Source organism: Acanthopagrus latus, unplaced genomic scaffold, assembly GCF_904848185.1.
Source record: "Acanthopagrus latus isolate v.2019 unplaced genomic scaffold, fAcaLat1.1, whole genome shotgun sequence".
Taxonomy (NCBI): domain Eukaryota; kingdom Metazoa; phylum Chordata; class Actinopteri; order Spariformes; family Sparidae; genus Acanthopagrus; species Acanthopagrus latus.
Window position 1 is genome coordinate 66,874 of NW_023504086.1, and position 71,783 is coordinate 138,656.

The window sequence follows — 71,783 nt, forward strand, 5'->3', positions numbered from 1 at the left end:
ACCAAGGTGCAGAGCCCTCTGGTCACCCAGGCCGGAGCTGTCCATGGGACAGCACCCCCCGCGGCCAGACCAGAGACAACTCCCAGTCTGGCAGGCCCCCATGAGGAAACACTGGAGATTAAAAACTGACAGACTAAAACAGTCGAATAAAGCAAAAAGCACAGAGAGTAAAAACATGAAGGACGAAAACATGCTCTGAGTAGCACGGCATAAAAGGGATTAAAAAGAATTTAAATTTCAATTAAAAGCCTGGTTAAAAAGGTGGGTCTTGAGCCTCTTTTTAAAAACCTCTACAGTCTCTGCGACCCTGAGGCTCTCTGGCAGGCTGTTCCACAGTCGGGGCCCATAACAACTGAAAGCCGCCTCCCCGTGCTTTTTTGAACTGACCTGTGGTGGTTAAAGGGCCGGTGCCGGAGGACCTCAGGGTCCGCGGGGGCTGATAGACTAAAAGCAGGTCAGATAAATAAGAAGGCCCGAGACCGTTAAGACATTTAAAAACTAGTAAAAGAACCTTAAAATCAATCCTGAAACGCACGGGGAGCCAATGAAGTGACTTTAAAACCGGTGTAATGTGCTCCCGCCCTCTGGTCCTCGTCAGCACTCGTGCAGCTGAGTTTTGTAATGATTGTAAGTTCGAAATGCTCTTTTTGGGAAGGCCAGAGAGCAGAGCATTACAATAGTCTAAACAGCAAGAGATAAAAGCATGCATCAGCACCTCTGTGAACACCAGTTCAGTACTATGGAACAAGAATATTTTCAGAATCAGAAAGAATTATTTCAAACTGAATATTCACAAGCCATTGAATTCTGTACGCAGTACTGCACGAGTTTGAAAAGGGGTTGGAATAGGCAAAGCTTACGTGTTTCCAGACCCCAACAACACAAATGCATACACAAAAGAGACACCCTTAACGTGATTTTCGTCCCTCATCGTTTAAACTAAAATCTCTCAGGAAAGGGTTTTTAAATCTACAGGGACCTAAGAAGTAATCTGTACTCATGTGATGCATTCTGCTGGCCATTCATTTGAGGTCTGAATATTAATTTACTCTCCAATTAAGCCTTGCTTTGTAATCTTGTCCAGGCATAAACAAATATTTTTAGAAATGTAGTTTGTAAAACTACTGTTAATAAAAAGTAGCTTTAGCAACTACTCATACTCATTTAACTCAGCATTAAATACATCAACATATGGCGTATATGAAACAAAATGTAATGCCAGCAGAAATATGACTCAACTCCAGTTTTATTTTTTAAAGAACAAAAGCTGACATGTTTGGTCAATACCACAGGAACTTGAGAGACATTAACACTCAGGCACGAACACATGAACACACAGGTCGTGTCTGAAGAGGGACTTTTTTTCCCAAGTTTTACCAGTTGTTTCTGGCCTGCTGAGGCTCGACCTTCCCCTGCAGGCTCGTCTTTTCCAGAATTGTTCTCAACACAAGATCACATTAACACGGATGCAAAGATTTACAAACAGTGACATCAGGACTGACAAATGGGTGCATCATTATTTATCGTTTATTATGTATTATTGCCGTACTTACATCCAGCCACGGCGGAATGTTTCCCCCCTGTGAAGAGGTGGCCGTTCTCTGCCCAGAGTTTGATGAAGTGTTCAGCTTACTTCTTCAAACTTAAATGTAAAAGACATTTTGTGTTATGTCAGACAAAATGGTTATAATATAGCAAAAGAGGATCATCCTAAATGTCGTTCTTTATTCAATTGAAATGTTTTACTGGACTTTACAGTTTTACAGAAATAAAGCAGGGATCACAGCCTGATCTGAACGTGTTCATCTGGTCCATTTATGTACAGGAAGTAAAAATAGTCTGTAATACACCAAGAGTGAACAAATAGCCAACGTCAAGCTCAAACATTGCACTGTTGTAATGGATGGAGAGGAAAGACATGTGACTCTTTTCCTTGCAACCAGGACTATTTTACCAGATCAAGAGGTGTTGCTTGGCTGTGGAGTCAACAAAACATCCCTTGGTGGAGAGGGAAGAGGGCTCTCATAGCCGTGAGTGTGTGTGAGTGTGTGTGAGTGTGTGTGTGTGTGTGTGTGTGTGTGTGTGTGTGTGTGTGTGTGTGAGAGACAGAGAGAGAGAAGCCGCTGCCTCATCAGAACTCCACCACACACATATGAGATGAGATGTGACAGTGGAGCGACTTGAACCTTAGTGAGTTATAAATCCACACGCCACACACTACAGGATTTAAAGTCGCAAATATTGAACATGTTCATTATTTACGATCTCTCCCTCCGACGCCTTCCGAGCGGATCTGACCAGGCAAAATCACTCTTAACACACCCCGCACCACAGGACAATCAGACACGATGTCCTTTGCAATCATCAGATGATCAGGCCTTTGCTGGCTTTGATCATAAGGGGGAAATTGGGACAAAAATCGGCCCGATCATCCTGTAGTGTGTACCCGCCTTGAGGACACAAAAAATCTGATTTTTAACTTTTTGGACGCAAAACTAAATTTTCTCTCCAGCACATATGTTGCCCGAGTCCACATTCCCAAAAACACGTGTGCCAAAGGGGTCCAAGTTGTCACAAAAACCATCAGAAGGGTTCCATGCAAGGCTGTGCAGTGTAAGGCCGCAAAAAAAATCAGATGTTTAACTTTTTGGATGCAAAACTAAATTCTCTCTCCAGCACATTTGTTGACCAAGTTCTTGTGCCTATAAACACACGTGTCAGAGGAGTCCTAGTGGCCAGAAAACCCACAAAAACCATCAGAAAGGGTCCTAGCTAACTAGCTAGCATCATTGGCTTGGTTGTTGTTTGGTTGCCAACTGACAAATGCTGCTAGATAGCTAATCAACTGCCAACTGCTCTATGAGCCTCAGCTCCCCACAAGGAACCAGGTGGGAAAATAGCACTGACCTGATAGCAAGAAAGGACAAGAAGCTTACTTGCTTATCAGTTACAAGCTAAGAAACTGCCTTTTTTATGTGTGTGTTTTTGCTAGCTACCTAGCTAGCATCATTGGCTTGGTTGTTGTTTGGTTGCCATAGCAACATGGCCACTGAAACTACAGCAGCAGCAGTAAGGTACACATTACTCCTCCAGTTTTTTGAGTACCCTTAAGATATAAAATCAGAAAATGGTAGAATAAAGTTCAAACATAGAATTCAAAGATAATATCCAGAGACTTTATATACTGACCACTTTAATAAAACTGATGTTACTACCAATCTGCTGTTTTACACTGAGCATATCACTGCATGGCATACAGCCACATCAAAGCACTACAGCTTCTACGTCAAGAGAGGAATGTGCAAGGGGAGACAAATTCAGATCTTTGAGGATGAAGATAAGTGCTAAGAGAGAAAGATATTGACCATCAACTTCTACCAAAATGGTACAGTCATGGTGCAAGGCAATGAAGATGCCCTTGGTTCGTTTGTGCAGAGCTTTCATACTCTGAAGAAGATAGCAGCATCTAAAAAGGATACAGGAAGCACTCTGAGCTCTGCCACCACCATACGCACTACATCAGCAGACAGCCAGGTCCAGAGCAGTACTCAAAGCTTCCCCATACCTGAGCCAAACAAGCAGCATCCAGAGCAGCACACCATCAGCCTCCTGAGAGACAGACTGGCTCTGCTAGAGGTGGAGCTGACCGAGCTGAGAGAACAGCTACTCCCCACCAGCACCACAACACACCCTGACCTCCAGGAACAACTCAACCAAAATAAGCACCAGATGGACACTACTACACAAGAACTCAGGGAACAGATCTCCAACCTGCAGAAGGATAAACAGGCCCTCAACACAGAGCTGAGAGAAACAAAAGACATCGTGAGAAGAGAAATAGCGCAGATGAGAGACGACATGACGAGGGAATTATCAGCCGTCAGGTGGAACTACAACTACAGCACAGAACACAGACTGTAGAAATGCCCCCCAGCCTTCCAACTACTGAGCCCCCACCACTCAGTGAAGACGCAATAGAGGAAAGACCCCCAGCCCCCTGCCCCCCTCCCCATCTGGCACCTCACAACGCCAGACCAGCACCCTGAAAAAAGACACAGAGGTTGCTATTCTTATTGACTCAAACGGCAAAGTCATCCAAGAACAAAAGCTCTTCCCCAATATGAAAGTATCAAAGGTCTGGTGCCCCACAGCTGAGGCTGCACTCCAAATCCTTTCCCACCATGAATTTGACACACCAGGCCATATTCTGATCCACACTGGCACCAACAACCTGCATGAGGAGCAGGAAAAGGTTGGTAGTCTGGTCACCAATGTAGCAGAGGAAGCAGCGTCATCATTTCCAAACTCCCACATCACCATCTCTACCCTGCTACCCCGCAGAGACTTTCACCCCAGGACCATCCACAGGGTGAGCAGAGACATCACCAGAGGCTGTGCCTCGCTCCCTAATGTGCAAGTTGCACATCATCCAGCCATAACTCCTGAACACCTGCTTGACCACTACCATTTAAACAAGCAGGCAGTGGGCATATTTACCAAATCACTGAAGGATGTGGCACTGGGCCGTCAAAGCCTCCATCTCACACCAACCAGAGGAGTAGCCAGAACCTCAGTACCAACAGGACCCCATCTGGAGCCAAAGACCTCCCAGACATCCACCCAGACCCGGCTCACGCCACAGACCCCCACCTCCACCACTATACCATCACTTCCAGCAGCAAAGGCAGACAGGCCCTGACTCAGCAGACAGAGTCACACCAAGCTCCACGCAGCTATGCAGAGGCGCTCCAAAGACGAGTGGACCGAGAAGGGACGAACGGGATTAAACAACTCCTTCAGTATATCTGCACAAAACTGAACTAGTGTTCACACACACACACACACACACACAACCTCTGAAAAGGTAAAGAATGCCTATTGATATTTTATATCTTTGAAAATATACTTTTAACTAGATATTGTTCAGTCATGTTGCATTTATACAATTCAGTGTTTGACTCTCTTGACAGTCCAGTTGTTTTCAACTGTTTTCAACTATTTGCTTTTCTTCCGGTCACCTGTCTTATACAATGAAATCCCTTTCAATATGCATGTGGAATATACAGGGCCTAAAATCGTCAACCTTCAGGTTGAAGAGTTTGTATGGATTCAGATCAGTCTCATAAATAATAAATGCACAGCGAAAGACTCACCAGTGTGTTTTGTGATTTATATATAAATGACTCTCTACACACAAATATATTTCAATGCACACACAAAAAGTTTTCAATATATGTAAATGTAAAAAAGTTTCACTTATATTTTTCTGATCCTGATCATGATTAATATAAATGTAACATAAATCCACATATATGTATTTAAATTTTATATTTACATGTTGTTACATTCATATACAATCCGCTGCACTTGCATTTAAAAATCGTTTTTCATTCGTAAACGTGTCTGTATTTGTGTGTCAAGTTGTCTACATTTGTGTCTCAGCCAATGCACGAATGCATTTTTTTCAGATGGAACTGTCCGCAGCCAATGAGCTGTCGTTCTCATTTTCAGCCAATCACATTAGCTTAGCCACGGTTACGCCCATCACATTTTGCGGAGGGGTCAGAGGTCAGCTTCAAGATGGCGTCAGGAGGCAATTCTGTGGAATAAAGTGTGAGTAAAACATAACTAATTTAGCTTCTAACCTCCTTGTCATAAGCAACCAATGAATTGGTTTGCTAAGTTATAACATGAGCTGAGTTACTTCGAGAATGATTTGAAACCTTAGTCGGTTTAATTGTGTTTTAAGCTTGTAACTCCATAAGCTAGCGTTAGCCAGCTTTGCTCATGTGTAAAGTTTCCGCATGCTAACTAGGTGTTTCTGCTTCTATGATGTATGAACTATAACGTTACCATTAGTGAAAGTAAAGTGTCTGTGTGACAGGGTCTTACGCCTCGAGCCGAGGTAGCAGCACGGGCTTTGGTTCAGCTATTAGCGAGGGAACTGTCCGCGCCTTCAAGCGCATCCCAAGTTAGGGTAGCGACAGGACAGGGAGCCAAGTCAGCGGACCAGTCAGGGCTGGAGACAGCACCCAACCTGTCCCCAATAATGATGGTAGGCTGAGGCAGGCCATGAGAAGGTCATGGGTTTTATTAACTATCCCTATATTTCACATTACAATATCAAAACAGTGGTTTAAGGCCTGTTTATATGTAAACATCATTATTTGATGTTATGGTTGACGACATTTTTCCATAGTCTGCGTTTCTCTGTGTCCTGTTATGCTGCCATACAAACGATAACATTACCGAACAGCATGAATGTATTTTATACTCCTATTTAGTTATTAATAACTACAGTCTTTGAAAACGAGTTAAATATAAAACCTTCAACTAAAGCCATTTTCCTACATTTCCATTATTTATCAATATTGCTCTAGAATAAATAGACCATCTCTGGTTTTCCTCACACATTTTTTTGTAATTCCCACATCAGGCAATTCCCAAGTATGTTTGGAGATCAGCTGAGAGGTAAAAGGCGGTTCTTAGCCCTGCCACCTATTATTGTCAAAAGGACTGATTTCCATATCTGTGTCCTTTCAGTTCCCGCCTGAGGGCCCAGGGGAGCTGGAACTTGCTTATGCTGGCCTTGGGAAAAGGATTATTAGTACACACAGTGAGGTAATCATACATATATGTATATGAATATGTATTAAACAATTTTGTACAATGTTCAATGACTGATGTTAATAACCTGCTGAATAGTTAATCATATCTCACTTTGATTTAAAGATTGTGGCTCTCCTTGAGGAGGAGTTTCCAAAACCAAAATTATTAAAAGAAGGATGGATGTTCTTCAAATCTACAGGTGGCATTTTTCTCAACCAAAAATATAGCTATAATTTTTTTTCACATTCAGAGCCCCAGAGATGTGTTATGTGACATCCTGCTTTGAAATACCATTCATATTACACAAAGTGGTAGAGGACAGTACTAAAGTTGCCTGATATTAATGCATGTATATTTTTACAATGTTTTGAAGGACCCTTGTGTTGTTCCTCTTTACATCTTAAACATAGGTGGGAGCAGACGTTGCAAGCTGTCCATAATCCCTACTGACAACGAGGGGTACTCCACAAGGCTCCTCAAATCAGTGTCCAACAACGGCAAAGACATAGTGTTTGTTGTTCCACTACAGGAGCAACTTTCCACCGAAGCGCTTCCTTTTGATTCGCCAGAGTTCGCAAAGATGCCACAGTCATGCTGCATTTCATGTGGCAGTGAAATGCCTTTGCAGAGGTTGCCGCTGCATGTAGAGGGATGCAATGGCAAAGTGACTGTAAGTTTTCTATAATTTCACAAATAAATATGTAACATTTCATCTTGTGCCAATGACTGTTTCAAAGTCTATAGCACTAGGTCTTTTTTTCTTTTAAGGAGAGTGAACCTGTGACGCCTCTTGTAGAAGATTGCCAAGTTATTACGCAGCCTTTTCCACCATGACAGGGATGGGGGAATCCTCAGAGGTAATGGATGTTGTCCTCCAGTGTAACTTTGCTATTGAGAAATAAAGTCTTATTCTTTTTGTCCCTGGGAAGCAAGGTAGAAGACAGTTGTAATATTTTTTTAAAGTCAGAATTATATTTCCTGTGTCCAGGAGATGTGACATGTCTGAGAGAGGTTCATTAACCACAATACATTTCTCCTAAAAATTAAAGTATTTATTTTTTTAAATTTTCTTTTAGGTTTGCCCAGTCTGTCTCGTATCATACCCAGTTGGTATCCTCCCATCTCACACAAGCACATGTGGTGACAGGTAAGAGGTTTTGACTAATTCAGGTTTACTTAATTCAAGTCCATGTTCTGAGTCAAGTGAAGAACATGTAAAGACTGTCACGCATAATTAGAGTATGATTATGTGTTGTGAATGCTCTTGTTCCTGTTTTGTGCTCAAAGTGCTGTATTGTGACAGCTATAGTAGTTGCATCAGAGTGTGACTGCAACATCATCTATTTGCAGTAGAAATCATAACAGAGCTACTACTTCTTAGGGTTCTGATTTGATGACTATGTAAGATGGAGCCTATATGCATGAAGAAATATGTGAAAAATAATAACCACTATTGATCTGTCTCCTTTTGCCATTCTGTTTTTTTGTCTGACCTAAGAATGGGCAGTGCTCTCTGCAGTGGAACAGCTATGGAAAAAGAATTACCAGGACCTTCTGTCCCACGATTACCACCATCTTTTTCATCAGGTTATTGATTCAGAACAATTACTGTTGTGGTGTAATTGGAAAAAAGAACATTTTTTAGCTGTAAATTATTTAGTAAATACTCACAAAGTTACAACAACAAACATCCCCAAAATAAATTTTGCTACAAGATGTTTGATCCAGTCATTTAAAAAGGAACATTGATTTCAATTACCTACCCTTAATTTATTGCTTTAAAATGCAAGGCTTTCAAAATGTCACTGTCGAGACAACTAATTCAGACTCTGGAGTGACAGATGCTATGTTGCTGTGATCTTATAATATTTCGAATTACTTGTAGTAATGGCGCTGGTAAAATATATCTATTTTTTACTTTCTAAATTATTTTTATTATTTTCTCCCCCCGTTTTCAGCGCCCCCCTGTGGATGACGGCGCCCCTAGCATTTGCCTATACTGCCTAGCCAATGCACAACTGTAGAATTAGCTGAAGAACTCTGTCCAAAGGAGAAAAAATACATTTTACCATGGCTAATTCAAATTGCAACATGTCTCTCCAGTGAGACAACATGTGTTCTGCCGCTCGTGGACACCAGTGTACTCGGTCATGTACGGTTTGAAACATTGCTTTTGGTAATTTTGGAAGGTGTGGCAAGCTTTCAATCAGTGTGTTAATATGAGAGAGCACCTGTTGGTATTTGTTTGGAAAATGTTTTGAGAAGGAGATCAGAGGCATGACTACCTCGGCTTTTGGAAATCTTTCTTTGGCCACTATAAAAATTGCCTCCAGTTCCCGTTTTACCTGCTCTCCATCCCTGGCATTTTTGTCATTGATTCCAAATGAAAGAGTGACTTTGAGGACATGATCCGTTTGCTTTGTGTTCTCCAAAATGTGCAGGGCATGGCACAATCGTGCTCCCGGGTAAGAGTCGACCTGTACTCTGCTGTCATTGCACTTTGGTAGCCGTGAAGTATTTGAGTCACCAAGTATCAGGATTGGCCTCTGGATGCTTAGCTTTTAAATGTGTCATTGTAATGCTGGTGCCTTGTAAACAGGGCTTTGTCCTCTGCCACTTGATCCAGTTTTTCCTTCAGCTTTACTTCAGCTCTCATCGCAGCATCCATATTAAAATCAACCAGTTCTTTCTTGACCCAGTTTACTGCCATGGTCCATGGCTCCTGCCAGTTTGTGCTGTCAGTAGTGAAGTGGAAATCTAGTGGAAATCTTCCTCTCCATTCTGGAGACTCCACTGAGAGAGCATGGTTTCACTTTCATGCATTTGGATGGCGCCATGAGTCAAAACAAGAGGACTTGTGTCATCCAGGAGTTTCAGAGCACTGCAGCAGACAGTCCTGCTATCATGCTTCTGTCACTCAAAGCAGGAGGGTGGGGCTTAACTTGACAGCCACCTCACATGTTTTCCTCATGGACCTGCATGGAATCCTGCTACTGAGGAGCAGTTTATTAACCGCTGCTGGCTTTCGGGACAGACGAGGAAAGCCGTCGTGACCAAGTTCATTGTGAAAGACTCAGTAGAGAAAAAGATGGTGGAGATCCATTGCCATGCAATTCCAAACGAGTGCTTTGGCAGTATGTACAGTGTTACCTCATGCCAATAAAGCCAGTTGAATTGAGAGAGAGACTGAGAGACTGGCTGACTCTGTTTCCAGCACTAAGACTGTATCTGACTGTCCATCCACACTTGACACCCAGCAGAGGCTGGATAGTACAAACACTCCCACTGGCCCAGTTGAGTTTTTGATTTTGTTTACATTACATTTTTTTGTTTTTTTGCTTTTTTTAAAATGCCACTTTTCAAGTTGTCTATTTTCCTTTGTACTAATTAAAAGTTAAGTTACATGCTATGAGGAAGTGTATGCCATATGATTGATCTTAATCTGTGAGAAGTTGAGATAATGGCAAACATGGTGTTTTACAGGAGGGCTAATGTTACGTTAGCTCTGTAAGGGAGCGGATGCTCTGTAACTTTGCAAGGGTACATCGCAGAGGGTTACGGCCTTTGACATGATTCTGGTGTCAGAGTGTCAGAGCCAAAAGTTGTTATGCCAGAAAGTGTTCAGGAGCATTTTTCTTGCCATTTGGAGTCAATTTGGGTTAATCTTTTAAATTTATATCTGTTGAAAGTGAAATTGTTGGGTCCGAAATCACATAGTGGAGGATGGACCTTACGTAACCTTATGTAACCTTACATAACCTCCGTATGGTGTGCCTTTTTCCTGCGAGGTCAGGGAGCAGAATTACAGCCAATCAAATTTGTGCAAAATGTGTGCATTTCTCTCGCCCCCTTTTAAAGTGTCAATAATGAGCTTAATCTAAATTACAGACAAATCTTTCCAATTTCTTCACACTGGTATTTATTTTATCTTATCAGGATTTATATGCCACATATGCGTTTCTATATCAGCACACAGTGTACCAGAGCATGTGAGCGCAGCTGAGCGGCGAGAATTTCTGCTCCCTGCTTTCGTGGGTGTTCGCTGCTTCGCTCCATCGCTCAAAGTTATACCAGACAGCTCCGCTCAAACAGCGCTCTCCGCTCACCTAAAATTTCATTCAGCTCCGGTGAAATCGCTCCACGCTCGCTCAAATTTAAAAGAGGGAGCAATTCCTGACGTTTTTCACTGAATTACGGCTGGGACACACTGCCCGATGTGGCCTAAACTAACATGCAGCGGCTCTGTTGCTGGAGAGAGCCTGTCGATTGAAACCCTTTTCAGTTTGTAAAGAACAGTAGATTGTTTTGGGGTGCTGTGTTCTGTCTGTTTGAGCCAGTGGATGGCCTTGTACTGCCATCTAGTGGCCAGTCTTGGAACTGGAGCGAAAAGGAACCATCGCTCTGGCCTTTGGATTAAAACCCGCTCTGCGCTCCGACTATATTTCACACGCTCCACTCACATGCCCTGCAGTGTACAGTCACAAACTTTTACATCAGTCTGCATTGTTTTGTGGTGAAGTGTCTGCTTCAGATGCTTAAAAACGTGCATGGTTTGAAATAAAACAAATCTACCTACATTTTTTAAATTTGATTGTTTGCAAAAGTTAAAATGGTAAGACGGTAAGACATGTTTTTGTTATGGAGAGGCTGGCTCTGATGATTTATTCATTTTTTTATGCGTTGGGGTTGTGCATTGATATGTCAAAAGTGCATGTTCTTTCTGTGCGTCAAAAGTTCCATCTGCGAGTTGCCCCCGATAAATAAAATACCTGATCAGTACATGCTGCCCCGAAACACATTGTACTTATCAAGTAAGGAGCTTGTTGTATATAAAATGGTTCTAACTGGAACCACAAACCACCAGGAAACACAGGTTGCAGTCAGTTCGTCTTGTTTATTTCCCAGAATTATGTGAATGTTGGCATTATAGTTCTTCCTGGTCGATTGCCATGGTTCTCAACAAAAGAGAACAAATTACAGTATTTGCCCAAACAAATTAGACATCCAGCTCCAAATAATGTTAAATACTTGTAAATTAGGATATAATTTATATTTCAAATAAAGAACTTCATAATCCAAATGAAGCAGATAATGTGCTACTTACAGTGAGGGATTTCAAATACACATGGTAAACTCAGGTGAGCACCAGCACACACTCAGCCTGGTAAAAGTTTGGAGACAAAGAGGAGGGAGGCCTCATCCAGCCCTCTATTTATAAAGTGGGAGGAACAGTGGGAGGTGCTTGAACCACTATTGCTGGTCTCCTTGTCACGGACAACTAATATGAAGGGGGAGCAAATCTACAGTTTCTAACAGAGCTGTTCATACCTTTGGTGGTGACGTACATCAAGGACTTCTGTGAGAAGCTGTTGTTTACTGCACATGATCAGGGTGGCAACATATATGTATATCATTTTGATGACTTTGTTTATGATTTCAGTGCAGTGTTTGGTTTTGAGCACAGGTAAATTTGTTTTGAGGCGAAAGTTTCATTATGTACGAGGAGTCAGAGGTTTTCTAAATAGTGCTTGAAGCTGAGGTTTTGTGTTGAATGTTTTCAGAAGATGGAGCACGGTTTCAGAAATTGTGTTTTAGAGTTTGAGAAAAACTGTAATAGCCGTCACTGGCAGTGCTCTTATTTTGAAAAGATGTAAACCGTGTCCTTCCAGTTCAAAGGACGGACCAGTCCAATCAGCGACGATTCCTGTCACCCAAGGGTACCTACCTCTTCCTGTTTGGTTAATGTCGTTGTGGGTCCGGGTATCTTTTGGTCTTTCAAATTTCCTTTCAGAAACGGGTGTTTAAAAACAAAAAACTAGTGGTTATTTGATTTTCGTTTTAAGATCCAAAAAGTAAAATTGAAATACACATACAACAAGGTTTTTCTTTTTCATGGTCAAAAGGTGATGAGTGAAAATTGGAAAATGATTCGATTTTCATTTTCTATTTCATATAACAAAAAATAAAATCACTAGAAAACAGAACGGGAAAAGGCCTGTTTTTTTTCATATTCTGAGACCGGATGTTGTCATTTACAGGACGGTGCTGTGTAGAACAAACAGGCTATGGCGGGGTAATCTACCGTGACACATGGACATGGAACTGCGGTCAAGCCTGCCATCAGGCTCCGTGGTCAAATCAGCCGCACTTAAATTTCGACCAAAAGATACATTGACCGCTGTGTTTTCTGATTTGCATGTGTGTGTTTTTGATTTGCACTTGTGTTCTGATTTGTGTTTTCTGATTTGTGTTTGTGTTTTCTAATTTGCACTTATGTTTTCTCATTTGTGTTTTCTGATTCGCGTTTTCTGATTTGCATGTGTTTTTTTGGATTTGCGTTTTCTGATTTGTGTTTTTTGATTTGTGTTTTCTGATTTGTGTTTTCTGATTTGTGTTTTCTGATTAGTGTTTTTTGATTTGTGTTTTCTGATTTGTGTTTTCTGATTAGTGTTTTCTGATTAGTGTTTTCTGATTTGCGTTTGTGTTTTCTGATTTGCCGCTGTGTTTTGCACTTCAGGTCCACCGTACAAACCAGTTACAGAACAACACTGAGGATGGTTCTATAGTTTGGTCCATTAGCTTTGACACAGATTTTTGTCCTCGTGGCTGCATAAGCTTTTGTCCTGATTTCCTTTCAGGGGACGCTGACCTGACCCCTCCAGATTCCACCTCCCTAATAGACCCTCCACAGCCATCACAGACAGAAGCCATTCAACCATCACCTGTGAGCTCATAGTTCATAGATTACACTGATCACGTCAACATTTAGGTTTTATACTAATACACTGATCTCTTCCAAGGGTCATTTGTCAGCTCCCGCTGGGAAAAAAGTCCAGTGTGACGGAGGCAGCAGTGGCTGCCACCCCAAGTGAGGTAATACATGCAGCGTAATGGAGAAACAGCCTTACAGTCAGAGCACTTGCCGGTCACTAAATGAAGCTCTTGTCTTTGTTATTCAACCAGGTAGGCAGACATCAGGTGGCTGAAAGAGGATGCTGAAAGAGGGCAGTACAAGTACAGGAAAAGGAAAGTCCTCAAAAGTTACCCAATGTGGTTTCACCCACCTGAATTTCCTGGAGTGGTGGTGGGAGGAGGAGTGCCCTCAGCAGACTCTTTTTTTTAACAGCCGCATGTTTTTTGGAGACCAGTTGGTGTGTGGGGTTACAGCCTTCGCTGTCCCAGGTCTGAGTGCCCAGCGCGAGCCAAGAAGGACACTTTTCTGTACCGCTGTGGCTCCTCAGAAACTGTCAGGCAGATTTGCCACATGTCCAGCTGGTACTCAATGCTGACTGAGGTCCTGGCCTGTAATGCTTGCAGGAAAGCTGTACAGGAGTCAAAAGAACATGCCACTGGCCGCTTCCTGGCGTAGGATGCAGGCATTTTAAACCAGCTCAGTCCAGCTCACAGAGCCGCGTTCCCTGCTGTTTTAACGCCGTGGTGAGTCTCTCAGTTATTTACTGTAAATTGGATTCTACAAGATTGTATTAGAACGTGTCATTCTTAATGATTGTGCTGTAATTTCAGACATGGCGTGGACAAGCAAGTGGTCCCCCTGATGAGGGATCGAGTACCTGCACAGGAAAGACCTCAAGACAGAGCCTCGGCACATTGGTCACGCGCTACCAACCGAGCTAAGCGGCGCCCCAAGAAGGTAATTTTGATGCAGTCTTATGAACAGGAACATCTTTAATTGAAAATATAGTCATTGAGTCAATTTAAATTAAGTATCGATTATGTTTTAGTGATCATGTAGTTTGAATGCGGAGCAGAAAGAAAATCCTATGAAATTATGGCCAAGCATAACGCTGAGGTGAGATGTCTTTTAGCTCTCTTCTTCAGCTGACACCTTGAAAAGTGTAAGAAAATGAAGCCATAGATCTCCCGTCACTCTTCATGTCTCAAAAGATAAACAGTCCCGGAATAACACAGAAGATATGTGCTAAGATTACTGAGAATTTATCACTATCGTCCATGTTAAGGCACACGTACAAACATCAGACATGAATTCAAAACAAATGAAAGACAATTACAGCGTGCACCTCTTTGATCACATGTAGAATAACCTCATTCTGGAGCAGTAAGTTTTTCCTCTGCAGCAGTGTTGGTCTGACTCATACTGCTACTGTCCCATGACATCACTGCATGGCATCATAACACGTCCCTTTATGCCCTTAACTAAACTCTGGTCCTGTGAGCACTAAATTGCTTAGTCCAAAATGATATTCAGGTGGACGTGTTTCTATACATGTCACCCTGTTAACCCTTTTTTATTACATTTGTAATCAGGTTGTATCGGCTCGATGAACACAAATAATTATCACTTTATGACAAGAGCATACACAATAAACATCTCAGTGAAGTTACTTACAGTTTTTACACGTACACATGCGTTATACTGCTGTTAATTTAAGAGTCTCTCTGTTTTCTGTTCATCATCAGATTTGCAAGAAACTTTCTGGAGATGGAAAAGGCACTGCAGAATGGTGCACCAACGTGGCCAATCAACTTGGTCAGATCCTCGTGGCTGTAATCAAAAGTGAGGAGTCTCTGGACAAAATGCGGCCAATGGCTGAAGGCCTCATGGAGGTACAGAAGAGCTGGTGAGGCACCTCCTGAACTGATGTACGTGGACCGCGGCTGCTGTGGCGTTCATGGTGTGTCACACCTGGAGCAGCTGTTCAGTGAGTGGGCCGACAGTGACATGATGGTGCGGCTTGACATCTTCCACTGGATTTACAGATTTGATGCAGCAGTCAGAGCAGATCACCACCCCAAGTACGCTCTCTTCAAGTCTAATATTGGGTTCGTTGCCCTTTAAGGCAGGAACTCACCGGCCCAACCGTTTGACGTCTGAGGCGTTTGGAGAGACTCGGACGAGGTCGGGAACATTTCTGTTCGGTGTGAATCTGAGGAGGTTGGCTGTCGGCCGTCTAAGCCATTGGATTCTCTGATTGGCGGTGTGCTAGTGAATCAGCACGGTGTGTGAGGGGGCGGAATACTGTACCGCATTGGTTTTCTATGCACTCTGTTCCATCATTTCTTGTTTTCATGTTTTGGAGTAGTGGCATGAGACTAGCTGTTAGTATGTCCGTTCAGGATGAATTCATCTGTGTTTGTTTGGTAATGCCTCGTTGCATGTTTAGTATGCAGCTGTTTTTGTCTGAAATAGTTATGTCCAGTCCAGCATCTTTAACACTAGAGCCATCCGCTTATCTCTCAATCGCAGAATATGGAGGTGGGAAATTTTCCCGCCTCCACATTCTGCGATGGGGCGCCGTCCTGAAGTTAACCATCAATTTTGGGGCACTTCCTGTTGGTCTATATCCACCAAATTGGACTCTCTATATTTAGAAATACACAAAAGACTCCCCTTGCATGGCTGTTTATTCATTAAACTACCTGAGGTGGGATGCCTCAGGGGAAGGAGGTAGGGTTAGGGAAAGGGAAGGGAAGGGGTATAAATGTGTGGCACTTTAACGAAACAAGTGATGTGCATGATGGGTGCAGTTCTTGGGTGATGGGGAGGATGACGGTGAGGGATCAGGTTAAATAACAACGTAAAAACCTCAAGTTTCATCTATATGACTGCACTAACATACATAAATTTTGCTTCCACTTGGCAAGCTACAAATGGAAACTCTGAAGTTTGCCTTAAGAGTTGGCTCGAAAAGGAAGCCAACGCTGACAAATTACCATTCTGGCTGTCATGTCCAAGTGTCAACAGTAAGTGAAACTGTTAAGTGCTTTTAAAACTGCTAAATGTTGGACTCTCGCAGTCTTTCTCTTTACTTTGTTTCTCCACAGTCCACCTCAAAGCACCTACTTTACACAGTTTTCAGAATAACTGCTTGAAGTCAAAGCCCACTGACGGTTTTGTCAACCTGAAAGGTACTGCTTGCCTTTAGCGTACTCCACCTTAGCGCATCCCAAAGCCCAAACATTCACCTCCACCTCTATGTGGCCTAAAGGGTGTGGGGATTATTTTTCTTAGGGAAGGGGATGTTTAAAGCCAGCGGGCCCACCTGGTGCCCGCAGCATGTGGCACACTAAGTTTGGACAGGTGACGAAACTGTAGACAGTGTTCTTGTTCCGTCATCATTTTCTAGACAAGAAAAGTGAGAAAGGAAAGGAAAGGAAAAGGGGGGTATAGGGGTCCCCATATTTTTTTGAGCTGAAACTTGGTCTACCCCCACATTTCCAGGTCCCCTGAGTCCACTGGTAGCAATGGATCATGAATCCGAGCAAGTAAAAGTTTCATGAAATTTGGTGAAAGTGTTAGAGTGAAAATTCACCTTGCAGAAAGTTTTTAGGAGCACATTTCAGGTCATTTAGGTCTATAGATACCTATAAAAAGTTGAAAAGTTTCCAACTTTTTGCTGAAATTTAACCAAGTGTCAGAGTGAAACTCCTACTTCCAGAAAGTGTTTAGGAGCACATTTCAGGGTTAGGGGTTAGGTAAGGTTTAAAAAATGATGAACCCCAGTAGCTGGGGGCATCATGCAGTGGATCTGGTTCCTATTGATTTTGTATTTATTCATCTGCCTTTTTTTTTTTTAATTATAAACCCCAAATGAAACAATAAAAAATCCCTATAAAATGAAACTTAGGTGTATAAAAAATAGAAGAAGGTAAATAAAGTATTGTTGAATTTTTAAAGGAACATTTTTGTTGAAAAATTGTTGAAGACCTCCTAAAAGTGGAAGAACAGGGGGTTTATGAAGCCGAAGTGCTTCAGGGCTGCGGTCATCTGAGCCCTCTGGAGATTCCAGAGATGCTTCGCCATCATCTCCAGGATTTCCGCCTTCTCCAGTTTAGAGTGTCTGTAGCTATCTTTTTTTTGAATGCATCCAGGATGAGAGTTTTCAACTTGCCCAAGCTCTCGTTCATTCTGGCTCTTCTCCTCTTTTCCTTAATTGGCTTGGATAAGTTTCTGTCTGTGAGTTTGTGTGATATTTTCTACGACTCGACATTTTTTTATGGACTCTTTTGTCTGGCCTCGGTGATACTAGGGACTTGGACACTCCCTGGTATCACAGAGGCACGCAAGCCTCTACGACACGTCAAGGCAGAGTCCATGTGCAGGGATCTAACTAACAATATTTAACGCTAACTAATTAAAAAATAACAAAATGTACTGAATGAAATATAAGTAACTGTGACTAATTTTTAAAAAAAACTTAAACTATGTATAACTATGTACAAAAACAACAAAGGATGCCACTGTCTGTAAAATGAAAAACAAAAACCAGGATGTCACCTGGGACTCAAGCTGCCTGGAAAAAAACTACTTGTGGTCTTCTGTGTTTCTAACTTTGCTCATGATGTGTTTCATTACATTCTATCATCTTTATCATCATCATCATCTGCTGCTGCTGGGGGTTGGGGTTTGGGTAGGGGTAGCATCGTGGCACCTTAAGGAAGCATTTGTTGAGCGACACATTGTGCATGATTCTGTCAGGCTTAGTTTCGTTGCTCATCCTCGACTCGCACGTGAGTTAGACTCTTTTGTCTGTGTTTCAAGACGGTCCGGGTGTGTTGCCGACATCGCCCCAGACCCCTGGAGCCTTTTACTTGGGCCTGGCAATGTGACACGGTTGGGGCGCACTGAGGACATTCAGCCACCATATAGACACGGTTTGATTATTCAAAAGACCATTCAAAGATCATAAAAGACTGCAAGTATAATTGATAAAGTGTTTTTACTGTACCAATGTGATTAGACAACAATTTGTTTAAAGTATTTTTGTAATATACCAGTGTTACTATCTGAGATGTTTATTTTATTTTATCATCTTTGTATTATTTAATTTCTCCTTTTTGTCCTTTGACTTATAATAGTTTGTTTGAAATGTTGTGTATGTCACCTGTGTCTCAGTGGAGTCTGGAATATTCGACGTACACTTCTGTGAGTTTAACTGTGCACACGTGTTTTGAGTAACATGTCAGTGAATGTATCTTTCAAAAATGGTCAGAAACATCTCAAAAGTCACAATAAGATGAAAGACATAAGTCAACCTCTGAACATCAAACATTTGAAAGTGAAGGCTTTTAGGCTTTAACAGGCGTCTGGGCACCTTGAGGATGATATGAGTACTTAATTATTACAAAAATGTGATTCAAAATTATGACAGTAAAAGAGTACAGTTGAGTCTTTCTATAGTTTTAAAATCTCTCTCTGTGGAAAGGAATGGGATGTTAGAAGATTTGAACATCTGATTAGCAAGTGTTGTAGTGAAAGAACAAGAAAGGGCTGACATATGCCATTGAAGGAAAATAAGTATTTTTTAAACAACCTTTCAAAGCCTTGTAAGTAGTAATTTCTGTTTATGAGGTTCACCTGAATGCACCACGAAGTCCCTTTTTCTGTTCATGATGGCACTGGATTTCTCTACGTGCCAACGTGGCAGATGGCCTCGCAAAATCTACCTGCATTTTTCGCTTGGTGGACGTTAATTTCAGACCCTGTTAAGATTTTACTTTAGGTGTTATTGAAACAAAAGATGGCATTTAAAATGTTACAATTATGCAAAAACACTTCACTGGAAATATTCATGTTTTCCTTATTTTCTCATTATTTGTGTATATATTTGTTCAAACTGGACGCAAATTTAAAGACTCCTAATGTCATGGTTCATTTTGTGTTATGTTTCGATATCATGGTTCTGTGTCTTGTGTTGTATTTTGATTTTCGTGCCCGCTTGTGTCTCTTGTCCTTTAATGCCCCGTTTACACCAAGGGAAGACGCAGATATTTCCCTGAGGTTTGTTGTAGTGGCTCTTCGTATGTCTCTAGTCTCTGTGTTTTTGGTTTTTGCATTTTTGATTTGAACTTTGCTTTTTGTTTGCACTTTGTTTAGCTGTTTTGTCCTCGGTTTCTACTTTGCTTTGTGTTCCCTTTTTGTGGTTTATTGTATCTGGCTCCCTTTTGTGTAATTCAGCTTTTTGAATAAAGCTCGCTTTTTGCTCTCTCCAATCCTGCTTCCTGTTAGTAATTGCGTTTGGGTCTAGGTACTATTTCCCTCAACCTCGTGACACCTAATTGACTAACTGTAACTAATGTGACGTAGCCTGTACGGAGTGAGCCGCTGCAGATGCATAACATACAGAGGACTTCATAATATTTAACTTTGTGATGATGTCAGCACCATTCTACATTTATGTTTTCGCTCATTTCTGGTTCGGGTGTGGGACCACAATCTCTCTCCCTGAGAAAAAACCATCGCAGGCCTTGGAGTTCTAAAGAAAAAGATGCAGTCTGGCGACAGCTGGGACAGTACATCACTCTGTAAAGAGTTCCTGGCAGAGAAGCATGTGTCAAGGCTCTTGATACAGAACCGGTATTCTGCAGGCCTGATTGGAGGGATGTTAAGAACCTAGTATACAATGCCATCACAACTCGTAAAAGGAAACAGATTTTTTTCATGATTGTGGGTTTTTCCTGCCTTCATATTCCGAAATAAGCTGGAACTGACATGATTACATTTAATTGTTACTTTGAAACTGCCTCAGGAAGTTCTTAATTGAGCTCTCAGCGGCAAAGCTTGATAAATTGAGGACTTTGTGTGTGGCTTCTTAATATGTCACTTCCTCCAACCCTTTTCAGCAGCTGTGTTTAAGTTATCAGAGGAGGCTGTAACATATTTGGGGGCTCATCCGGAAACTGAATCTGTTTGGAATTTAGATTTGTGCCAAAAGAAACAAACAAAACTTCATAAGTGTTGAACAAAAATTAGAATTTGAGAAAACATAAAACTGATTTAAAAAATAAAACTTATAACTTGCAATCAAATGTGTCAAACAGTGTAAAGTATTGGTCTTTTTCTCTTCTAAGATTGCATTACTTTGCTTACAGTTCCCTCTGCTGGTCTCTCTTGGCTCAGACTTTTGCGCTGACTTGCAGCTTTGCGTCTCTCTGCAGCTCTGTCTTGTTTGTGCTCTCTGACTTTTAGTTTTGGCACCAACCTCTTGGATGGGCGGGCTTTTTCAGCAGGGCGACCCCATTGGCTAATTAGTTTTTGACTGACACAGCTCAGTACCTATGTGTAGATAGCTAATGCGCTGAACGATCCTGGCTTTAAAACTGAGAGAAGACGACGATGATGGGGATGACAATGAAGAACAATATATGTATTTTTTTGTTGTTGTTGTTGTTGTGGACTGTTATTGTTGTTGTTCATTGTTGTTGTTGTTGTCTTCTTCCCTCCGTTTTAAAGCCAGGGTCGTTCAACGCTGGTCCCCTCCTGTTTCCAAAGCGCCGCAATGATGGACGCACCATCAAATTTAGTTTTTAACTTGGAAAAGAAAAATGGACAGAACAGATTCATACACGAAATACAATCTGCTGCAGGACAGGAACTAAAAAGGCCAGAGGAGATCCGCAGATGGATTTCTACTTTTTATACAGAACTCTACAAAAGAGAGTACCAAGAGAACCTGGAGCTGTTTTTTTTTTGTTTTTGTTTTGTGGAACTTTACCCAGGGTAAAGAGAACATCGCCGTGGGTTAGGGTTAACCCTAACCCTGGCATCCTGTGTCTCTTCTATGCACAGATTATAAACTGTTGTCCAAAGCGCTGGCCAACAGACTGAGGGAGGTGATAGACCACGTCGTCCAGCAGGACCAGGCGCACTGCGTGCCTGATAGGTCTATTCTGGACAATGTGTCCTTGATTCGGGATATCTTGGACATCTCTGGTTCCTTGGGCATTGAAACTGGTCTCATGTCGTCAGACCAGGAAAAGGCTTTTGACCAGGTTGAGCACCTTTACCTCTGGAAAGCTCCAGAGAGTTTCGGCCTCAGCCCAGGTCTATTAGCTATGATCCAGGTTTTGTACCAGGACATTGAGAGTGTACTGAAGATCAATGGAATGGAGGACTGAGTGCCCCTTTTGAAGTGTGTCGGGGGGAGAGACAGGGCTGCTAACTCTCAGGTCTCTTGGATTACCTCAGACAAGTAGTATGGAGACATTCTATTGGTTATTGACGCATTTTTGGTCGAAAACGTCTCTCACACTCGCAGAAGAACAAGGATGTTAACAGAGTGGGTTGAATTAAACAGTTGCCTCATTTTTGTTCTAAACACACTCGGTAGGTTCACATGCACAGCTTAGTCAGATTTCAATACTGAGGTTTGGAAGACATGCAATTCTTAAAAAGCAATAAACACTGGTTTGTTGTTAGGCTATTTATTGGAGCGCAAGTGCAAACTAGAAATTCAGGCTACACATCTAAACAAACAAAAAAAACGAGAAATGACTACCTACTGCTGCTGTGACTGTTAGTAGGAAGTCACAGTAAACTCAATATCTGGAAGAAGTTTAAGATTTGTGCCAAGATAATCAGCCAACACAGACAGCTGTCAGATTAGATTATTCTCAACGCTCATTAATAAGCAGTTATCTTAACAAGCACAAATGGGCGCTTTTCTAAAATATGAGTCATATTTAAGCACGTTGAATAAGTGGAAGGCGACTTGTTAGAACCCACAAGGAAGTTATGTTAATGGGTTTATAACTCACTCAGGTTCAAGTCGCTCCACTGTCACATCTCATCTCATATGTGTGTGGTGGAGTTCTGATGAGGCAGCGGCTTGGCATGAATGTTACGAGAACTATGCTGCCAAAGCAGCAACAATCAATTAACCCCTTCGCACCCACTTTTGTTGGTAATTTTTGCCTAATTAGCATACCGAAATGGAAAAGCTTATAACACAACAACTACAAGTCCCAGATGGATGTATGATACTTCACTGAAAGCTGAGAACCTCTAGTTTCTGAAAATGTGCTTACCTAGCATGTACCATACACACAACCTAAATGACATCAGTTCAAACATGGCTCTAAAACATTTTTTTTTCTTCAAAAAAAATAGGTCATTTTTGAATAACAATAACTCAGATGTGCTTTATGTAAGGCATATGGAAATATACCACATACCTTCTACATCTTGTCAACTACACCTGGATGAAACTTTAGACTTCTAGGCCTAACCTTATGGGAGTTATGGAGTTTTTAGTTTGTGGTGTCACTGGCGTCCACGGACCTCTCCAAAACCTCTCCAAATGGCCAAATTGTGCCAAATGCTTTTTCTCACTTCTGTGACACTGGAAACATTACTGAAGCATTTTGGTGACTATAAAGCCTTCCTCCATGATTCAAAACATAATTTTTTCACACATTCATTTGATGGGTGGTCGGAGGGGTTTCCACACACTTCTAGGTGGCTATATTGTGATATTGTCATGCGACAAGACACTACAGAATAGTAAGCGTTATACAAAAATGACATACTGAAGTGAATTTCAAACAAGGATTTTATTATCTTTCAATATACTAATACTGTATGTGCGCAGCGGGGGAGGTAGCACTGGTGGATGCAGAGGAGGATCGTTGGCACTTCTGATGACCGCCTTCAGCAGGAGAGGGGGTTGGGCGTCTGACTGCCTCACTTTCAGGCTCCCAATCCACGTCACTGTCTTCAGACTGTGACCTACAAAACACCATGCAATGCACAAATGTTACCAAATATAATGAAAAAATATATAAATGCAATTCAATAGGGTGCTATTTACATAGGGAATAAATAAACACAGATATATGATATTACATATTACACAAAAACATCAGGAAAGTAACCGTACATAAACAGAATAATTGAATTGGGGGAATATTCCCAGTGTCTGGTCAGTGAAAAAGATCTAGTTCAATTTGTTTACAAACTTGATTTAAAAAAAAAATCTAAATAAAAGGGAGTTAGAGACTCAAAGAGAATTACATCATAGAACAGAATTACAAGGATTACATAGCTTTGGTTGAGTAGTTGAGGCTAGCTAGGCTAATTAGCCCCTGGGGCCCTAACCATTTACCGTCATTTATGAAATGCTAATGTATACTGTACTGTTCACTGTAAGCATAAGAACCCCTTCCCACTAACTTTCATTCAAATTTCACCCATGGCTAAATAAATAAATCAAACATCATCAATGATAACCTTACTCACCGATCTAAGATGTCGTCGAGGCCCTTAGCAAACATCTCCTCTCTCTCAGAGTCCTACTCACTGTCTACAGTTTCATCAGATGATGCCATGATCCATTCCAGGTCTTCTTCTCGGACATATTTAGTGTTTTTTGTGGATTTCGCCATTGTAAACTGTGAAAACTGCCGTCAAAAAAACTTTAAATGTCCGGTGCGAGTGCGTCTGCTGCGTAAAGTTAGCCCGCTAGCTGCCAGACGCAGCGATATTCCTCGGCTCATACCAAACGGACCTGGGCACGCCTACCATCGTTGGAAAGGTAAAATAATTGGCTAGAAGCCTGAGTGATTGACATGTTGATAGCCAAAACGCTATCCCTGTACTAAGGCGGCAAAAAACAGTAAACAAAGCCGATTGGCCCTTTAAACAAGGAGCGCTCCATGTACTTCACGGGCTGTGCTGGGGTGAAAACTGAACAGAGAAAGATGGGGACACTTTTATTTTGTAGCCAGCAAAGTGATGAAAACAAGCACACCCAACAACACCGTACAGGAACTAGAGAAAATAAAGATACAGCCGGCGAAGTCTGGATTTTATTTGACAAACAAAGTTGGTGGACGGTAAACAAATGGACTTTACAAGACGATATTCACAAGCTGGAATAATTTTATGAAAAACCATTTTGATGCTTTTGATCAGTGGATTCTTACGGACAACTGGAATATAAATAATTGAGGATCGGACACATATTACGGCTTTATGGCCGCGTCAAAGGTCGTGCGTTTCTTGTATCTCACGTTTACCATGCTGGTAAATATCAATGATTTATGGTTTAGTGCTCATGATTTCTGCAAAATCAACTGGACGAATGAATTGCTGAGATTCTACCCTTTCCAACGTCGTATAGTATGTCCGTAATGATGAAAGTTGAAGCGAGTTACGTCACTGCGCAGTGTAGAAAACAGTCAGTTATCTGCAATCGCCCGCCGGCGGGCGGATGGGTGCGTAGAGGTTTTAAACAAAACAAAAAATACAATTTGTAGGTTAAAATACAAATAAATGAAATGAAACTTGAAAAATAAAGAGAATAATGTGTGTGTGGAAGGATTAATGAGATTGGGTATGATTAGGCAATTACAAGTTGTCATATACAATGAAAAACATATATACACATATAGTTCATATTAAATGATAATAATAATAAAAACAACAATATTACACTATAGTAATAATGGTTCTGATCAGCATTCGTGTGTTTCTCTAGCATCATGGCAGAGTGTTACATATTGAGCAGCTAATTTTATAAATTGTGGATCTTCTCCCAGACAGACTTTTAACAGTTCATTACATTTTGTTCCCTGATATGATGGATCTGCTGCAGTTATCTGCTGGAGGAAAGCCTCTCTCTCAGTTTGGTACAGGGGGCAGGAGAGGAGAAAATGGGCCTCAGTTTCTATTTCTCCTGAAGAACAGTGTTTACATACTCTTAATTCTCTGGGCTTCCATTCTTTCTCATGCCCACCTTTTTCAGCCTGTAGTTGATGGTCGGTGAGTCTGTACATTGTTAATGTGCGTCTCTGTTTGGGGGTTTTTATGCTGACCAGACATTGTGCTGGAGAATATTCTCTATCCAGTAAGCGATAGCATTCTAATTCATTGATGGATTTAATTTCATTCTTCCAATTGTCAATGTAAGTCATGTTGTTGTTTTTGTCTATAGGTGCCAGGTGAGTTTTGGAGAGATTTTGGAGGTCTTGGATTTTGAGGTGGCAGGTTTCTCTGGTGCTTCTCAGAGGGTCTGTCTCTGGACAGAGGCTGTTACTGTGAAAGGCTCTGTGGTGATAGGAATCAGGATCAGCTTGTGTTAAGTGAACCTGGAACTTAATTGACCACCTGTTTGATCATGTGTAGTGAGAGAGGGAAGTGTCCCAGCTCTGCTCTACATGCATGGTTTGGACAGTTTCTCTGGACCTTGAGGATTTCCCTGCAGAACTGAAGGTTAAATTTCTCTGTGGGTGTTGTGTCCCATGAGGTGTGCCTCTGGGTAATTAGAGGGCCCCAAACTTCACTTCCATACATGATTACACTGTTAAATAGTTTTAGCCAAATTGTAATTGGGGGATTGAATTTATATAGTGAGCTTTTGATGCTACAGTAGGCCCTGTGTGCCTTTTCTGTGAGGGAGTTTATTGCTTTGTCAAAGCTGCCAGATGCACTGATGATGATGTCTAGATAATTATATTCCATTGTATGCTGAAGTGTGGTCCCTCTTACCCTGAAAACATGTTTGGATTCCTGTAGCCGGGCCTTTTTTTGGAATACCATGACTTTGGTTTTGTCGAGGTTGATATCTACCGCCCAGTTCTGACAGAACGTCTCCAGCAAAGAGAGGTTCTGCTGTAGACCATGTTCTGTTGGGCACAGTAGAACCAGGTCATCTGCATACATGAGGAATTTGATTTCTTTGCCTTGTAGATCTGATCCTGGGCTTGGGGACTGTTCAAGAAGAGTGGCCAGTTTATTGATATAAATGTTGAACAGAGTAGGAGACAGGTTGCACCCCTGATGCACCCTTTTCCTTGTTTGAAGAACTCTGTTCTTTTGTTTCCAATTTTGACACAGCACTGGTTGTCAGAAAATGTGGATTTGATTAGATCATATATTTTACCCCCAATTCCATTTTGGAGAAGTTGTAAAAATAACCCATTGTGCCAAATTGTGTCAAAAGCCTGTTTTAGATCTACAAGACATGCAAACATCTTTCCTTTGTGTTTTTTTGTGAACATGCTCTTGGATGAGTGTATGGAGAGTGTAGATGTGGTCAGATGTTTGATGACTGGGTAAAAAGCCAATTTGGCTTCTAGACAGAATACGATGATCAGTGAGATAATGTGGTGATTAATCTGGAAGTTAAGGATGCTACAGAAGAGTTTACTCAGGTTGCCCCTGTAATTGCTGGGGTTGTACTTATCTCCACTTTTAAATCTGGGAGAAATGAGACCTTTATTCCAAACACTGGGGTCATTTCCAGCAGCCAGCACCAGGTTGAAGTGTTTTTGCACAGCAGGTTGGAGTTTTAAATTACTGTGTTTCAGCATCTCTGAGTTAATGCTGTCTATACTGCAAGCTTTTCCATTTTTAAGGGTTTTGAGTTTGTGCTGTATTTCTTTACTGGTCATGGGGTAGTCAAGGGCACCCTGGATGTCCTCCACTGTCATTTCTAGTTCTTTCAGTTTGTCTGTTGTTAAATTTTGTCAAAACTCTGGATTTTTATAGAGGTCATCAAAGTCATTTTTCCAGATTCTGCTATTTTGAGTTGGGTTGGTCTCTGTACATGGGTTTCTGTTGATGTTTTTCCATAATTTCCAAAAGGTGTTTTCATTGATAGCTTTTTCAATTTTGTTGAGTTCTCCCTCCATATAATGCATTTTTTTCACATGAAGGAGTCTTTTGTAATCTTTCAGAGCTTGGACATATTCAAGCCGTCCCATTAGGTCACTTGGGTTCCTGTGTTTTCTGTTTCCTGACAGTTTTCTCAGGTTTTGTCTGGATACAGCACATTCTTTATCAAACCATCGCTCTTTTTGTTTCATGCTTGATTTTTTAGTTTGTGAGATTTTTAATTGAGATTCTTTTGCCAATTGAATAAATAATGTGTTGAAGTGATGTGTGGCCAGATGTATGTATTCCCTTGCAGGCTGATACTGGCTGTTGAGAAAAGTATCCAGCATGTTGTGAATTTGAGCAGAGTCTAGTGCAGAGGTATAAGCAGCAGTGCTCTCTTCTGTCCATTTGTATCTCCTGTAGAGGAAACAGCCTTGGCTCAGGGTTTGGATTCACAGTGGTTGACAATGACTTTTTCAGAAATAGGGTTATTTGGCTACGGTCTGAAAGGGGCTGTTGCGGTGATACAGTGGATGCATTTATATATTGTGGTTCAGTGTCAGTAATGGCATAATCTACAACACTACTACCTAACACAGAGCATTGTGTGAGTCTGCCCAGAGAGTCTCCTCTGATTCTGCCATGAACAATGTACAGACCCAAGCCTTTACACATTTGTAGTACCTGTTTGCCAGTTTTGTTAACCATGCTATCATAGCTTTGTCTTTGTCTTGTTGTGTGTTTATGCAAGTCTGGTACAAAGAGGGATGTTTGAAGATATGATTGTTTCCTTCATAGTTAATGAAGTCTGGCTCTCTACCAGTTCTGGCATTAAGATCGCCACATATTAAGATTGACTCTAAACTTTGGTGGAAGGAAATTTCCTTCTGGGGTTCCTCAAAAACCTCCTCTGCATGATAAGGGGAGTTTGAGGCTGGAATAAATATTGCACATAAATAGACATCTCTGTTGTTTTCCACAATATTTGAGTGAATTTTAATCCAAATGTAATTTGTACCTTGTTTAACTGGTGAGATGTAATCTTTATGTTCTCCTTTGTACCATATGAGTAAACCACTTAAATCTCTGCCATACTTAATATGGCTGTGTTTTACAGAGGGTATAATAAGTTCTATATAATCGTTAGGACAATTAGATTGATTTTTGTTTTGATTCCAAGTTTCATTCAATGTGATTATATCTACATTTCTAACATTATTCAGTAATTCAGGGTTTGCTGATTTGAAACCAAAAACTGAAGAGCATAAGCCCTGAATGTTCCAGCTACTTATCGAAGACGATGAAAAAAAAGAAAAAAAACCAAGAGAGGTCTTGGATCCTTCAGTGACGTCTACCTATCAAAGAGGGGACTTCCATATCCTGCATTGGAGCTGTCTGCACCCATTCTTTGTTTACTGAAGAGATTTTCATTGTTTCTTTCTGAAGTTGATAATTAACTCTGATGACGTCAATATTCAGACATTTCTCTGGAAAATACAGGATACGTTTTACCTGTAAATCAGAAGTAATTTGCTTATTAGTATAAGCAACTTAATTTACCTACATCAGTTACAGCAGGACACTAATTTTAAGGGGAATGCATATTCATCTACCAAATAATGCCATTTCTATTCTTTAAACCTGATTTGTCATTCTGGTTTAATATGAAAATATTAAGGCTTAGCTCTAGTGGATGGCTTAGCCATTTACCAGATCTTCTCTGTATTAAAATGAGGAGCCAAGCAGAATGAAAAGAAGTAACAAGTACTTCCAATAAAGGATAAAAACAAGCAGGATGAAGTCAAGAGGAAAAGGAATATAGTTTTCTTTCATCTCTAATTAATTGCTTAGAATAGATGTATTATAAACGTCCCCAGGAGTCCCCAGTTAGCCAGTATTTTACAGCACAAGTTCCCTCTTGGATAGCATGGAGCGACACTCACACTCCAACATGGAGTGTCTCAAACTCAACTGAATTGTCTCTATAAATATTGTCTTCTTTTATAACAGTACATTCAGTTCAACTCATTGAATTTCCCAGGTTAAAGCTTCAGTCTCTGTGAAAGTGAAGGAGTACAGGGAAGGCGGGAAAAAAACCCAATGTTAATTTAAAAATGTAAAAAAGGAACAACCTGGATAAAGTTCAAATAAAGATGATCAGTAGTGAGATTGTTGTTTTCATGTTCAAGCACTAGGCTTTTTGCCAATTCTCCGCCATTGTTTGTTCACACAGAACCAAGCAGCTCCAGTGTAAAGACGAACCAGTGTGTGCTTCACACAGAAAGCCGGCGCTGCAGGTCCAAAAGAGGCGTGATGGTACTGATCATGACGTTGAGATCTGTGGGGGTTTTTTTTCAATATGTTTCCCCTGGTGTCCTCCTGCTAATCTAAACATGTACCCGCTGACTGTTTTAATCATATGGATGCAGCTATAATGTGTAGTGATTAAGGTCTTCACCCACCAAACATCCTGGAAAGTGACAAAGTTACGTTTTTTTCGCTCTAAATGACATGATTACATAATGGGCACGAGTAAACAGGACGCTGTCTGACTCTTTCACTCGCGGGGAGGGATGCTGTTTTCTGAGGAAAGTTCGTAGTCTGTACTCTCGTCAGGAGGGCTGACCGTCGCGGTGATTTTTTTCAAGACTAACTACAACAACACAATAGTGGAAGGAGACAAACACTCGGGGAATTAACTCCTTACGACCCTGTGTCCTTTGTCTCTAGACCAATAAATACTCTGTAACTGAATGATGTCAGCAATGCTGGTTACTGATTGGATCCTGATTATCCAATCACAGTCATATCATGACTTTGATCACGCTCAGAGAGAGGGACAGACATCGGACAAGACAAGACAAGCATGGCGGAGCAACTGCAGAGAGGGAGGAGTAAGTGCCCATTTTCAATCAAAATATACATTTTTGTTCATGCTGGCCAAAAAAAATGCTGTCAGTAGTAATTTTAACTGTTACAAGTGATAATATTTGAAGTTATTTTAAACACATATCATTAATTTATAGGAATTTTTCAAAGTCCATTGCAATGGACATCAGGAGCTGGGTGGGTTTAGCTAACACTCACATGTTTAGTGTCAGTATATAAGCCTGTAAGCTTTTCATAGGTAAAGTATGGAGTCACAGTTTATCTACTCATGATTATAACTTTTTAAACACATATTTTATAATTCTAGTCACTGTGTGTGCTTCCACCAGCTGCGAAACTACATCCTGTTATATCGTGCGATCATGCGTGAATTCGAGAGGGCTACACCATCAGAGAAATCAGCCTAACAAAAGGTGGGAGTCAGCTTGAGGTGAAGCCAGTGCTGGTGTGGAAACACAACATGCATATCGAGTACTTGGCAGTCGCCTGTTGGCCATTGGCTGGCACTAAGAGAACCACCTGTGTGGAGGTGACGATGGAGGGAAGCTATGACAGTGGATAGAGGGACAGTAGAGGAGATGGAAGATGAGGAGAAGGAGAAAGAAGATTCAGAAGTGCCAGGGATTTCACACCTCGGCTGGTAAGGTTGGTATGGGGAAGGCTCTGTCGCCTCCCCCCAATCCATGGATTTGTACAACCATTTTAAAAAGGAGGGAATGCATATTTTCTTTGTGAATTTACAGAATGCATTTACAGAAAAATGTGAACATTTGTCAAAGACCAGGATGTTAACTGTGAAGTATGTGGTTTCAAGTTTTCTTTTTAAATAGAGGAGTTACCCCTTGTTGAAAAGTTTATTGTCATATTACCCATGTTTTCCCTCCCAATAAACCTCATGCTTTCCTACAGTCAAGGAAAAAAAAAGAAAAAGCTTCCGGAGAGGGTAGAGAGTCCCCTACCCTAAACCTAAACCTAAACCTAAACCTAACCCAAGCCAGGCAGCACTCAGATCAGATGACTGCTCAGTGATAACGCAACAGCAGAGTGACCGGAATGTCAGCCGTCTCTTACATGTACATCTGCAGCGGCTGAATTATTTATTATTACAATTGTAAGCCTAGCAAGGGGAGAGAACCTGTTGGAGAAGGCAGAAAAACAGACAAAAAGAAGCAAAGCTAACGGTTGACAAACAGCTGGAAACGTGGAAAACACTAACACACAGAAATGGGAAGTTTGGATGGAGAGTGAACGTGGTACGTTACGGAGGGAGATGCCAACGCACCTACCAGCCCTACTGGGATATTACGGCTGAATACGACAGGGGAAGGAGAGTGTACTTCATGTCGCCTTCAGGGGGAAGGTGACCCTGTGGATTTGAACCACCATTTAAACCAGAAGGAAAGCTTATTTTCATCTGTGTTTCATCTGTTTTGACTTTTTATTCCAAAGCACTTAAGGTGAAACATGACACTACAGAGATTCTCCCTCCCTTTCCCTGGAACCTGCTTCATCAGAGCTGGTTGTTTAATCTATCAGTTCAAAATCAGAGGAGGCAGCAGCTGCAGACAAGACGGACGTGGTTGTTCATCCTCACAGCCTCATATTTGTACTTCTGTCTTAGGTTTCTCTGTTACGCTGTTCGTCTCTTCTTCAGTTCTTCTCTGTATTTAGTCTTTGTTCTCCCTGTACTCCCTGTCAGTTTTCCAGAAAGGAAATGTCAAACCAATCTGTGCAGATTCCTAATCTTTGTATAGTTTATGTACATTTAAGGTGAAGCCTGTCACTTTTTTTCAGGTGTCAGCGTGCTGAGAGGAATTGGGAGTCAAGGTGAAGTGGGAGAGTACAGGACATGGACGAAGAGGAGGGGGAAGATGAAGATTCAGCCTCCCTCCACACAAGCTCACTACTGAAAAACTGTAAATAAGTTTGTTTTGTAATAAAGTTTGTTATTTAAAAAAAGTCAAATGTTTTCTCAGTGTCTACAGAAAAAAATGGCCCTGTGACAGTCATTTTCCTGTTGTCACGGTCAGTGTTGCCACAGTAATCTTGAAAAAGTAATCTGAAACTGATTACTGATTGCTTCTTTAAAAAGTAACTTTGTTACGTTACTGATTACTTGTCTTTAACAGTAACTGAGTTAGATTACAAGTTACTTTATTAGTTACATTCAGCAGCTGCCAACAACACCCTCGCTGCCTCAACATAAAAATGACCTCCTGCAGAAGTGGAGGCTGCAGCTCGCTGCTTAACACCACCTGGTGGGCCTTGCTCTGTGAGCTTAACTGTGCTGTGCTGCGACTGTCATGTTTTTGAAGCTTGATAGTAATTTGTTGCCAGCACAGAGTTTACGACAAACCTTAATATTCTCATCTGTAGCTGCCACAAACTCAAAATAATGACTATCTCCTGCTAGAACTTGTTGCGTACGTGACATCACTCCCCGAGATGCAAGAAGAAAGCAAAAATACATACTTTTACCAAGGAAAATGACTAAAGTAATAGTAACACATAGTGACTTGAATACTTAACTTTATTATGATTACTGGTTTGGAAATATCAACGCGTTAGATTACTCATTACTGAAAAAAGTGGTCAGATTAGAGTAATGCGATATTAAGCAACAATTTACAGTACACACAACAGCAAAAACACTAATATAATCATAGAGAGGCAAACATTTCTCTGCCTCTGCCTCTTCCTCCTTGGGCTTTGGGTAAGGGACATGGCCCTGGTGGGGGATCTGGCTGATACCTGAGGTTGCAGAGGTTGCTGGGGTGGCCTGATGCAACAATCCGTAGTTCCGGAGACGCATCACATTCTACAAAATCAAAAAATCAACGGTAACATTTAGTGCCACTGGACTATCCTGCTGTTCCGTCGTGGATCACTGAAGGATTACTCTTGGTCTGTTGTCCACTCAGAGCAATGGGACATATAACACTTCAGTCCAAAGAGTTGCTGACATGTTGCTCTTTTGCTGATTCGTAGCTCTTCTTCTTTTTTTTTTCTTAAAGTATTTTTTGGCCTTTCTGGCTTTATTGACAGTACAGCTCGAAGATAGAGACAGGAAACAGGGTAAGAGAGGGGGAGTGACACGCAGCAAAGGGACCCGGGTCGACTACCAGCCCGGGTCCCTTTGCTGCGTGTCCACTGCAGAGCTTCAGCACATGGGACGCACACGCTACCAACTGAGCTAAAACAGGCTATATTACAAAACGAGGTGAACTGGTTCAGTCTTAACTCTTGGTTGACGGTGTTGGGAGGGGTCACGTGTTGATTCCCCAGTGTCAAATAAACAAATGGATAAGAAGAGGACACAGCCATCAGGTGCCCAGGTCAGGAAAAAGACAAGAGAAGAAGAGGAGAAACCAGCAGAAGATAAAGGTACGGAGCCATGTCAAACACTCTTCAGAAGTGTGACCATGCATGTAATGAGATGAAATGACATTAATTAGTAGAAGTTGGGCTAACTGGTATGTTTGTTAGCCTCTTGCTACACTGCTGGCTACAATAGTAGATGACGACAGCATCCGTTTTCAGTCCAGCTGACCTGCAAACATTCTATCTAATTCATTTCACCCTAATAATGTAACACAACATGACCAGCTCACATAGTGTGTGTTAAACATCACGTTAGGTCCTGTGCTGCTCAGTAAAGTCACTTATCACTTCTGGAAGCTAATTCCTGATGTAGCTTTCTGACTCATTTGGAGTGTCACGTATATAATTAGCCATTAACCAAGGAGGTTGTGTTTTGTTTTCTATTCATTTGGTTCCTATTCTAAAAGTTGGATACATTATGCTTAATAACAGCTTTATTTAGTTGTGCTATTCCTGCATTGATCATTTATGTTGTATTTTAGACAGACAGTTCAGACAGTTCAGACAGTTTGTGGAGACTATGTGTGTCTGAGGAGGTAGATGGCTCCTCCTCCTGGCTAGTGGCAGAGGGTGCTCCAAGATATTTAAAAAGTCCCCTGCATTGATCATTTATGTTGTATTTTAATGCCAATGCAGGGGACTTTTTAAATATCTTGGAGCACCCTCTGCCACTAGCCAGGAGGAGGAGCCATCTACCTCCTCAGACACACATAGTCTCCACAAACTGTCTGATCCTGAGGATGAAGACCCATTTACCTCTGCTTCTCCGCAGCAAGACTCAGGTGAGTGTGTGTGTGTGTGTGTGTGTGTGTGTGTGTGTGTGTGTGTGTGTGTGTGTGTGTGTGTGTGTGTGTGTGTGTGTGTGCATCCCTGCAAAGCATTTTGCAGACAGTTATACTGTTATTATCACTGTGTATGTGTGATGTTCTGCACTGTAAACACTGTGAACAATGTGTGTATACTAATGCCCTTGTGCTCTCCATTAGATAACACCTGGAGCAGCATCGTCTCTTGAGGATGAGCTTCTGTCCACTGACCTGCTGACTGGCCTTCAGTTCTGACTGTGAGAGTTCAGACACAACTGGTTTCCAGGGGACCAAGTCAGGTACCATCTGCCTTTGTATTCCCTAGAAACAACAGTGACGGAAGAAGTTGCCACCATTAATACTTCAGGAAGTCACTGGTTAGTGGGGAAAATATATCTAGAAGTTGGTTGGTATTCATTTTGTGTTTCTTGTACAAAGTGTAGTAAAATTATTATACTCTCTTAAGTGTGTTATTGTACTTGTGTGATGAAGGATTTGTGCAATTTAGATATTTGATTCACTATTTTCTTTATATTTCATTCTATTATACTAGTTCTTTTGATTGTTGGTACCTATTTGTATTCATGATTTTATATCTGTTTTATTGTAGCCGTTACTGTGTATGTTGGCCAAATTTCCAACAACTTTATTAAATGAGTTATTTTGAGGGTTTTTTTTTTCCTGTCCATTTTTCGGAGGGGGTGGGTGCTGGAGGTGAGGTTCGCCCAGGGCGTCATGAAAGCTAGGACCGCTACTGGTTGTATCGAATCGTAGAATAGGGAGTATATGTGTACTGTACATGTAGGTAAGTTAAATGTTCCGTAATACATTTTAAGACACACTTATGATATTAAATAAGTGTCGAAGTAACACTCAAAGAAACAATGCATGACCTCCATTCATGTGCACTCAGTGATTTTTATTTCTGAACACTACAGACACTGCCTTGGACATGGTATGTATAACTCAGCAATATAGTAAAACGCAGATATAGGCCAACATCTTGAGGACAGTGGGGCGACTGCTTTTTATAGATTTTAGTTCTGCTTTAAACATACTTCAGCCACATCTTTTGATTCAGAAAGTGAAACAACTGGCTGTCAGCCCCTCAGTTATAAGATGGTATCACTGCTTTTTAACACACAGAACTCAGCTACTTAAGGTCAGTAATAGTGTTTCTCAGGTAAAAGCCATAAGCACGGGAGATCCTCAGGGGTGTGTCAGCTCACCAGTCCTGTTCACACTGTTCACAAATGAGCGCTCAGCAAGTCACACACAGAATTATATTTTCAAGCACTCTGATGACTCTGCAGTGCTGAGCTTACTTCAGGTGCATGACAACACTAACATTTATCATTCTGAAGTGGAAAGGTTTGTTGAGTGGTGCAATACCAATCATCTCACAATAAATGTTAAAAAGACAGAGGAGATTATTTTCGATCCCAAAGGAGTCTGTGATCACAGCTAAATTGTCATCCACAACCAACCAGTTGCACAAATCCAGACCTAAAAGTACCTTATTTTCCACATACACAGAACTTTAACACGGACCACCCATGTAGACTGCTTGTGTTCTAGACTCCTCCAAAGATTGTAATTTTTAAGGAGACTGCAACTGTACAGAGTTGAGCAGAGAATTATGTTTTATTGTACCAGGCTGTGTTGGAGAGTGTAATCAGTATGACTGTTTGATTTGGGAACCTCCCTGTTTCAGCTAAATCAAAGCTAATGCACCTGGTTCAAAGAGCCATGAAAATTATTGGCCTTAAAGATCATTACAGTCTGCAGTCTCTGAAAGGTGTGCACTGAAACAGGTGAAGAGAATCCAGGAGGACTCATCCCATATTCTACACTCACAGTCTGAGCTGTTACCATCGGGCAGGAGATAGTGAGCTCAGAGGTCCAGATTAAACCAATACAAGAACTCAATCAAAAACATGCCTGGAGTGCTGCATGGGTATCAGTTGTTTGTAAGTTAGTGTCTTTGTCTCTGCCTCTGGTCCTCTTCAGTGTAAGGATCCAAATACTGAGTGATAGCAGGAACTGAGGCACTCAGAGTAGGAGAGCGATTTAAAAAGTCTTTATTGCAGCATGGCCATACAAATTAAAACAAGTCAACGCATTGCGGCCACAGGCCTTCATCAGGGCTTATATAAAATGTGTTCTCCAAAGCAGCCTCATCAATTGCTGCAGAGTCTGGTACTAGTCCATTGTACCTCTGCATCTCCTGAAGAAGCAGTTTTTTGTCTTCTCCCAGCTTCCTCTGAGGGCGGTGGCGAAACTTGCTGCTGTCTGAAAAGACTTTAAGAGCAAGAACACCATCTAGATTATCATAATCTAAATGGCAGTTTAAATAATGGACAGTTAGAATTCATGAATTGCAAGTACTTGCATTTGTTGGAATGTTAACACTATTAAATACAGCAGATTGATTTTATGAACTTGTTTTATTGTTATACCATCCTGACGGTAGGGGGTTTGTTTCCATTGCCTGACTCTAAGGTAGAGCCCCATGATGGACTGCTGAAGTTCGCTCTGTGTGGTGCCTTCAGTGGTATGAGGTGCATTTGGTGTCTCTCTAGAAATAAAAGTTACAGTAAATTCAATATAACAGAACACAGGACTTTAAATTTAAGAGCTCGTTTTGGTCTACATATGAAATCCATTTCAATACAACTTGGGTGTAAAACATGTGATGTGCACTCTCTGCACTGATTTCTGTTATCTGGTCTTGCTTACCTCCAGCTGCCCATTCCATCACCTCAGAGATCCACTGTGATGTCATTTCATCATCCGAGCAATGCAGCTCTGTTTTTAGCTCAGCTAGCCTTGCAGTCTCGTCCAGGAAACTTTGACATGTCTGATAAATAGTGTTATATAATAATCAGGTTAATGCCCTTAAGGATTAACAAGCCAAGTGAACAACAAATGTGTCAATACATGACACAACCAAACCACAAATACAGACTTACCAGACTTACATATCTAGTGGAAAGTGCTTGGTGTAGAGAGGCCCTTTTTGTGTGGTTCCACCCCAATGCATGCAGTGTAAGCATGTCCACACGTACTGTGGAAAACAAAGAACTAGTTTATGAAATGCAATCTAAAAAAGGGTACAAGAATATGGTAAACAGATTAATCACCTGCTTTCGACATATATTTTGTCGTCAGGGCTCAACGAGATAGGTAGCTGTTAACTTGCTCCACCTCCTCACCAGCAGTCATCCCTGCTCCTTCCTGGTTCCTACCACTCCATTTGATCTTTAAGTAAGTAAAGAGGGATATGATGTTAATGCAAAAGGCTACATACCATAGTTGTTCATAAACTTATATGTTGTTACTGTTCTTGTAAACGTTACAAATGCTCATATGACACAAAAATGTTAAAAATACCTCACACTTAGTTGCATGAGGTCTTGCATGCATAACACTGAGGAACAACTTCATTTGTGTCAGCTCCTGGAGGGCAGGAAGGACACTGGCAGCTTTCTCTAAGTAGGGCCAGTATTTGCAAGCCACATCCATGGCAACATTTCAGGTGTGCAGGCTGGGCAGGTGAATTCAGCACCACAGTTTTCCTCGAATGAAGAGTATGAAAACTCTAAGAAACTGCACCGCAATGCATCTCCATTGATATGTCCAGACTAGAAGATACAGAGAATTATACATTTTTGTGATGTTGTCTGCTTATGTAAATGCAGTTTTTTAATATGGTTAGGAACAAATAAACATACTCTTCCTCCACACTTTGTGCGGTGCTCCAGCAACTTTGAGAAGGCCTGTCTGGCAAAACCAGGAGAAATGACCTTCAATTACTGGAAGGAGCTCAAAAGGTCCAATGTGTACAAAGCAGACACATTAAGAGAGGCCGGCCAATATCCGCTCCTAATGAGGTCCTTTAATTCAGGAGTCCACTGCCTCTGGCATGTTCCACACAAATATAGTTGATGGCAAAATTAAAATCACTGTTTTCCCTGGTGATATGATGATGCTTGTGCCCTCACAAAAGAACAGCATGGTGCCTTCACAGCTGGCAAAATGCATGCTGACAAAAACAAGAAACCACTGCTTTACATTATTTGTAACAAGCTAGAAATATATATGGAAACGATTAGGCTTAGATTGAGACATACCTTGCTCATGGGTGCAATATCCACCCTCCTGTTTCATTATCTGTGTAGTTGGACGAATAGCTTTAAAAAAAACCCATCAGTAATGGATTCCCTGTTGTGGAGTGGCTGCTTTTTGTGATGCAGTACATCACAGTCGCCACAGAACTTCTCCTTGGGAAGACAATCTCTGCACCTAGAAGCGAAAGGCAAAATGATTCTAAAAAAAAATATTTCATGGGAATAGTGATAGGTACTACAAATTGGAGTTAGGATATTCTGAATTAGGTGAGATACAAAGTTTTATCTATTTGGGATATGTGTCTCAGGGTTTAGCCCCTTTACATTTGGGCACAGGAGGTCCTAACTAAGTTTTCCACATTCCTGTGGGATGCTTCTACCAGCACCAAAGAAAACATAATTACAAACTGACCACTTATTCTAAAAAAGCCCATCATGGAATAAGTTTAGTATTTCAGAATACCAACCGAATGACAGCAGGCTCATTGCAGAGGCAACACAAAGGATGGCCAACAGCCTCTTTCTCTATGAGGCACTGGAGGTTGTATGGTCTGGGTATGTATGGACTCTTTCCAGCACTCCGAGGCTCTCTGCTGATGGAAAGACCGGGATGATGCTGAGCTTCTTTGAGGCTCATCAGAATGACATGATGCCAAAATAGCAGAGAGCCTCTCCATATTTTTTTTCTGTAAAGAAAATATAAACTTGAGTTATAAAAGATGACTTAGATAACAACCATTGAAACAATTAATCAACAGATAATATACACATATTTTCATCACCATAGAACTGGCTCTAATCATTAGAGTTCTTTCTCTATGTAATACATTGTCTTGACAGTTAAAGGTTTGTTTCAATGTCTTAAATTCGACTATACATGGAGATTTGAAGATTACATTTAAAGTTACATTTATTCATCACTGTGATTTACCAAATTTTGCCAGAGGACTTGCTGAGGGTAAAGTAGGCAGATCTCCCACACTGGATGACATGGAGCACTCAGTTGGAGGCTGTGCACCTATAAATAAGCACATAGAAGAATAAGTATGGATTACGGTAGGATTAGGACTGCAATCATGTTTTTTCTACCTACATATGTTAGCTAGTGCTTGTCTGACTGTATCTGTGGGTGTGGAGGGCTTGATGAAGGCTGTAAGCTTGAGCACATACCTAGCCATGCCTTTAGGAGGAGCCTGGGTGGAGATAGCAGTGTCACTGATCTTCTTGTGATGTACTCCTTGTAACAACCCGAAGTAGCTCTTGGTTAGCTTTCTGGCTTCCTCATCAGGTTGGTGGTGGTGGTGGTGGTGGGGGGAGGAGGTGTGGGCCCTGCCTGTGTAGGACCTGTGTAGTTGGGCCTGTAATACCGATGTTGTCTGTGTCTAGAAGTAGGGACATGGACCTGGCTACCTGCTGCATGGCTGAAGTGAGCTGCCTTCAACCTGTGTGAAACAGACCAGTTAGGTCAAGAGTGGGCCAACCTGTGGCAGAAGCCTGGATGGATGGGGATACTGGATGCTCCTGAAAGAAAGAAACAAGAAGAACAAAAAGGCAAAAGAGGGAGAGCAGCTCCATCTATTGGAATCAGAGGAGAGCAGCACACACAGGGAGGGTGAGAGGGTTAATGGTAATACAGGGGTCATAACAGTATCTTCAGAGGCTCATAAGTGACTCAGCCCCCTTTCCTATCACTGCCTCCAGTAATGTTTGTTTTTTGACAGGTGGTGCTGTCGATGGGGAACGGGCCATGGGCGACGGCCAGCCACACACCTGAACCTGGTGTAAGTGCAGAGAGGTGTATGAGTAAATTTTCTTGATTGCATCATACCTCTGGGCATGCACAAACATGGGACCTTGGGTTTAGGCGTGGAGGAAGGCAGTGGTTAGGGGTCAAAGTTAGGGGTCAGGGGAAGGTTAAAAAGTGGGTCAAATGCATCTGAGGGGTCTGTAGCAAGCTGGGGCAGAGAGAAAGGTATATGTAATAATACCAAGTCTATCAATTGTAGTGGGGCAGTGTGGATTGGTGAGGTGGACAGACGCCGGGCATCTGGCTAGGTTACTTAGAGAATGATTAGATCTAAAATTGCCACTGATGTGGGTCCAGTGCGCTGGTGCAGAGGTCTGCCCAACGTTGCACAAATCCACATTGCCCAGTACTACACAGAGGTTCGTATGGTTGTGCGTACCCTCAGTCATCATAAGTCATGCACCAAACCAAGGCAACAGGGGAAGAAATTATACACAAAAATTCATAAGAAGGGGGATTGTGTTCGTGTGCAACAGTATCTCATGTGCCAGCTGTAATAAAGCAATGTAAAATAAAACGAGTGACTGTATATACACAAAGAAAGAACAAGCAAAGAATTCAAAAGACTCATATGTACATATGTTATTTTTTAATATAGAATAGTAATAATCAATATAAATAATTTTAAGACCCAGACTGTCCTTCCCATAATCTGAGGGGTATCGATTAATGTAAACACCACACAAAATGGGAGAGGAGGGTAAAGAAGTGCAGTGTCGGCTGACATTATGGGTCTCCACTGAGGCCCCCTGTGAAAATAAAGAGGTAGAGGAGAAAGAAGAAGAATGGACAAACACTGTGGTACCACATAACTATCCATTATTTAATCATTTTTCTGTTTAGGCCTGCAGGTAGCCTGTAAGTGCTTTTGAGGAGCAGGTTGAGAGGCCAAGAATTCTAATGAAGAGCAAGGAGGCCCTCTGCTGGATACAGCTGAGACGTGCCTTTTTTTATAAAAAAGGTTTTGCATACTCACGTTAGGTGATCATACTACTAGTTCAGATTTTTTTCTTTTTTTTTTTTTGTTATTTATTGTCTAAGTTATTTATGTTGGGGGGGGTTGGGATATAAGAGAGTATGTGGCATGATGGTTTTTTCAAATCTGTGAAATGAACATTAACTGTGATTTGTCCCTGTTTATAAGGGAGGTTGAGGCCCGAGGGAACCTCAGTTCTCAGCTTGCAGATCCAGAGTCCCTCGTTTCTTCTGCGCTGGCCGACCGTCCAAGACGCGCATGTCTGCAGACCCGAGATGGAGAGGTGCTGGGGAGAGTGCACCTGGAAGTGTTTGATTAGGGGGGTGTTTAGTTGTTCTGCCCAATGTTGTAGGGTATATATATATATATATATATATATATATATATATATATATATATATATATATATATATATATATATATATATATATATGTGTGTGTGTGTGTGTGTGTGTGTGTGTGTGTGTGTGTGTGTGTGTATACTTACTTACTCTCAGGGGGCTCTCCTCTCCACAGATATGACCTGTAACTTGGCCTGTTGGCATCACCTGATTGTCTCCATGGAGATAAATAAGTTTAATGCCATTACTGTGAAACATTCCAGACAGAAAACTTTGATTCAGTCACAGTTAAAAGAACCATTACATGTAGCTTCTTTGCATGTTGTATACGTTTGATAAAAATGTATCCAGTTGTTTAATGCCATACTGTGGAACATTGCAGACAGAGAGAGTGTGGTTTGTTGTTGTGAATCTGGTTGTTGTGCACCTGGCACTTCAACTTCGTTTGTGACAGAAAAATGTCCAGATTTAAAGAGACTAATCTGGAGTATTTCAACTTGGATTCAGTCATAGTGAAAAGAATCATGACATGGAGCTTCTTTGCATGTTGTATACGTTCAAAATAATACATCCAGTTGTTTACAACTATTGACAATGGCTGTTAAATAAATTTCCCAAAAGTGATATTTTCCTCTCTTGTCTTTTCTCAAGATGCCTTTTTTGCATGTTTTGTTGTAGGCATAGTAGTAATCATTTTGCACATCTTATAAGTATATTTTACATTATAACTTGATTATTAAGACAAAAATACAGCATATTATGAATAGATGTATGATTTACAGAATAGCGCCGTTTAAAATGCTTTTATTTAGAATTTTAAAAGTTTTACTGTTGTTCTACCAGTTTAAATTAGTTTTTTGTTTGATATTTGCCTGTTAATTTTATCATTTATTGACGCACAATAAGCAATTATTACATACAAAAAATACAGGAAACTGCCCCCCCCACATCACTGGGTCTGAAAATGAATGGCGGGCTGAGTGCACCATTTGAGATCCAGAGAGGGGTAAGGCAGGGCTGCTCTCTCTCTGGGATGTTATATTGGGTATTCCACTAACTAAGATCTAAACTTACAGGTATGTGTTTCCCCCAGTGTCCCGTGTCTTTTAAACTGTCTGTGTACGCGGATGATCTCATTGTTTAATAAAAACTGGGACAATGTCCTGGAACAGGTTAAAGGTCGGCTGGAGAAGTCGAGGTGGCTACTCCCGAAAATGTCATATAGAGGCCGAACCTTTTTAGCCAATAACCTGGTCTCATCCTCCTTGTGGCACCGGCTGGCCTGTGTCGATCCTCCAGTTTCTCTCCTATCTAAAATTCAGTCGGTTTTAGTTGATTTTATTTGGGACAATTTGCACTGGGTCCCACAGAGTGTCCTGTTTTTACCTAAACAAGTCCATCTGGCCAGCAGGGGCACGGCTTTTCGCCTCCAGTTTATTCAAAGACTGCTGACCGGACCAAAGGACACTCTGTGGAGACCCCTGTCCCGCTGCATTCTGCAGGGTTTTAAAGGCCTGGGTCATGATTTTAATTTGTTTTTAATGAACATTCTGAACATGAGCACATCTCCTTTGCCTGCTTTTTATAAAAGTGTTTTTAGAGTGTGGAACCTGCTAAGGAAAGAAAGGAGGGAGCAAGTGGATTCCCTGTACTGGATCCTCCAAGAGTCGGTCCTGTGGGGGACCCGTCTAGACCTTCCCAGCTGGGCAGGTCAGAGTCTGGCCACAAGATTGCAGACTGCAGGGTTGTTACTCTGGGGAGGTGGTGGTGCTGACGGGGCCCTGGATGGATGACCCTTCTGGACTCACTGCCCGGCTGGGACTGACGTCAGTGAGGGTCACACAGAAACTCTTAGAACACTGGAAACAGAGACTGACAGGACACGACCGCCTGCTTTTAAACTCCTCTTTTAATCAAACAGTGACCGATGACGACTCTTTTCCTGCCATTTTCCTGGCACCGGATTTTAAAGACTGCTCTGGGATTTTAATGGAATATACACACCTCACACCACTGGATGATGCCGCAGGAAAAACATTTTACAGAATATTGGTGAAAGCAATAAACAGAACAAAACTGGACAAGAGACCTGACACTCCATGGAGGAGATATCTGCAGCTGGCTCCTGCAGCCAGACCTGAGTGGAGGTCCTTCTACAAGCCTCCACTCTCAAAAAGACATGCAGACATTCACTGGAGAGTCCTCCATGGGGTAATGGCAGTGAACTCCTTTGTGTCCACTATAAACCCGGCAGTAGAGGACAAGTGTCCCTACTGCAACCAAAGAGAGACTGTGTTTCACGAAGACACTTTCACTGAGTGTCTTTGTCTTTTACCCGTGTGTCTGTTTTTACAAACTGTTTTTACCAAATGTGGAGAGGTTTTTAACAAGCAGCTTTTTACTCTGGGTTTTAAATACACACGCCAAAACAAGAACAAATGCCAGCTTATGGAGTCAGATCAGTCTCATAAATAATAAATGCACAGCGAAAGACTCACCAATGTGTTTTGTGATTTATATATAAATGACTCTCTACACACAAATATAATTCAATGCACACACAAAAAGTTTTCAATATATGTAAATGTAATTTTCACTTATATTTTTCTGATCCTGATCATGATTAATATAAATGTAATATAAATCCACATATATGTATTTAAATTAAAAAAAAATATTTTATGTTGTTACATTCATATACAAACTGCTGCACTTGCATTTAAAAATCATTTTTCATTTGTAAACATCTCTGTATTTGTGTGTCAAGTTGTCTACATTTGTGTCTCAGCCAATGCACGAATGCATCTTTTTCAGATGGAACTGTCCGCAGCCAATGAGCTGAGGTAGAGGGACAGCAGCACCTGATGCTGTGTCACTCTGCTGTGCTGAGGTAGAGGGACAGCAGCACCTGATGCTGTGTCACTCTGCTGTGCTGAGGTAGAGGGACAGCAGCACCTGATGCTGTGTCACTCTGCTGTGCTGAGGTAGAGGGACAGCAGCACCTGATGCTGTGTCACTCTGCTGTGCTGAGGTGCTCCAACAACTGTAAGTACGATTATTAAACTCTCGACCTGCCCCCCTCACAGAGGACAGGTGCAGCGCAACGAGCCAGAACTCAGAAGAAAGGCCTCTCCGTTATTGAATAGTCTTTGCTATGATGCTATGTTGCTGTGATCTTAGAATATTTCAAATTACTTGTAGCAATGGCGCTGGCAAAACATATCTATTTTTTTTATTTTTCAAATCATTTTTATTATTTTCTCCGCCTGTTTTCGGCACCCCTGGCATTTGCCTATCCTGCCTATGCCCAGGGCCGGCTCTGGAAAAGAGGGTAAGGTCTGTGCATCGTGCTGTACCAAAAAGACCACCACATGGAGGAATACAGAGGACAGGACCTCCATCTGTAATACTTGTGCATTAAGGCAGCTGACGCTGACAGTGGCTCAGTTACACACACACAGTATTCTGTTGTTGACCTATTTTCCAACTAAGCTGTTCACTTGGAATGAAAAACCATCGTTCAACTACCTTCTTGAAGAGAGGTGTTGCAAAATGTATGCATATCCAAAAAGCAACTCATATGTCTGCTTCAATGTAGAGATTTGTAGTTAAAATCTTGTGAAAATACCTTTTAACATTCCAACATATATGCTAGAGGCGAGAGGAAGGAAGGGAATTGATGTAATTCTAACCTGCTTCATCCTCACCACGGGCCTCATGCATTAAGACTGCCGTGGATTTCCTACTGAAACGTGGCATATGCTAGAATCCAGAAACTGTCGTATGCACAAAAAAATCCCATGTATCAGAGTGTGCGTACGCATTTGTACATCCCAATCAACGTTGGAATTGAGCGCACATGAAGAAGTGCTAAACTCCTCCCTGTCCAAGCCTCTATTTAAATATGCCAACTGATTTAAATAGGGCCTGCACCGGAGACTCCCCTCTCTGCACCATCAGATTCACACCATGAGTAAAGGGAAGAAGCGCAGCTTCACTGAGTCTGAGCTCCAAACTCGAGACGCAAAGATCTGTATTATTTGGTAGCTTCTCGTCAGGGATAAACACCAAAAAAACAAAATGTGAGTGGGAGCGTGTGTGAGGCAGTGAATGCTGTGAGGTCAGAGCAGCGCACTCACTGAAATTAAAAAGAAAAAAAAAGGGTCCGACGTGAAGGTGGAGGTGGAGGTGAAGCGGAGGGTTTCGGCTAACCACTGAGGCGTTACAGCGGGGACAGGAGGGGAGGAACTGACCCCTCTGACCAGACAGCGGCAGCTACTGTGGGTGACACGGCTCTAACCGAGTTGAGGGGCCCGTGAAGGCCACACAGATCATCCTCAAGGTAAATGTGTTCAACTCAAATGTTGTCATTATACTGGTCGTACAATAGGCTGCTCACATTACAGATGCTCGTGCCTGAAGTTGCCAGGATATAAACACATTGACTCACGTTTTATTACTTTTTTAAAAAAATTATTATTATCATTTTTTCTGAATAGACGATGAGCCAAGAGAGGGCGTCTCCACCGGCTGCTCCAGCCCCACCAGCACCTCCACCAGCACCATGCTCTCCAGCCTCTCCAGCACATGTGTAGGCACAGACAACCCCTGAGTAGTACATATAATACATATAATGTCCCGATGATTCTCACTGTGCTGTTTTAGACACCGTGATATTGATGATGAGAGAGCTGTACCTATTACTACCGAGGGTGTTCAGGGCAGGTATATCCAGTTTGCGCAAAAAAATGGCTGGCTATGTCGACACATTGTCTAGATGGGCTAGAGTTAGGGCCAGGCGAGTCGAAGCCTTGACAAGGCGTGTGACACATATTGCTCTCACCCGAGGACGTACTGCTCGTACTGTTGCTAATGATGCTAGTTTTACCTATGCTGCTGATGGGTGTGCTAATACGACCTGTGATGATGAAGGTGTTGCTGCATCTGCTCGTGCTGATGTGACCGGGGCTGGGGAAAGTGCTTCTGACAATGTTTGTGTTGATGATGGTAATGGCTTTATTATTGAGATATTTGATGATGATAGCATGGTTAGTGCCGTGAATATTACCCCAGTTAATGTTGATGCGGTTATCGTAATAGACGACAATGATGTTGGTTTTTTGTTCCGGTAGTGCAGGGTTTGATACTGCCAGCACTGCTTATTCAGCACCTGTTGCTGTTCAGCCTGACACAACTATGATGCAGAGTCCTGTAGAGCCACGCAGTGTTAGTGAGTCTGGTTCTATAAACCAGACAGGCGGCGGCAGTGGTGATAGAGGTAGAACAGAAAGCAATGCCCACGAGTGGCTTGATGTCTGTTCATGATGATGATGCTGATGGTGATGGTGATTCTGATGAGGCGAGACCGCCAATACAAGTCCACGATATACCTAATTTTAATGCGTTCGAGCTGCGCCAGCGTCTCGATTTCAGAGACATTAGTCTCAGTAACCCCGAGCTAGTCCCGATGAGAATCAGAAAGGTTGTCTGGCATGATTGACCGTGCATTAGATAGGGCGCATCCCGGCAGTATTTTAAACGCGGTGTTGAGAGGTCCGTCCCTCGCCAATGACCGGCAAGCTATTTCAAAACGCTGACAACGAATTCAATGCAGATTTGTTTCTGGAAGAGATTTCGCAAGTTTTGCAGAGTAATGACACGTCCATGTCTGATGTTGAATTAGAGTTTATTGTCACAGTGGTGCAAAACAAAAGCGGAGGAAAATGTAAAGGCATTGATAAAATACCATATGACAAGATCTTGTCAGAGAAAACACGTTTTCTTTACAATCCTGACAATGCTGGTAATAATTTGTGCTTCAGTCTCTGTCTTGCGTGTTAAGAAAAAACAAAGCAGAAGATGAGAAACAAAGAAGAAAAAGAGGGAGAAAAAGGACAACAACAACAAACAGGGCATGAACAATCATTGAATGAGCAAACATGCAGAAAACATTCATCTGAAAATTATGGGTAATCTTACAAGCAGTGTGTCCTTTGATAAAGTAGCGGCATTTGAAAGGGAGATAAAGGCAAAAATCATAATTTTCCATCACACAGCCGGTCGCAAACGTCTGGCGTGTTACAAAACACATGAGATCAGCAGACATACTGTCTGGTTATACTTACAGGATAATCACTATTATTTAATAGAAAACCCGGCAGGTTTCTTTGGCTCAGCATACGTGTGGAATTATTGTTACGAAACATATGAGGCAGTCAAAAGAGATAATGGACGTCAAGGCATCACATCAGTGCTACATTCAGCCTTTGGAAAAGAAAAAAACGACAACTTGATACCTAGTATTTGATTTTGAGACTCGGTATCACAATGGCCAACATGAAGCAAACTTTTGTTGCGTAAAAGACCTTGACGGTAAAAACATGTACTGTTTCCCCGGGCTAAATTGTCTGAAATCATTTGTGGACCGCTATTGAAAACCTAAATATAGTGAATACACATTCATCGTACACGACGCATCAGGGTTTGACAATTATATCTTATTAGAATATATGGTTAAACAAGGAATAACCCCTGAGCTGACAATGAGAGGTAGCAGGGTCATTTTGATGTATGACAGGGCATACAAACAGCGTTGGATAGATTCTTTCAGCTTTCTGCCCATGCGACTGTCAAAAATACCATCAGCATTAGGCTTCGAGGACAAGATGAAAGGTTATTTCCCTCACAAGTTCAACACACCAGGGATCGAGTAGTTTGTGGGCCCCTGTCCGGCACCATACTACTGTGGCTATGATAGTATGAGTGATACCGAAAAAAACCACATTCATGGCTTGGTATAATACTGTCTGTGGAGAAACCTTCAACTTCGAGGTAGAGATTCGACGGTACTGTGTCAATGACGTGGATGTGTGGCTCAGGGGATGTTGTATCTACCAGGATACTTTTCGGAAATGCACAGAACTTGACCCCTTTGTGTTTACTACGTTGGCATCCAGTTATATAGGTGTGTTCCTGAAGAAAGACACACTCGCTCTCACGTATGACGGTGCATATGTTGGTCGGTACAAGGCATTTTCAGACGTGTCTATACAATGAATATCTGAGTCACACTTGAAAGATCGAGATAAAACATGCTGTCAATGATGGGTATCAACCTGATACAAAAAAGTGTTACGAATTTGTAGGGTGTTTTTACCATGGGTGTGTCAGGTGCTATGCTCAAGCTGGTTTAAATCCTGTGACCAGAGAGACTTACGGCGTGCTCTACGGACAGTTCATGTCGAAAGTAAACAAATTGGAGGTTAGATATGGCCATGAAGTTGAGGTGATGTGGGAGTGTGAGTGGCTCCAGCGTAAAAAGAATGACTCTAGCGTCCAAGCGTTTTTACAGGGTTACAGGAAACCAGAACGTTTGGACCCTCGAGAGGCTTTGTTTTTATATTATGACTTCACCAGTTTGTATCCGGCCGTGAACTCACAAAAACAATATCTGATTGGGCACCCGCAGATAATCTATAGGGATTTTGGTTCCCTTGATAAGTATTTCGGCTTTGTGAAGTGCGATGTGGTCCCCCCGAGAGGGTTATTCCATCCTGTACTGCCATATAGGTGCCACAAAAAAAACTTATGTTCCCATTATGTAGAACATGTGCTGAGGAGCTGAACCAGACCAGCGAGTGCACACACAGTGACAAAGACAGACAGCTGTCAGGCGTGTGGGTCTCGTTTGAGCTTCAATAGGCGGTTGAAAAAGGTTACAAGGTCGTAAACATTGATGAGGTATGGCATTTCCCAGACAAGACACCTTGTTCAAGGATTATGTCAAGACCTTTCTCAAATGTAAGCAGGAGGCGTCCGGCTATCCAGGGCACGTCAAAACGGCTGAGGAAAAAGAGAAATACATTGAGGAGTATTTCAAAAAAGGAGGGCATCCGGTTAGACCCAGACAAAATCTGCGTCAACAAGGCGGTGAGAAGTTGCAACAAACTTCTTCTGAATTCACTGTGGGGCAGATTTAGCATGCGGAATAATCTCCCATCATGTGAGTTGATGACAGAATCGCAGAGACTCACCCAGCTTATGTTTGGCGATCAATGTGATGTGCGACAGTTTTGTTTCATATCAGACGATGTGGCCATGGTACAGTGGTGTCATGCTGACATTAAAGCAGCCAGAACGAAAGATGTAATTATCTTCATTGGCGCTTTTACCACTGCCCATGCCCGTCTCATGCTTTATGATGTGTTGCATAAGTTAGATCAGCGGGTGTTGTATTGTGATACGGACAGTGTTGTTTTTACATCGCAGCCAGGGGATTGGATACCCGCCTTAGGTGAATACCTGGGTGATTTGACTGATGAGTTGAATGATGGCAATGTGTGTTACCTCCCTGAAGAAGATTATATCACAGAATTTGTGTCAGGGGTCCGAAATGTTATGCATATCACACAGCTCGCGGCAAAACAATGGTTAAATGTAAGGGCGTGACACTAAACTCAAACACAGCGGCGGTCACCCACAAGTCTCTTGTGGGTCTGGTTCAGGCTTTTGTTGCCAATCAGAATACAGACGCACACGTGGTGACTGTTTCTGAAACCATCAAACGAGACAAAAAGCACTTCCACCTCAAGAATGACACAGTCACGAGAAAGGTTCAGGTCGTTTACAACAAGCGCAGGGTGTTGAGTGATTATACCATCCTGCCTCATGGCTATCAGACCAGACCAAGAATTTGATGCAAGGCCACAACTTCCATTTAGTCTGCTGGTGAGCAGGCCTTCAAATTGTGGGAAGACTGTTTTTGACAAAAAAAAAAAAATGTTGAAAAAGCATCGACAATCATATCGCACAATACTGACAATATTGTGTACATATACTCCTGCTGGCAACCTTTTATATAATCAGCTGCTGCAGATAAGAGACATTAATTTTGTGAATGGTCTACCTGAATCTCTGTGTGATGATGTGGTGTTACCCCCTGAGAAAAACAACCTGCTTATTATAGACCATTTAATGAATGATGCTAGTAGTAATTTAGAAGTCCAAAATGTTTTTACCAAATATGTTCATCATAGGAATCTGAGTTGTATATATCTAGTCCAAAACTTGTTTATTCAAGGTAAAGCTAGTCGGACTATTAGTTTGAACACCAATTACCTTGTCTTGTTTAAAAATCCTAGAGATAAATACCAGATCACATTAATAGGCCGACAAATGTTTCCCGGTAACTCCAAATTCTTTTTAGAGGCTTTTAATGACGCCACCCGCACCACTTATGGCTATCTTCTTATTGATTATAAAGCCAAGACACCTGATTATTTAAGACTCAGAACAGCTTTACTGTCTGACTGTCCAGTTGTATGTATCTCTAAAAAGCAGAAGGGGTAACCATGTCATTACGTATGCAGAGGAATCGGGGTCTGTTGGAGCTGTTATATATTATGTATTATTATAAATCAACACCGAGTGTATGACGGGTCATAGTGGGGAAAGCCACCCCAGACTTTATCAATGCTCTGTGTAAAATAGCTCTCAATGTGCTAAGCGGCAACATCCCTTTGACTGATAAACAATACAAACTGCTAAAAGAAGGAAAGCTGTCATCACATTAGTAGCTGACAAAAAAGTCAAACTTTTAAAAAAGAGTATCAATCAGTCTGGAGGTTTTTTATTGCCTCTACTAGGAGCAGCCATACCGTTTATAACCGCTCTTTAACAGAAGTTGATATGGGACATACACAGAAAATGTTCCTGGTACCACAGCATCAGCTGGATGCCTTAAAACAGCCGCAACAGTACAAGCAGAACAACAGGCCCATAAGACAAACAGCGCGAAATGAATTGGATAAAGCAATGATGTCCTAAACCTGCCAGACATGAAAAGGCCAAAAAATATGCAGTAATTCTACAGAGATACCTGGTGTTGACAAAGCAGAATGAGCTTGAAAAAAACGTTTTGACACTATCAATGCCAAACACTTCAGATTTACTTCAAAGATTTAATCGCAGAAGTATTAAAACACATGCCTAAAAGAAGCAGGAAAAATGCTGAACATATTTTGGAAGCTGTAGCCTGAGCAAAAAACGTGATCTCGTGGACAGATCAGGGTGAGATTGTTGTCAACAGCCGTCCTGTCCGAGGTTCACATTTATATGATCTGATAAAGTGTCACTGCAGCACATAATGTTTCAGACGTTTCAAGACCTATAGGTTGGAGCGCCTTTTTAAAAACTATGGCCCGTCTAAATATTCCTTTATCTGCCATCCCTAACACTATGGTGCGTAGGGCTATTACTGAGTATAAAGCAGTCGATGACACGTTTGATGACGAGAGTCTTATGAGCCGCAGCTCTACTCAAAAGAGAAAAAGACTTGGAAGCCAACACAGAGCCAGCACACCTCTTAGGACACCTGGGTTTGAGTCAGACAGCTGGAATACCTCCTGGTTAAATGTCTAATTTCTATTATTATTATTATCATTATTATTATTATTATTATTATTATTATTATTATTATTATTATTATTATTATTATTATTATTATTATTATTATTACTGTAATCATTTTTCTTTAACATTACTTATATTTTCTTTTATATTCTATATATGTATAGTTTTATTTTACGGTTATTCTTATGGACAATGTAATTTGTATTATGAAATCCTTGTTTGTTTCAATGACTACACACTTGTAATTTCTAGATCTTTTCTTCACACTGGTGTGTGTGTGATTTCTTTTTGTTTTCCTTATTTTTTATATTATTGAATGTTTTATGTCAAAGTGCCTGTGTTTTTTATTTTAATATCTATATGTATGTATATATGTATGTATATGTGTGTGTGTGTATGTGTATATATATATATATATATATATATAGATATATATATATATATATATATATATATATATATGTATGTGTATATATATATGTATGTATATGTATATATATATGTATATATATGTGTATGTGTGTATATATATGTATGTATATATGTATATATATGTATATATGTATGTATACACACATACATACTTATATACATACACATATACATATGTATAGGATTTTTTTTTTTTTTAGTTTCACTTTTATAAAATGATTTTGCATTATGAATACAGAATGACAACCATTTAAAATGAAATTGAGTTCTCTATTTATTTTGATGTGACATGTTTTACACTCCATTTATCATTTAAATACACATTTGTTTTCCATACTGCACACATGTAAAATTATAATCATGACATGCGTCGGGATGTATCTCGTTAACAAATCGACACACCATTGCATCATTACATACCAGATTAGGTTTAACAACTGTGCTTACGACATGACAGAAAAAAGACACAATGTGGACCACATGTTACAGCTAGGTTATTCTGAGCCTGTTTTCTGGAATAAGACACGATTGCGCAGTTTTTCACCAGAAACCTGTTTATCTCCTTAGGAAATTTGTCAGGCGGGTTACCAAAACTGTCAAAGAAATACCCCTGTCTCTTTTGTGATATAAATTGCCAACCAGTGTTCACCAGGCATGTTAGAGGGATGGGTGTTTATAGACACCATGCTTAGGGAGTTGATCACAGGCTAAAACCCCCAAGAAATCTGTGCTGTTAATAATTCTTTTCCTAACAAGACTAGTTCATTCAATTGTATTCATTATAATCTTAATAGTAATCCATCAATACTTGTCTCCTGTTTGATATCTCTAACTGAATCGAAGACTGAATAACAAATCAAATTAACTGTACGCGGCAATGGAACTTTAAATCAGGCTTCCAGTCTTAGATTGCCTGTTTTAATTAGTGATACATTCCCAGCACTCCCCTCAGCAGGCTCCAGGTTGAAAGAAAATGTATAACTGGCACCAAAATCTCGAGGCGGTATGGCCAGTGATCTGTCTTTTTAGATGTCGACCTGTGGTCTGTATCAGCTGATAATATGACCAGGACTTGTATCCAGTTTTTAGACGGGGGGAGGGAATAAGGCTAGAGGTGTGATCACCCGCCCAGGAGGCATGGAGCACACACCCACAAGGTATGGATACACCCACCTAGGAGGTGTGGTCAGTCACGCGCACGTATGTATATTATTTTCACACCTTTTTACACATGCACGCGCAAGGGACAATATAAGTACTATTCCCCTGGCTCCTGGCTGTGTTTCGTTCTAGGGCCGGCAGCTCTGCGCACAGCTGCAGTAACACTGGCCTCGTTAACCTTAAACGACTCATGAGCCAGTTGTCGTCATGTGCCAAAAGAGTTTCCCGTTCTCTAAACACCCTCTCATGTCTGATATTACCATTTGCGATGTCTTCTAACAAGGCCAAGGCTGCCATTGTTAATGCCATTTTTTTCTTCACTTTGCGCATGCTTTTATATCCATCAATTTGAGTGCAAACACGTGTGTGTTAATTGTCCATTAATGTGTCTCTGATGTGCACTTTACTCTGAGGACTAATTGTTTTCACATAATTAACAGCATCACCTCTAAGTGTCACCAAAGAACAATAGCTTAGCCATGAAGCTGGCGCGGGGCACCACACATTTCCATGGTCATTTCACTTTAAATACATCTGAATGTTGGCATGGAAAATGACGTACGCTGCGTTTTTGTGCGTACGCAACATTGATACATGAGGCCCCAGGTCGCTTACTGCAGTGCCTTATACCTTGTACCTTAAAGGTTTTCTTTCCTTTTTCTTCCAGAGGGAAGAACTAACTACTCCATAGACAGAGAGAAATGCTGCCTTGCCGTGTTGAGAATGGACCCGACTGCTGGATGTTTTTTTAAAAATGTTTTTTTGTTTGATTTTTAAAAAAAAAACATTTCAATATGACATTTGCAAAGCAAGGGAAAACATGTTATTGATCAGATGATGCTCTCGAGAGTATGGGTTCATTTGACTGCTATAGTGATAGTAGTGATAGTGTTCAATAGTGATTGAAAGGCTAATTTAATTTTCTGTCGGTGGAAAACGGAGATGTTTTAAATGATTGTTTAGTGCCTGTTTAGGGTGTGTTTAGTTCATGTTCAGGAGACTGACTGTGCCTTGGTGACAAATGCATACAGCAAAATAAGAAGGCACTTTAAAAAATGACGGTTGTTTCAGGGTTTCTGTGTAACCTGTTTGTATGATGTGATTTCATTCATTGTCTTATATTAAAAAGAACTTCTATCTATTATTCTTGTGTGAATTTCGTGCCTTGCTGGCACTCCAACACAGATAATTTGGTGAATATTAAAGTGCATTTCATGTTCTTGGCCCAGACAGAACCAAGCATTAATCAATAAACTCTTAAAATGATTCTGCAATAAAGGAAGTAACCAGTGTGAGGAGCATGGAGTGGAGCTGCTACAGTGCTACTGTTGAACTACTCATCATTAGATTGTTATGAGTTTTATATCATTCTGAATAGGATTTGACTTGAATTCAGAATAAGCATGTTAAAGAAAGACTAAAACAGTGGTTATGAAATGTTCTGTATGGATTGTCTATCTTCTTGTGACATGACTTGTTTATGATGTTTGATATCAGTTGAATTTATTAACCATAAAACTAAGACAGCCCCCATACAGTAATACGTCCCTATAAGGAACTCTTAACCTGGTTTTATTGATGGCTGATAAATTATTTACCAATGCTACTTGGTAGAAGCCATAAATAACACTTTTTATTGCCAGGTGCTGGTGTTCAGAAAATAATCTAATATCCTGTTTTTATTTATTTGTTTGTAATATGAAATTCTCAATTACTATTGAGATTTTTGCATTGGTGTGTATGGGGTGGAATGCTGACAGCCAGAGTGGAGGAGCCAACTTGCCCTCATTTCCACTATTTTCATTCCAGCAGAAAAATAAAAGCTTGTAGGTACACTCGTGCTCGTGTCACAGTCATCTGTGGGGGCAATCAGACAAACACTTTTGGTTCGGTGGGCCTTTAACTGACAGGAACACAGACCAACTGCCATATTGAGTCCCATTAAACTGAAAGGAAAAGTTTCTGGAGGCAGGCAAACACATCCACTTTTCTAAACTGCTCCACAAGACACATTTTTTCACAAAATGCAAACAAAAACTCTCGTAGTTTCAACTATATCATTATTTGAGTGATAGCAGTTACTGTTTTGCAGAGAGAAGTATGATAATGTGAGGTGAGCCTCAACTGAAATCACTATTACTTCAACCCTCACTGTCCATTACCAGGATCAACCTGGTTACCGTCACCGTGGCAACCGAGATCAACTGGCCCAACACAGAGAGACAAACTTATCAATGAGTCAGTGTAAAATACTGTACACACACAAAAGAATTCAGATATGCATGTGTAAGCATGCACACGTGATCACACACACACACACACACACACACACACACACACACACACACACACACACACACAGCCATGTTTAAGCGTGCACTCATATGCACACAAACACACACAGTATATTTGCCAACATTTTAACTATATTTATCTATAATCTTTTCATTCATTCAAGCCAGTGACTTTGTTTTAAATATTTAAATGTTCCCAATCATTGATACATTGAGATTTATTGAATTTCTCTGTCTGATTCCGAGTATTTGATTTATCTTTTCTTTATAGTTTCTGTTCATGGACATCAGTTCAGAATAGTGATGGGAACGGCAGTTCTTTTTACTGAACTGAATCTCTAGAATCCGTTCATTAAAATGATTTGTTCAAAAGATTCGTTCACTGAATCATTCACTGCTCTCCAACTCCCTGATCTGATAAGCAGCCAAACGATCTGTCATTCAGTTAATAATTCAGCCCTGAGGTTCACGTTCACTTACTGAGGGACGGTGCACAATCATTCGCGGGAGACGCAGCGCTGCTCTGAGTGGTATACATGCACTCAAATTATTACACAGTGAAAGTGTCCTCTGTGCACAGTAAAATCACTTAAGATGATGCTACACGGATGTTAGCAACACAGCGCTAATTTTAGCAATATGGTTACTGAACGTGAATCATGAGTGAGAGACACAGCGCCACTGTCAGCACAGTACGTGAACGAGAATCACGTCCTCAGCGTCAGTTCTCTGCCCGCAGTAGGTTCGTGAATCATGAACGAATCACAGCGCGAACGTGAATCGCGTCCTCACAGTTCTCTGAGTGAGTGGCGGCAGTTCCACTCCCGGCTGGCATGATCGTGGCTGAGCTCAACTGAACTGAGAAAGGAATGAATCAGTCCATGAAGTGATCCCCGTTCACCTCGTTCACTGAAAAGATCCGTTTGTTCGAACGACACGTTCGTGACCGACACAACACTAGTTCAGAAAAAATGTAGCATACCATGCCACTGCTATATACAGTGCTAAAGGTTGCTGTTGATTATTTGTATATATATGTTGATATTTTTCTGTTCTGGAAAAATACAAGAACAACCAGTGAATCACTTCAGCTCTGAGACCCCGTTACTTTAAATCATCAGCTTCAGAAACATCACGTCTTCTCCCTCATCTCATCTTTTTTATTCTGAAAAATAACCTAAACAAACAACACATTTGAAAAAAAACCAAACGTTTTGTGTGGTTAAGTGGGTTACGTAATGACGCAATGACGTAAAACCTGCGCAGTGGTAACCCCCCTAACCCACAGTGGAGACTGAGTGAACTTGACGGACAGGGCTAGCTTTTTGTTTTAAACAGGCTAGCATCAATCCCATAGTAAATTATTTAGAGGTTTTTTTGACATAGAGAAACAAGTAAGCGTAACTTCAAGAGACCAAGAATTCAAATGAATATGTTTCCAAAAAGGGCTGCAGTTATGACGGGAGTCATGAGCTACATTCAAAATGGAGTCGTAGGGGGATCGATGCACCACGACTCAAGAGATTCCACCCCGGAAAACGGGAATGTCGGGTCTAACGACACGCCGAACCGACCAATGAACCTGGGAGTGAACACGGCGAAGGCGTATACTGTGCCGAAAAACCTCCTGGAGGACCCCGACGACATTGAGGACGGCGCGTTACCGTGTACTCCGGAGCTACAGTCCGAGAGCGAGCTCGACATCTCCAGTTGTCCAGCAGGGGACGAGATGCTGGATCAAGTCACAAGGCAACTGATCGGCCGGTTCCTGGCAGTATATACTGGACTCTCTAAACTTCGCTGGAAGGAAACCAAAGAACTATCGACAATGAAAAGAGTTGTGGAAGGTGTTTTGGAAAAGCACAGATACGCGTACAATGGTAGGTAGTGACTCTGGTACAAAGACAGCTGCTCAGAGTTTTTATCTTCTGCTGCTACAGACTGTGTTTAATTGCATTAACTCCTTTTTAAAAGATACGATGTTTGCTGTTTTGACCAGTAAGAACCTTTTTACTCCACATGAAAACAATACTTGCATATAAAGTTAAGTTCAGGTCCTCCATTTATTATTAATTTCCATGAACGTATTTGTAAATTGAGTTGCTAGCCACACAGAAATCTGTCCCTAAATGTAAAAACAGGATGAATTTCTAACCTTTTCCATGTATGGATTTTTCCTTATTTTTTATTTTTTTTATTTTTTTTAGGAATGATCAATAAATTATCAATGAATGACAGAGGGGATGCAAGTTTTGTCAGCTCAGTTGCCAGGAGCCTTTTTGGAGACGGGACCACAAACTGGGGCCGGGTCGCCAGCCTGGTGGCCTTCGGGGCAGTGGCGTCTCAGTACCTGAAGGAGAAGGGCAGGGGCCACTGTGTGGAGCAGGTGGGACAGGAGCTCTCTACCTACCTGCTGACAGAGCAGAGGGACTGGCTGCTCAACAACAACTCCTGGGTGAGTTAACAACTCATGTTTGAATGACAGGATGTTTGAAAAAATGAACTGGCTGCACAACTTTCCTCACTGTGCAATTCGGGCCTACGTGTCCAGTGCACATTGGCCTTTGCCCCAGTGCTGTATCCTCAGATTTCCATCTTAATGATTCTTCTTTAATACCTCTTGTTTCCAGGATGGCTTTGTTGAATTCTTCGGGGTAGCAGACCCAGAGTCCACGGTGAGGATCACACTCATGGCATTTACTGGATTTGCTGTTATTGGAGCAATACTTGCCCTGTTGATTTAAGGCTTCAATCCTGGACATAAGACAAAGGACTTTGTAGGATCACCCCATTGGTTCATGGCCTCTTTCCTGGGCTCACATCCACCCCAACAGCAAAATAAGTCACACATTTGATGTTGATTACATGGACAAACTTTGCCCACGGCGGTCGACTGTAAAATAAATGTTTTATTTTATTTTTGAATAAGCTGTTTGATCTGATTTTTATCTTGATGTTTTTTTCTGCATAATAATATTAGTTTCCTGGTGGTGGTGGTGGTGCCTCAGTTCAAATCAGGAAGGGAAAACTGGTCCTTTTTTTTCAGTGGATTTGCATGTGTTCATGTGTTTGTTGTGATTGGGTGCACCAAGGGTGAACATAGTTGAGGAATGTTTTTCCTTAAGAGGAAGCAGACATTGAATAATGGTTGAGTTCCAGTGTAAGCTTCTAACTAATAAAAAAGTTGATATAATTCACATGGTTTGACCTTCTAATAATGTCTCTCTGTTAAGGGAATTTTGCAAAGGCAGCAGAAAGAGCTCACATCTGCACTCATCTGGTTCTGTTGTGCTGATCTGAATCTTCTTGCTCTAAACTAAGCTTGCCTCCTCTGCACTTTTCGACCTTTTGATGTTTATTCACACCACAACCCAAGACGGCTACAGCTGCTGTTTCCTCCATGATGTGTGGCTGCGCCTTTGTTTGTTCAGATCCTCCTGTTGTCTCGGGTTACAGGACAAACACAACACTCATCCAGGTCTTAGGAGGGAATGGAGTAGAGCCTTCTCCATGGTGATGATCCACAGCAGACCTCCTCATGTCTGCTTGGTAACTTGCTCACTGGAGCTATACATTATTTAAGAGCATGTGAATGCATTATCTTCTCTCCTTGGAGTATTAAAGCCTAATGTTTGTACTGGGTACATCCATCTGTATTGGTGGTGGGTTAATATTAGCTTGTTTTTAGGTGAATGTGAAGATACTAAAACAAAAACAAAGTGGAATATGATTCACAATGTTCACAAAGCCTCTCTGCAGCATTACAGTACTTCATTGTAACACTTGTCACTTATTTTAGATTTTTGCAGCTTCTGAGATGATACTGCGGTTTGCCATATTTTGATAATATTTCAATTAATTTTTCAACCACTAGTTGGATCTGTTTCATATTTTAAACATGAAGAAACCTCAACCTTGTAGAAGCATGCTTTAACCCCTTCGCACCCACCTTTGTTGGTAATTTTCACCTATTTAGCATACCCAAATGGAAAAGCTTATAACACAACAACTACAAGTCCCAGATGGATGTATGATACTTCACTTGAAAGCTGAAAACCTCTAGTTTCTGAAAATGTGCTTATCTAGCATGTACCATACACACAACCTAAATGACATCAGTTTAAACAATGGCAATGGTACATGGCAATATACCACATACCTTCTACATCTTGTCAACTACACCTGGATGAAACTTTAGACTTCTAGGCCTAACCTTATGGGAGTTATGGAGTTTTTAGTTTGTGGTGTCACTGGCGTCCACGAACCTCTCCAAAACCTCTCCAAATGGCCAAATTGTGCCAAATGCTTTTTCTCACTTCTGTGACACTGGAAACATTACTGAAGCATTTTGGTGACTATAAAGCCTTCCTCCATGACTCAAAACACAATTTTTTCACACATTCATTTGATGGGTGGTCGGAGGGGTTTCCACACGCTTCTAGGTGGCTATATTGAGATATTGTCATGCGACAAGACACTACAGAATAGTAAGCGTTATACAAAAATGACATACTGAAGTGAATTTCAAACAAGGATTTTATTATCTTTCAATATACTAATACTGTATGTGCGCAGCGGGGGAGGTAGCACTGGTGGATGCAGAGGAGGATCGTTGGCACTTCTGATGACCGCCTTCAGCAGGAGAGGGGGTTGGGCGTCTGACTGCCTCACTTTCAGGCTCCCAATCCACGTCACTGTCTTCAGACTGTGACCTACAAAACACCATGCAATGCACAAATGTTACCAAATATAATGAAAAAATGTATAAATGCAATTCAATAGGGTGCTATTTACATAGGAAATAAATAAACACAGATATATGATATCACATATTACACAAAAACATCAGGAAAATAACCGTACATAAACAGAATAATTGAATTGGGGGAATATTCCCAGTGTCTGGTCAGTGAAAAAGATCTAATTCAATTTGTTTACAAGCTTGATAATAAAAAAAAATCTAAATAAAAGGGAATTAGAGGCTCAAAGAGAATTACATCATAGAACAGAATTACAAGGATTACATAGCTTTGGTTGAGTAGTTGAGGCTAGCTAGGCTAATTAGCCCCTGGGGCCCTAACCATTTACCGTCATTTATGAAATGCTAATGTATACTGTACTGTTCACTGTAAGCATAAGAACCCCTTCCCACTAACTTTCATTCAAATTTCACCCATGGCTAAATAAATAAATCAAACATCATCAATGATAACGTTACTCACCGATCTAAGATGTCGTCGAGGCCCTGAGCAAACATCTCCTCCCTCTCAGAGTCCTACTCACTGTCTACAGTTTCATCAGATGATGCCATGATCCATTCCAGGTCTTCTTCTCGGACATATTTAGTGTTTTTTGTGGATTTCGCCATTGTAAACTGTGAAAACTGCCGTCAAAAAAACTTTAAATGTCCGGTGCGAGTGCGTCTGCTGCGTAAAGTTAGCCCGCTAGCTGCCAGACGCAGCGATATTCCTCGGCTCATACCAAACGGACCTGGGCACGCCTACCATCGTTGGAAAGGTAAAATAATTGGCTAGAAGCCTGAGTGATTGACATGTTGATAGCCAAAACGCTATCCCTGTACTAAGGCGGCAAAAAACAGTAAACAAAGCCGATTGGCCCTTTAAACAAGGAGCGCTCCATGTACTTCACGGGCTGTGCTGGGGTGAAAACTGAACAGAGAAAGATGGGGACACTTTTATTTTGTAGCCAGCAAAGTGATGAAAACAAGCACACCCAACAACACCGTACAGGAACTAGAGAAAATAAAGATACAGCCGGCGAAGTCTGGATTTTATTTGACAAACAAAGTTGGTGGACGGTAAACAAATGGACTTTACAAGACGATATTCACAAGCTGGAATAATTTTATGAAAAACCATTTTGATTCTTTTGATCAGTGGATTCTTACGGACAACTGGAATATAAATAATTGAGGATCGGACACATATTACGGCTTTATGGCCGCGTCAAAGGTCGTGCGTTTCTTGTATCTCACGTTTACCATGCTGGTAAATATCAATGATTTATGGTTTAGTGCTCATGATTTCTGCTAAATCAACTGGACGAATGAATTGCTGAGATTCTACCCTTTCCAACGTCGTATAGTATGTCCGTAATGATGAAAGTTGAAGCGAGATACGTCACTGCGCAGTGTAGACTACATTCAGTAATCTGAAATCGCCCGCCGGCGGGCGGATGGGTGCGTACAGTTCAATAAATCAATAAATAAATATATAAATAAAACTCTTAACATTATCTTCATTCTCAGGCCAGAATACTCTGTCAAACTGCAAATGAAGAGTTGGAGGTGACACTCAGAAAGGCTTTTATCTCAGTAGATTTAGCACATTCTCATTGTGGTTATGTCCACTGTGGTCGGATGGTCCGCTATCTTTCTCTGCTTGGTACATCCGCGTGTCACCACGCCCACCCTCCAGCCTGCAGACACTCATACTTGGGCTGGCTGCCCCTCGGCCACATGTGACAGCGTACAGGCTGAATCAGAGACCTTCGGTTGGAGCTACAGCCAACCTACACCGGGCTTTCCTTCCAAGGCTAACCGAGAGCACCGCCGGTAGTTGGATAAAAGCCACGACGCAGCTCTTCCTAAATCTCAGCGGTGAAGAGAATGGTAGAATGGTAGGGGATCTGTGTTTTTTGTTTGTTTTTGTCTCCGCTCCGGCTCTGCGTGGCGGGTCTCCCCCCCTTTCAGTGCATGCTGCCTGTCAGGCACCCAGGCGGACCCCGGTGGATGTATTTTGTTTATTATCTGTTTCCTCTACGTCTGTATGTGCTGTTGAATCAAACACACTGAGTCTAGTGAAGTTTACATGGTGACACACTGTCTAGCAAGAAAGAAAAGAGAAAACAAACGCGGGCGTAACGTTAGCAGGCTACGTAAGCTGGCTCGCTAGCGCTAACTGCTAGGTACTGAACCTGAGCTAACTAGCTATCAGCTAGCTGGGCTGGTGTTAGCAGCGGTCTGTTTGCGGTTAGGACAACAGAGACAGAGCTCCACTTCACCGGACAGAGCGCACACACACGCAAAAAGAGGACACTTCAGAGCATTTGGCACTTTCAAGAAGACACGTTTCCCCCCAAGCTGTCGCAGATGTCGGAGAAGACACACTGTCATTGTCAGTAACAAGTCAATGCCACCTTGAATAGCTGCCAATGTCTGTTCAAACTGAGGGCCTGTTTTATTCCGGCGGCGTCGGGGAAAGTTAAGTGAAGTTGTAAACAGTGCGTTTATTATCTCAGACCCTGTTTTGTGAGACTTCTTTACGCTCACTGTGTTTGTGAAGAGGGGGACATCCAGGTGCACATACAGTGAATCGGTGTCACTGTTCAAGTAGCAGCAGGACAGCTGTTTGTTTTGTTGTTTTTCTAGATGGGACTCATGGCACCCGAGATTTGCCTTTTGGCATAGATAAGAGGACTAAAAACCCTTTAAAAAACTTTTATTAAACTTTTGCAGCTAGCTCCAGCAGGAAATGTCTTGCTTGCAACTGCCTGGTTCACAGCATTTTCCTCTGCGGTGGTTGTAATACAGATGTTTGAGTTTCAGAAATAGTTGAAACGCTTTGGTGTGAAGCAGGTGACAGTGTTGCCAGGTTTCCCTCTTTGTGCTGGAAGGGATTAATGGGGCTAATCCTTCTTTGGTCACGTACTGGAGGAACAATGAGCAATGAGAGCAGTGATAAAGGATGAGATTGTTTTATTGCAGTGTTACAGCGTTGGCAGACTGTAGCTTGTGAAACTGCAGAACTGTGGTTTCTCCTAAATTAATTTTGTAGCTTGTTTTATTTATTTATTGAACCTTCTAATCCCTTTTGATTTTCACAGTCTAAATCCTGGATTAAGGGGTTACAAGCTTCCTTTGAGGATGTTCGGAGTTTATTATTTTCAGAGAAAACTGTTTTAACTGAAGTGAAACTGCCAACTGAGCACTTTTTTGATTTATCTACAATGCCTTTTTACTAGTTTTTCTTTGTGAAACTACAATTGAAATAATGTTTGTACAAGCACTTAATTACTGCACAGAGGAGCTTTGCATTTATAATCCCTGGGGAACAGTTTCCTTAGCAGCTTGAAATTATTAAATGCAAACATACTAGTAGTACGGACAACAAACAAGCTGCTGTCCACTGCTCATAATAACCAACTGTTTCTCTTTGTCCACAGTCCCAGAAACCCTGGATAGAAAGCACTTTCACAAAGAGGGAATGTGTGTACATACTTCCAGTGTCAAAGGACCCCCACAGGTATGTGCTTAGACAGGGCTCGACAGTGCGACTGTTTTGCTCGCATTTGCGAGTTGATTATTTCCAGTGCGAATAGAAAATTACATTCAGTCGCATCAGTGCGACTGCGCACCGTTTTGCTGTTTACGTGAGCACTGAGCAGTATTTTTATTTATTTATTTATTTATCGGCAACCTGAAGCGTCTCCTCCAATGCAAGCGCAGCATGTAGCTACATAATCAGATCTAAGCAATGCAGTGCTTCCATAACAGACACGTGACCACACTCCAGGGATAGAAATTAGCACCCGCCACATGTGGGTGAATCAGTTTACCAGCCACTGTGGCGGGTTAATTCCGATCACTGGTCACAGTCTACAGATTACCTCCGCTCTCCTCACACAGTTACCACACACGGGCTTGTGGCATTTTGAGTGTCCGACGTTTGGTTCTGTTTGCAGCTCTGCCTCCGTCTCCGTATCTGTTGTTGCGGTGGATGCTTCCGCTGCTGCCCACCTTGTGCCCCCTGCTGCGGCTCCTTTCCCCTCCATGTTTTCTGCCCTCAGCTCCTCTGCCAGCTGCTGCAGGACTTTCCTCCGGGCTCTCCTGCTGCTGCTGCTCCTTGAATAAGATGCAGGCATTGATCCCAGCCAGGTCGAGGACGATATAGAAGACCACCACTGGCCATCTTCCGTACTGCATTTGACAGAGTACGCCCTCGCCATCTGGTCCGGAACATCCTCGCTGTACTTGGTGTTGTTGTAGTACATCACAGACTCTGGTTTTGCCTTCGCCCCACTAAAGGTGCCCACACCTGTGTGCAGGGTGCTCAGGATGCAGACATTCTTCCTCGGCTTTCCCTGATACACAGTCAGAGTCATCATTCAGCACCTAACAGCTACGCTTGCTGTTTCACGGAGGGGGAACTCCCGTTTTTGTTTGCCCATGGTGCCAACCAGGCGATATAATAACTTACAAGTACATTCGCAAAGAAGCACAAACAATATAACAATGAAACCCCGCCAAACGATGTGCGGTCAATATGACCGCTTATGGCCGAAATAGGTAAAACATATATTGTCTTTGACTTTTGTGCAATTTATGTAAAATATATTCTAAATTAAAATACAGACAAAGTTATTGCACATATTTGAAAATGATCAAAATGACCATCTTGGCCGTTCTACTGGCAAGCCCTCACTTGAACTCTTCATTGCTACTAATTATTACTCCGCGCCCCGGTCAGCGGAGCTGGCTACTCTTTTGTCGGAGTTTACATGAACGGAAGTAAATTAAAATGTGGCTTTACATCATAACAGTTGAACATAGGGAATAATTAAGTACAGTAAATTAAATTAAATAGTTGCAAGTAGATATTGCTATATATTACTACCTTCTAATCGCCTAATGATGCAATTTCCACTTCCTTTGTGTGGGTCCGGTGCAGTTGAAGATATGAAATAAGTTGTAGGGAAATACTGATGTAGATTCCTAACCATCTAACCTTCATTTTGAACCACTTTGTATATTCAGACTTCATTCCTGTTATATCACGGCTTAGTAGATGACCCTTGGATAGCTTCACCCCTGTAATCATTCATTGGTATCACATAATTACTGAATAATCAATTCTGGTAACAAGTACTGATTGGGAAATACTATGTGCATGTCTTTTACAAGAAAAATATGTTTCTCTGCATTGTACTGAACACATCGAAGCTTAAATATAAAAGTGGCTGGTAAAAATGTTGAGTGGCTGGTAGATTTTAGAATTTACCAGCCACAGTGGTAGGCGGACAAAAAAGTTAATTTCCATCCCTGCCACACGGGCACACAATGAAGACTGCAGCGCGAAAACTAAAATCAAAATACAAAATGGAGAAGCGAAAGAGTGTCGGCGTCGTGAAAATGAACCCCCTAACGCAACTCATTGTGCTACTAAAAAATGTTGTGTGCTACTAAATGTTTTAGCATGGTAGCACAGTGCTACTTGGAAAAAAGCTTAGCATCAAGCCCTGTTAATCGTACTGTAGTCAATGGCGGAGGGGTGGGGTGGCCGGTGCCACCTCACGCTGAATCCTGGCCACCCTATTGGCCACCCTAGCCTGACCCCAACCACCCATGCAACCACTGTATCACAGCTGTTACTACTTGCCGGCGTGCGGAACCTTTCCTGCACTGCGACGGCACTACCAAACATTTTAGATGCGCGCACATCCTGTCTGAACCCCCCTTTCTCCCCGGAGGAGAGTGCTACCCGCTGGTGCACAGTGCAGCGGCCAGGGTGAGGCCAGCTGCGCTGGGAGTTCACAGTCTCTGAAAGAATGGTGCGTCAGACATGGGCTACCTGCCTCCGCAGCTCCGATGGTGTTTCCATGGCGCATCACCCTCTGACCTGGGGCGGGCGAGGCGCTTCCAGCTGCTGGAGGAGGGGACCGAGAAGTGTCCAGCGAGGGATGGTGGGTGGTCGGGGGGGCGCTGCTTGCCTGAATTGATTCAAAGCAGTGTTTCCCATACATTGATGAGACAGTGGCTGCCCACCATAGTCTAATTTGCCCCGCCATAGTCTAATTATGTGGAATGTGAAAAAATGTTTCCACCTTTCCAACGCATACCGACGTTTCAGTCAGTCTCATTTGTTTGCATTACCTTTAATGACTTCAGTACTGCTAATTCAGGGCTGTATTAGTGAAAAAATAATAATATAACAATAGTTATCGAACCTGGAGCATCAGGCCCTTGGAGGCTCCTCCACTCACGCACATACACGACATAAGGTGGGTCTGTGTGTCGGTCCGAAGCAGCCATGAATTAGTTACAAAATGATAAAAATGACACCTATGACTGACTGTTATGGTGAGTTGAAGAGTATAATTATCTAGTTTGTTATTGTGTATACACAAAAAATCCAATTTCATGTAAAACCCTTGGCATAAATAAATCCAGTGTTAGAGAAAGGAAATATTTTACCTTCATCTCCCACCGCACTCCTTGACGTTAACTAGCATGTTGGATATTTAGCTTGATAATTAGCTAGAGGATTAAAATGGTTACTTAGATCATTCCTCTCTTGAAACAAATAATAAGAATAGTATTTCTGTACAATGATAGATGAATCTTCATTCCAAGCCCATGCAGAGGAGTTGATGGTTGTGTGAAAGCATTATAACCAGAGAAAAAAATGAAATTCCCAAAGTAGCCTATATAAGTATAAATATTACAGTATGACGACCCAATCTTTTTGACTGTGGGATAATGTTAGGGTTCTTTCTTTTCGGTGCCAGCTGAAATAGCCTGGTCAGAATGTTTTGATACAGAGTTCAAATGTTTCTCTATGTAATTTTAAGAGGAGAACCAATTATTACTAGTTGTTTTTCTAACAACATTCCAGACCATCAACAAAATGCAACAACATACATACAACTGTTTTGTGCATTTGTACAGTAGCCCTTAAGCCTTGTATGCCTATGACTGGAAACAAATCTCAATTAGTTCCTTGTTAGATCCTTATGTTGGCCCATTTTGCTGGCCATTATTCATATGTGTGTATATAGCTTGATCAGGCAATAGTAAAAACAACTGTTTTTCAAATTATGTCTGTGTATTCCTGATACACTGAGAGAATGAGCTCCTAGTGAGCACCAGCAGGTGATTTGTTAATTTTTAACAGGGGGGATGGCCCAATGGGAGCACCAACCTGCCCCGACACACCTATGTACACCTCCCAAAGGACGTTGTTGCAGGACTCCTGAACAATAACTATGACAATTCCACAATTCCATTTTATCCAGTTATCTTCTTTCTTTACCTACTGCACTTATCTTTTTATAACTGTAATGAAGAAAATGAATGAAGAAAGTCACTCCAGCAGAGTGCGTTTCAACACACTATCTGCATCTAGCAGGGGAGTGATGTCAGGTTAACAAGGAGGGTGCTTTTGGTAATTTTGCTAACAAGGGGGACGGCATCCCTCAAATCACCTACTGGTGATCACCACAAGCTGAGCTGAACATCTCCCAAGTCCTCTCAGCACAGTATGCAGTACAGTTGTCTGTATATTGTGCTACATTTATGTAAGCATCTTTGTTACCAAATATTGTGTGGGTGTGTGGCTTAGGTGTCCTAAATACCCCTGTATTTTCTAGTAAGACATTGCCACCCCAAAATTTCACATAACCATCCTGGCCACCCCACAGAAAAATTTCTGGCTCCGCCACTGACTGTGGTGCGCCTTGTGGTGATAGCCATGGAAACACTGTAATTGCATGGTGTGTGTTAAAGTAGGCCCAAACCCTAACCACTACTCTCTCACTGTGAACACAGTGTTAAGTGAGAGGGAAGACCAGTGATGAACGTGTTTGTCATATCTTCTCCCAGTCTTGAGGATTGGATTTGTGATTAATGTTTTATCAATCCGTCATTTAGGATGTTTGGATTTTCTGAATCCCATTTTAAAAAATTGGTTTGCCTACAAGCATTTATTTTAATTCAAGACATAAGACATTACGTTCTGTGTGTATCTGAGAACTGATGTGAATGTTCTCCTGTTGAATATAGAGGGGTTTTTCTGCAGGCCTACTAGAATCTTACAAAGCAGTGTTAAATCGGTGTGGAAGGCGTCTTATTGGTTGGCGTGCAGGCCACTCATTCACAATGTGCCATGTTTGCATGAGAAGCCCACACAAAATAGCTCAATTAAAGATACAGCAGCTTGTATGAAATGTCCAGTAGTGGAGAAATAGTCAGAGCAAAATGACATTTTTTCAGTTCAATATCAAGTAGTTTTCCACAGTTACGTAAAATTGATATTTCACCAGCTCCTGTTTTTATTGTTTTTAATTACACGTTAAGAAGTCACATTCCCTCCTTGCTTCTTGTAAACACAGGATGACACCGGGTTACTCTTTTCCCTGTGTTTTCTTTCACATCAATTATTTGCAACTGGCTTTTCTTCTCTAATTCCAGTATGTGCTGCTTCTCTGTGTTGATTCGGAGGTGTTGGTGAAGGCTATCTTTGTGTCTCTACAAATGTATCACATGTATATGGTCCTAGTTTTTTTGCATTTAGATTAATGATTAATTATGCTGCTGTGAAATTCCTTCCAGATGCCTTCCAGGATGCCAGATTTGCCAACAGCTGGTCCGGTAAGTATTTGTTTCACTCGCTCTTTGTGACCTGACAGGATTAGCCTGAAAGAATATATGCTAACAAGTTACTTTACACCAAATCTTTCACAATGTAAGTCTGCTGAAGAGCAGCCCTCCTCAGGAAACAATTACCTTCCAGGATGCCCAAGTTCATTAAAGGAGATGACGAAACGGAGAGGCTCACGTTGGTCATTAATTGTCATAGTAATGCAGTGTTGAGGCACATTTGAAGTAAAGCTCACCTTCAGACTTGAAAGTGTGTCAATCCTTGTCATCATGGTTGGTTGTTGGGATCTTTTATTTCAGACAGAGTTGACAACAACTGTTTGCATCAAGCATCACCTATAGCTAGATAGCCAAGTCAGTTAAGTTTAGCATCACGATTTGGCTAAAAATCTCACCAGCTGTCTATTTAATGTTTTTAGTCAACTTTTTTTAAGATGAGAACCCTGTCATATGTGTTTTTATGTGCTTGATAGCTATATACATGATAGTGTCGTGAAAGAGTGATGCTGAAGCTGCAAACAGTCAGCATCCATCCCAGCTGATGAAATAAAGAAAACATGGTGTTCTTGTATGACATTGTATTGTTAGATGCCCCTAGTGATATAGGAGATTGTTTTCCCCTTCTAACACAACCCTGTTTGCCTGCTTTGCTCACATTCTTTGACAAAGACAACCGTTTGCTTTAGTGTTTACATTTTGGGAGCATACGTTTCACTTTTCACATTATAAGAGAAAGAGAAAAGACAGACCTGCTAACACTAGCCTAAACTCTGATCCACACAGGCAAATGCTATACAGTGGTTGTAAAAGCATGACAAGTTATTTTTATGGAAAACCAGAGACAATTCTCCTTGGTCTGTGATTCTAGGTTGGGTAATGCTGTTGGTTGTAAGCTTGTTCAGTGAACATGCTAACATAACAAACAAAAGATGGTGCTATCCAGACCCTTGAGTACCAAATATAGTTACTACAGCTCCGTGCACAATGTATGTTTGAGAACATCTCTTAATATTCATTATATACTGTATTAGTAAATATATCAAATAATTATATCTGCGTTGCTAATTTCTTACCAGAAACCCTGATTGTTTTTTTTGTGATGAATGCCATTTAGGTTCCTTTTAGTTTCTCTGTATGTTGCTTATTTTTTGTGTTGAAACCAGGGGTCCATGTGGAAAACATATTTCTTATTTGTTTGCTTGAGGGTACAAAGCATAAGGAGAACTGAATAAAAAAATGATGGGATTATCAGTCACAAGTGATTCTGTTCACCCTCAGGTGCTGCTGTGGGCGGCTGGTCCGGCAGCATGTTGGCGTCACAGCCAGCTTGGCCACGAAGTACTCGGGTGTGAAGTTGGGTGAAAACCCCAACCTGCCCGCGATGGAGAAGTGGTCGGTGGAAAAACACACAGAGGCGAGCCCCTGTGACGCCTATGGTGTCATCAACTTCCAGGGAGGGTCTCACTCATACAGAGCCAAGGTAAGCTTGGCAGGGTTTGATAACTGTTTTATAGATTTGTGAGGAAATTGTCTTGCACAGTTATTGTAATGCATTTCTAGTTGTTTTTAAAATCTGGTGCTGAAACCATGAGGATCAGCTAATTATTCAACAAACGACAACAAAGTTCACGACAGCAATTTTGGTAACTTATCAATCATTTCACTGATTTTTCTCGTTTCTCTGCTGCTTTTCTTGTGTGTGTCATGCAGTATGTGCGTTTGTCCCACGACTCGCGGCCGGAGAGCATCCTGTGGCTGATGCTGAAGGAGTGGCAGATGGAGCCTCCTAAAATCGTAATCTCTGTCCATGGAGGAGTTCAGAACTTTGAGCTGCATCCTCACATCAAGCAGGTTGTGGGCAAGGGCCTCGTCAAAGCTGCAGTCACCACCGGGGCCTGGATTCTCACCGGAGGGGTCAACACAGGTATGTGGTCATAAAGAGATTAGTTTAGTCATCCACGTGCCCCCAGCTGGGTGTGTTGTTCTCTATAGTTATGAGAGGTTCCAGGTAAGTCATGAGATTTCTTATTTCAAGGATTATAGCATTTCTTGATTATCAGAATGTTTTTCTTTGCTAACCCTCCGATGTATTTATTGGGGGTTTTCAGCTGTGTTTCACCTCAGCAAGCCTAAGAGTAAAGGAAACTAGACTGTTTACCTCTTCAGTAGGTAGATGAAGAACATGTAATCAAACTGGCTTGCAGCTCTGTCACAAACTCACAGATTCACATTCAGTATTAGTAGCTGCGTTATTTGTGGATGTGGTTAAGCTAGTTATGTAATTCTCTACCAAAAAAGGAAAGGCATAAATCTCTGCCATGGTTTTACTTTCTTTGCCCGTAGACGGCACAGATTTCCTTGAACCTACAGGAGTAAAAAATCTCGGCACTGTGGCTCTGCAGGCTTAAAAAACTAGCTTGGACTGGTTTTGGGTTCTGACAGATAAGACAGATACGGCCAGTATTACAACATGAAGTTGCAGGTAAACACTCCCTCATGCTTAAATTGTACAACCACCATCAGTAGGATGCGCTGATGTAGCAGAAGTTGTAATACCGGGCTCAAAGCATGTCATTTGGCTGTGTGTAGTGGCCCAGGTGTGTCTGCAGCCACAGCGTGGCGTTAAAGATGGTGTGGTCTGATCACAGTGTTTAAAGCATTACTCACACGGTCAATTATCCAGACCAGTGATTACTTATAATGCCTCCTCTGGCACCCTGGCCAGTTTGGATGGTCTCCTGGCTCACACATTACTGCTGAACCCATGAGATGCATTAGCTGAGGATTGTGGTTCA

General features: G+C 41.6%; 3 protein-coding genes and 3 long non-coding RNA genes across 16 annotated transcripts in view; 5 read left to right on the forward strand and 1 right to left on the reverse strand.

Moving 5' to 3' along the window:
- Positions 1–5,549: 5,549 nt before the first annotated feature.
- Positions 5,550–19,581, forward strand: LOC119016364. 8 transcript variants are annotated; one of them, XR_005074054.1, is made up of 13 exons: positions 5,555–5,613; positions 5,885–6,055; positions 6,544–6,621; positions 6,733–6,808; positions 7,020–7,279; positions 7,378–7,466; positions 7,686–7,756; positions 12,279–12,326; positions 13,248–13,333; positions 13,410–13,482; positions 13,573–14,046; positions 14,134–14,260; positions 15,049–19,581. XR_005074054.1 is itself a non-coding variant. In XM_037092144.1 (8 exons), exons 2-8 carry the CDS (start codon positions 6,050–6,052, stop codon positions 8,631–8,633), a joined length of 606 nt encoding a protein of 201 aa, XP_036948039.1. In that variant the 5' UTR covers positions 5,555–5,613; positions 5,885–6,049; the 3' UTR covers positions 8,634–12,241. The 8 variants fall into 8 exon arrangements, 2 of the variants coding, with proteins under 2 accessions (XP_036948039.1, XP_036948040.1); XR_005074053.1 differs by lacking the exon at positions 12,279–12,326; XR_005074056.1 differs by lacking the exon at positions 12,279–12,326 and having other exon boundaries at positions 13,577–14,046.
- Positions 19,582–36,065: 16,484 nt separating this feature from the next.
- On the reverse strand, positions 36,066–37,202 carry LOC119016369. The gene is made up of 3 exons (XR_005074061.1): positions 36,781–37,202; positions 36,501–36,619; positions 36,066–36,342 (listed from the first exon to the last, which is right to left on the reverse strand). It is a non-coding gene; the product is annotated as an uncharacterized LOC119016369 (long non-coding RNA).
- A 2,213-nt stretch (positions 37,203–39,415) lies between these two features.
- On the forward strand, positions 39,416–41,269 carry LOC119016368. The gene is made up of 3 exons (XR_005074060.1): positions 39,416–39,783; positions 39,893–39,952; positions 41,123–41,269. It is a non-coding gene; the product is annotated as an uncharacterized LOC119016368 (long non-coding RNA).
- Positions 41,270–45,274: 4,005 nt separating this feature from the next.
- Positions 45,275–54,654, forward strand: LOC119016367. Its single transcript, XR_005074059.1, has 3 exons — positions 45,275–45,637; positions 45,795–45,886; positions 53,966–54,654. It is a non-coding gene; the product is annotated as an uncharacterized LOC119016367 (long non-coding RNA).
- Positions 54,655–56,901: 2,247 nt separating this feature from the next.
- LOC119016366 (induced myeloid leukemia cell differentiation protein Mcl-1 homolog) lies at positions 56,902–58,789 on the forward strand. Its single transcript, XM_037092146.1, has 3 exons — positions 56,902–57,472; positions 57,800–58,047; positions 58,223–58,789. The coding sequence occupies exons 1-3, from the start codon at positions 57,019–57,021 to the stop codon at positions 58,334–58,336; spliced, it is 816 nt and encodes a 271-aa protein (XP_036948041.1). The 5' UTR covers positions 56,902–57,018; the 3' UTR covers positions 58,337–58,789.
- Positions 58,790–61,555: 2,766 nt separating this feature from the next.
- The window catches only part of LOC119016370 (transient receptor potential cation channel subfamily M member 7-like), a 32,348-nt gene continuing 22,120 nt past the window's right edge, over positions 61,556–71,783 (forward strand). For 3 of the 4 annotated variants that reach the window (XM_037092148.1, XM_037092150.1, XM_037092151.1), the window contains exons 1-5: positions 61,556–61,600; positions 63,777–63,856; positions 68,941–68,979; positions 70,267–70,468; positions 70,699–70,912. In XM_037092148.1, the coding sequence (XP_036948043.1) occupies positions 61,595–61,600; positions 63,777–63,856; positions 68,941–68,979; positions 70,267–70,468; positions 70,699–70,912 (541 nt within the window). In that variant the 5' untranslated portion in view covers positions 61,556–61,594. Of the gene's footprint in view, positions 61,601–61,839; positions 62,232–63,776; positions 63,857–68,940; positions 68,980–70,266; positions 70,469–70,698; positions 70,913–71,783 lie in introns of those variants that run through there. The other variant, XM_037092149.1, reaches the window with a different exon arrangement.

Bases quoted from the DNA above. Each gene is read 5' to 3' on its own strand.
- LOC119016366 (XM_037092146.1), top strand. From the start codon at position 57,019: ATGAATATGTTTCCAAAAAGGGCTGCAGTTATGACGGGAGTCATGAGC. The intron at 57,473-57,799 runs GTAGGTAGTGAC...TATTTTTTTTAG, and splicing joins GCACAGATACGCGTACAATG to GAATGATCAATAAATTATCA. The intron at 58,048-58,222 runs GTGAGTTAACAA...TCTTGTTTCCAG, and splicing joins TGCTCAACAACAACTCCTGG to GATGGCTTTGTTGAATTCTT.
- LOC119016364 (XM_037092144.1), top strand. The intron at 6,809-7,019 runs GTGGCATTTTTC...TCTTAAACATAG, and splicing joins GATGTTCTTCAAATCTACAG to GTGGGAGCAGACGTTGCAAG. The intron at 7,757-8,107 runs GTAAGAGGTTTT...GTCTGACCTAAG, and splicing joins ACAAGCACATGTGGTGACAG to AATGGGCAGTGCTCTCTGCA.